Source organism: Lactuca virosa, chromosome 3 (assembly GCF_052849685.1).
Source record: "Lactuca virosa cultivar CGN04683 chromosome 3, Lactuca_virosa_CGN04683_v6, whole genome shotgun sequence".
NCBI lineage: Eukaryota > Viridiplantae > Streptophyta > Magnoliopsida > Asterales > Asteraceae > Lactuca > Lactuca virosa.
The window spans coordinates 91,670,019-91,742,107 of NC_136428.1; the positions used below are offsets into that span (position 1 = coordinate 91,670,019).

At 37.1% G+C, this 72,089-nt stretch overlaps 1 protein-coding gene across 1 annotated transcript; it reads right to left on the minus strand.

The window, feature by feature from the left end:
* Nucleotides 1–23,578: 23,578 nt before the first annotated feature.
* LOC145166172 (xyloglucan endotransglucosylase protein 6-like) lies at nucleotides 23,579–25,092 on the minus strand. The gene is made up of 4 exons (XM_079085099.1): nucleotides 24,871–25,092; nucleotides 24,676–24,776; nucleotides 24,396–24,589; nucleotides 23,579–24,136 (listed from the first exon to the last, which is right to left on the minus strand). Exons 1-4 carry the CDS (start codon nucleotides 25,040–25,042, stop codon nucleotides 23,725–23,727), a joined length of 879 nt encoding a protein of 292 aa, XP_078941225.1. The 5' UTR covers nucleotides 25,043–25,092; the 3' UTR covers nucleotides 23,579–23,724.
* Between the last annotated feature and the right edge of the window lie 46,997 nt (nucleotides 25,093–72,089).

A 72,089-nucleotide genomic window follows, 5' to 3' on the forward strand; every position in this document is an offset into this window, starting at 1 on the left:
ACGATTGAAGACAGCGTCTCACAATTTCCATTCAACGAGTGTACGTATTTTTGAAATGAAAACGTTTGTAAATGACATTATCCCATATTTCCAGGATAACGTCGAAAATGTCGTAAAACAGCGATATATGTATTTTATATCGTTTTTACCCTTTGCTCAACTGGTTACAAAGGGGTAAAGTTTCGTAAACTATATTTGTAACGTTTTGACGAAATGAACATTTTGTATTTGAATATATATATATATATATATATATATATATATATATATATATATATGAATAATGTAATGATTATCAAAATGTTGTTCGTGAAATCACACGTGATTGATAGTAAAACCATTTCGTGTATCTAACGCTTTTTGTAAAATAGTATAGTAGCGTATTCAAAATGTTCACATTATAACGAAAATATTATTGTGTGTTACATGTATCCCCCCCTAAAAATATAGAAAAAGTCGTGAAAATGTAGGGGTATGAACTCACCTTATGTGTGGTCGTGGTTTAGATAACAAGCTAAAACGGTGACTTCGAGCTAATATACGGGAAGGATATCGTAATCCTAATGGTTTTAAACACATAATAATGTGTGATTAAGAGGACAATAATCATAAGATGGTTGTGAAAATACTAGAATTCTATAAGAGACTTACCAAAATACATAGGAGTAATACTGATCAATAATCTTCCTGTGAAGATGTTTGTGAAGGACTTGAACTTCAAAGAGAAAACAAGAAATAGTTTTGAGAGAGTTTGTGAGTATTTTGTTTCACTGTGAATAGATTTGGAATTGTGATCCCATTTCGTATCTTAAGTATGAAGGAAGGATAAGAGGTTGATGGGAGGTTTACATTGGTAAGTGGGATTATCACATTGGGAAGCTAAATAAGGATAAGATATCTAGATATTTAAGGGGGTTTACTGCCTAATTGAGGGTGTTTGCGGCCAAAAGGATGTTTTTTCTGCCAACTATGACCGAACCCCCACATATATACTCAAAAAAGAGTGATTTCGGTCCTAATAGACCTTAAGGAAATAGATTTTGGTTCCATAACGTTGGGTTTTCGGCCATAATGGGATTTAGGCCTTGTGTTTTCAGTCATGTGTGAGTCCAAGAAGTAGATTTCGGTCCTATGTGACTGCAAATCCAAAGGTAGAATGTCTAAAGTCGAATTCACTAAAACAATGTAATTCCTTTATCTCTTGTTGACCCCTTTGACTCCTTAAGTCTTGTTAGTTCGTATTTACTTATTTCCTCATGCTTTTCAATATGTAAACATGTATATATAACTCATATAAACATGGATTTAAATTTATATTAACATATATAAACATGCCCTCAAGGCTAAGGGTAATTTAACGTGACAAGGTTACAATCTGTTTTTCACTTATATATAGTACATATTTTGACTTGGTTTGGCTCTAAGTTTGCCAGTTGTCACAAATTCCATAAAAGTTAAGGCATGTAAGAATCCATATCAGGTCCTTTTAAACCTTTAAGCCATCAGTTGTCTATTTCCTTACTTAGGTTCTAATTTTTCTAAGCATGTCCCTTTGTGCTAAAGCACGCCACCAATACTCCACTATTTACTAATTCCATTAGTAATTCAGTTCACAGTCTCAACTTAACATAATATTTTCAACATGGCGTAAACGCAACGCTTGGCAGTTCATTCATACTAATTATTTTCTCCTTCTATATTTATCCATATGACAACCCAACCATGTACATCACTATGAAACTTATACTTTTGTACCAACAGGTACCATACCATCCAAGTTTATGTCTGATTCCCACCTTGTCTATATCCTTTTTCATTCACTTTAACTATCATGTCAACCAAAAATATCATTTCATGAGTTAACGCATTTCTTAGGCCTGCAAGCCTAAACATACCATGACAAGAAGATCTAAAGCACATTGAATTGTTTCAACTCAATTTTCAAAATCTTGTTGTGTGGGAATGTCCTCGTCACTTGTAACTTGGTTCTTCCTAGATATTTACCCCTTAAAAGAAATGAGGTCATTTCTTTTAAGGATAAAACACCAGATGATCCTCATCATGTTGCAAGAGGTTTTGTTTATGTCTCCATGAAAAACTCATTGCCTCATATTTACTCCTCATGGACCTCAAATTCCACATTTGCTTTTCACCATTAATCACATATAGCTTCTATCAATATTTCATGACTACCCAACAGTTTTCCTTCACAATCAATTTTTGATTGATTATTTCTATATTTCTTAGTCATGATTTAGTAACTCATCACATCTACAGTCATAATTCCATCTTTTAGATATATCTAGGTGAATGCCAATATAACTAGAGACTTTATCGATAAAACTAAATGACAGTCAACCCTTGACCAATAGTCAAATCCAGATTAGCATTCGTACTCGGACGAATTACAGAAGGTACATGAGCTTGTGGGGTCTATACATGCAATTTGTTTAACTTGGACTCTTCATAGAAGATATCTTTATAATAAGATTTACTGCTCTTTGCCAGGTTTCTGAATCCATCTTAGCAACAATACTCAAACTCAATATTCAATTGTACTGGAGTGTACTTGGTCCGCATCATTAGGTTGCTCAATTTGGAATCTCTAAATCATGAATCCTTGGTACGTTCGTGTCTGTTGTAATTCTAATCACCACATATCGTTCTTACTCAGCCTCCAGAGTGTTGTGATCACTTGTAACATCACATCATCACAATCCCTTATCCTTCTTACCATCTACCCCTTAAAATAAATGAGGGAATTTCTTTTACGGTCCAAGTCACCCAATGATTCTCACACTGTAGTAGTTCTGCTCTCTGATTCATCCATGGAAATTTTGAAAATTTCCTTTGTTCACCATCTTCTTCTTGACAGTCATTTTCAACAAACTTCAAGTGTTAATTCTTGTCCACACCTTGTTAGTACCATAAAATCTTTTGATTTTTAATTTGTATTCTTTGATATTCCATCATGTGAAATCTTCTTCCAATTACTTATCATCTAGTTATCACATCTTAAAGTTTTATTCCTTCTGACGCCCTTATCACATTCTCCGTGAAAACTTAACTTTTTATCACAATTCTTAGAACTTGTAAGTAGAGATTACAATGTTCCTCCCATTAAACTGTTCATCATGGTGGTCTAGTAATTTAGGGTAAAGTACTCTCATGGACTTTTCATTGTCACTTTTAGTTTCCATTATGTGCATGCTTCAAGACGATCTTCATATTGGTTGTCATCTTTTCAGGCTCGAGAAATACCTTAGGGTATCTTTCATTATTCTTCTTTCCCTATGATGACTTTGTTGGATAAGGTGTCTAAGTCCATAACTATTTCTGGTATGTACTTGACCCGACCCGGCATGGTCCATTTGGGTTGCATGGCACCATGCAATTGGATAAACTAAAATGAGAGAAATAACACTTATGGTTTATTAATATATTATAAGTTCTAATATATTAATAATATTATTTAATTAGTTTGATCAAGAATTAATTTAGAATTAATTAAGTGATCAAAAGATAACTAATTAAATATATGGGTTGATTATGTAAATTATGCATAACTTGTATAGTGGGCTAAGAGGCTCCATGGATTATCAAGTTGGGTTAAACCCATAGGATGCTCCATGGATGCTCCATGGGAGTTACAAACCCATGGGTCATGGAAATGAAGAGTCATGACACATTAGGGTTTACATGGTGTAACCCTAGATGTGTCAACACTATATAAAGAACCCATGCTCCACCAAAATCGGTTGCACACAAGAATCAAGAGGGCTAGAGCCGATTTTGCAAGTGTAAGATTCTCTCAAAGTTTACTCCTTTGCATTTGGTGTTGTGTGAATCATTTGAGGCATCACACTTGGGGTGCTAGGCTCACAAGGTTTCAAGGATCATAATCAACAACAAGGTAAGTTATTCTATCTTTCATTCAAGTTAAAAATGTTCCCCATGTATGCTAGATAGGAATATAACCTTGGAATTCAACTTTGCATGATAATTAGACAAACATAGATCCAAGGTTATTAGGGTTGCATGTACACTTAGGAAGTGTTAGAATGCTCAAAACCCATCAGTGGTATCAGAGTCTAGGTTTGTTTGTTGTTTTTTTTTTGTGCAAACTGCTTGAAAAAAATCGTTTTTCTGTTTTCTGCTCGTATGAAAGTTTGCACATTTGTTGCTGGAAATGGACTAGAAACATTACCCTAAACTGTTTTGATGTTTTAAAACTTGTTTTAGATGGTGTAATGTTTATGCTAATCCATTTACAATGGCAATTATCAAAATTACAAGTTTTTTTTTTTAAGTGTAATTTTTGATTCTTGAAAGTGTTCATATTCATGTTCTTGAACTTATGAAGATTATATGATCATAGGAATTGTTTGTAACCTTCATGGTAGTTTAATTCATGATCATAATATGTTTTAATGGAGTCCATAACTTGTTCTCAAGTTATGGAAAACCAAAATTCTCACTTTTATTAAAGCCATTAAAAGAACACAAGAGTTATAAAAATGAAGAGTCTTCATTTTTATTACTCAATTAATTCATAAGTTATAAGAAATGAAAAGTTTTTGAAGTTTACAAAACTTGCCCTCAAGTTTTGGAACAAGTAAAGTCTTGATTAAAACTTTAGTTCCAACCCTTAGAATTTTAAAAGTTAAAATTCAACCCTTATACTTTATAATATTATAAGTTACTAATATATATATGTATAAGATCAAGTCGTCTTACCGCTAGTACGCCTCATTCACGAAGCCGGTTTATAAGGGGGTATAAGGTTGTTGCCTATAAAATGGCAACTTAATGGGTGTCCACTCTCACCCACCGCTTCCTTGATCGGTGGAGGGTCGTTAGCCGAACGGGTAGGACAAGGACTTATAAATTCTCATTAAAAGTATGATGAATATTATAAAGTAACTAAATGCTTTTATTAAATTCCCAATTTTAGTTACTTTAGGAAAAATGTGAATAAGGTGCTAATCCATGAAATTACACTTTACACTTTGTTTAAGTCGTTGGTGGAGCGTGTGTGGTTAACCGGCACACTAACTTGGACTTAACAAGGTAGGTAAAGGGTGACTTAAGGTTTACCATAGTATCGGTGGAGCGTGTGTGGTTTACCGGCACATCGATTGAGTGATAAACTTTGAGGGTACCAAGTGATTTGCATGGTTACTTCACACCTCGTTTTGTGATCCTCGGTATCCCAGTCACAAAACTTGGAGGGCACACTCGAGATTGAAACATGCCTTTGAAAAGTTCATTGAATCTCAAAAGAATCTAGGAATTTCTAAGAACCAATTAAAAACCTAATATTTATATTTCGTTTTTCATGGTGTAAATTGGTGAATCGTCATTCACCTACCTTTCAAATATGTTATAGCTTGGATTACGGCATACCTCTTCTAAGTTATAATATATTGTGATTGGATCCTAGCCTTAATATTACATTTGGGTGTTTTATTAAGGACTCTCTTAATATCTAAACTAATCTTGTCCTCTTCTTTCAGATGTCTTCAAACAATGCTACTTCTGGCTCCTTTATCCTTATGAACTTGTGTGGGAAAGTCACTTTTGATGGATCCAACTTCAATGAATGGATCAGAAACATTAGGATGATTACCCGCTACGAGGACAAAGAATATGTCCTTGACAAGGAGCTTAAGGAGATTGATGAGACCACTGCAACTCCCCAGGAGATCGCTGACTTCCGGGCACATGAAAGGGATGCTACAAAAGTGGCATGCATCATGTTGGCCACCATGACAGCGGAACTCCAAAAGTCCTATGAGGACTTCTACCCTTTTGAAATGCACCAAGATCTGATGGAAAGATACCATCAAAGTGCACGACAAGAGAGGTATGAAATCATATGCTCTATCATAACAACCATGATGAAGGACGGGGAATCCGTCATGAGCCACATGCAGAAAATGCAAAGGTATGTGGATCGGTTGCTGAAGCTTAATGTGAACTTCCCTGAGGAGCTTGCAATAGATATCATTTTGCACTCCTTACCATCGTGCTATGATCAATTCCGCATGACATATCACATGAATAAGGAAGAGGTCACACTCAGCAAACTTCAGGGACTCCTCAAGACCGCAGAAACAGGTCTTAAGGGTAAGTCGGTTGTTAACACTCCTACTCCAAACTCTGCCCCGGTTTTGGCAATCGGGAAAGGTAGAGGGAAGAAGAGGAAGAGCTCTTCGAAGGGTACCAAGGCTAGGACCCTTGATGGCTCTTCTTCAAGTGGAACCAAGAAAGGTTTCGTCACTCCTTCTTCTGACCCTAAAGAGGCTGAATGCTTCTATTGCCATGAAAAGTCACATTGGAAGCGGAACTGCCCAATGTACCAGCAAGATGTGAAGGATGGGAAAGTTAAACCCAACCATGCAGGTATTTACACTATCTTATCTAATAACTCACCCCATTCTAACTCTTGGGTCCTTGATACCGGTTGTGGTATTCATATCTGTTCTGATTTGCAGGGACTAAGAAGAAGTGAGAATGTGGAGCATGGAAGAATAAACTTAATCATGGGGAATAGGAAAGCTTTACCTGTCACCAAGATTGGAGTTTATACTTTATCGCTAAGTAGTGGGTTTAGTTTAGATTTGAATAAATGTTGTTATTCGCCAAAAATGGCAAGAAATATTATTTCCTTTCATGCATTGTATAAACAAGGTTTCACCTTTTCATTTGATAATGAAGTTGGTTCGATTAATGCTTTCTTTAATAATGTTCTTTATTTTAAAGCATTGCCTTGTGATGGTGTATATGAAACTGTATCTGTGGTTGATAACTTAGGAAATAATGTATTGTGTATTGATTATGTTAATGATAATAATTTGGATAAAGCATCATTATGGCATTGTCGTCTTGGACATATAAGCAAGAAACGCATAGGCCAACTCCAAAAGGATGGAGTCTTGGAGTCATTTGACCTAAAGTCAGATGATAGTTGCGAATCATGCTTACTTGGAAAAATGACAAAGTCACCCTTCACAGGTTCTTGTGAGAGGGATGAAGGTTTATTGGATCTTATACACACGGATGTGTGTGGGCCTTTCAAACATGCCACAAGGGATGCTAATCGTTATTATTTGACTTTTACTGATGATTACAGTAGATATGGATATGTCTAATTAATCAAGCATAAGTCAGAGACTTTTGAAAGGTTTAAAGAATTTAAACAGGAAGTCGAGAATCAATTGGGCAGGAACATTAAGATGCTTCGATCCGATCGAGGTGGTGAGTATCTTAGTTCAGAGTTCCTCGACTATCTTAGGGAATGTGGGATTGTCTCACAATTGACACCTCCCAGGACACCGCAGTTGAACGGTGTAGCTGAGAGGCGTAATCGAACCTTGTTGGATATGGTTCATTCCATGATGAGTCGAGCTTCGCTACCAATCTCATTTTGGGGGTATGCCTTAGAGACTACCGCCCATATCCTTAATCTAGTCCCTACAAAGAAAGTTGCCAAAACTCCTCATGAGATGTGGACTGGTAAAGTACCCAAACTAGACCACATTAAGATTTGGGGTTGCGAGGTTTTCGTGAGACGCGAGACTCATGATAAGCTCGAACCTCGAAGTGAGAGGTGTATTTTCATCCACTACCCACAGAAATCCTTTGGTTACCTCTTCTACAGACCTAGTGAGAATGTGGTCTTTGTAGCTAGGAGGGCTTTCTTTCGAGAGAGAGAGTTCATAAGCCAAGGAGAAAGTGGGAGGCAAGTTGACCTTGAAGAAATTCAAGAGTCAAGTGGTGAAGGAACTTCAAACCCTAGCACTCAACTTGAGGAGGAAACTCCTGTTGAGCCAATTGACAACTCTGTACCTCTGAGGCGTTCCACAAGGGTGAGGAATGCACCTGAGCATTACTATGGATTCCATATTACTGCGGAAGGTGATACACTTATCAGTGATGAGACACTGATAGGTATGGATGAACCTAACAGTTACGCGGAAGCCATGGCAGGCCCTGAGTCAGCCAAGTGGAAAGAGGCAATGGACAGCGAGATACAGTCCATGTATGACAATCAAGTTTGGAACTTGGTTGAGAATGTACCAGGTCGTAAGACTGTAGGGTGCAAATGGATCTTCAAGAAGAAGACCGACATGGATGGTAATGTACACACTTATAAGGCACGACTGGTTGCAAAGGGTTTCTCACAAACTCCGGGAGTTGATTATGATGAGACCTTTTCTCCAGTGGCCAAGATTAAGTCTATTAGGGTTTTGTTAGCCATAGCTGCATTTCATGACTATGAAATATGGCAAATGGATGTCAAAACCGCTTTCCTTAATGGAAAGTTGGATGAGGATGTTTACATGAGTCAGCCAGAGGGTTTTGTCAATACAGAGTACCCTAATAGAGTGTGTAAGCTTGAGAAATCCATTTATGGGTTAAAGCAAGCACCTCGCAGATGGAATCTTTGCTTTGATGAGAAAGTCAAAGAATTTGGCTTTTCTAGGAGTGAAGATGAATCTTGTGTATATGTCAAGGCTAGTGGGAGTATAGTTAGTTTTTTGGTATTGTATGTGGATGACATACTACTCATAGGAAATGACATCCCAACTCTGCAGGAAGTTAAGTCCTGGCTTGGGAAGTGTTTCTCTATGAAGGACCTAGGAGAAGCTGTCTATATTCTAGGGATAAGGATGTTGAGAGACCGGAGTAAAAGACTAATTGGACTTAGTCAGAGTACCTACTTGGATAAGGTGCTGAAGAGATTCGGCATGCAGGACTCCAAGAAAGGAGAGTTACCCATCCAGAGTAACGCCATATTGAGTAAGACACAAAGCCCTAGTACTGAGGCTGAGATAGCAGAAATGAGTCGAATACCTTATGCTTCGGCTGTAGGATCGATCATGTATGCTATGACGTGTACTCGACCTGATGTAGCCTTTGCTTTGAGCATGGTTAGCAGGTATCAGGGGAACCCTGGCAAGGCACACTGGACTGCGGTAAAGAATATCCTCAAGTACCTACGGAGGACTAAGGACTGGGTCCTTACCCTCGGTGGGAGTGAAGACTTGAGAGTTGTAGGGTATAGTGATGCTAGCTTTCAGACTGATAGGGATAATTTCCGCTCTCAGTCAGGCTGGGTCTTTACCTTAAACGGAGGAGCAATTTCTTGGAAGAGTTCCAAGCAAGAGACAGTGGCTGATTCAACTTGCGAATCAGAGTATATAGCAGCTAGCGAGGCAGCAAAGGAGGCGATATTGCTGAAGAACTTCATTGGAGACCTTGGAGTTGTACCAGTTATTAAAGAGCCAATGGAAATTTTCTGTGATAGTGAAAGTGCAGTTCCCTTAGCCAAGGAACCAAGGGATCACGGGAGATCCAGACACATCGACAGAAAATACCATTTCATCAGACATCGAATAGAAGAAGGACTCCTCGTGGCAAAGAGGGTATCATCGGATGAGAATCCAGCAGATCCCCTCACGAAGGGACTGACTCGGGTTAAGCATCTCCATCATGCTCGGAGCATAGGGCTGAAGGATGATATTAGATTTAGTAGTTAGATAACCTTGAAATTTGTAAAGTGTAATTGACATTAGATGATGAATAAAAGGTGTTTTATTTATGAGTAAAGTGTTGCTATCTCTTGTCGATCATTTACTATATTTCTTTTGCATGTTTTGACTTCCAGAATAATTATGTTTGGTATATCATATTATTCGAACCTCCACAGTCGGTCATATGTCGGAAGTAGGTATGAATCAAGACTGTCATGATTGGTTGCAGAGGTCTAAGTTGTTGGACATGGCTACAACACTCATGAGTGCTCATAAGTTATTAGCATTGGACTCAACCCACGCTCACTGGAATCACTTCATGGAATTTATCTCGAGTGATCGTGAGACAATAATATCATATAAGTCTTCAAACCTAGATATATGATTTGTTACTTATGAGTTGGTTATGCATTGATTGTACGAAAACGCATTGGTAACTCGATGTTATAAAACGTGCTCTTGTGTATAATTCAATGAGTAGTAGAACAAACATATGAGTCGAAGTTTATATGTTCCTTCTTGGATTAGAAGCTGATATCTGGGCCCCTCGATGATTTTGTTTTGACCTATGTATCGGGCCCAGTCAGAACTAAGTTGATGTGTTCAATTAAGTTCTTTGTCAAACAAATCGGAAATCGGGAAACAAACTGCTGGACAATAAGTAAGACATTGTTCCATGTATTTGTCCGGCTGATATCTAGAACAGAGGATTATATGATCACTTATCTTAAATGGCGTATCGTCATCTTCTCAGTTCCGAGAGACCTTGAAAGAGCTACGATTGCTGATCGGTTCCTGAAGTCATACTTGCAGTTATAGTTATTTGACTTATCCAAGTGGGAGACTGTTGGATAAGGTGTCTAAGTCCATAACTATTTCTGGTATGTACTTGACCCGACCCGGCATGGTCCATTTGGGTTGCATGGCACCATGCAATTGGATAAACTAAAATGAGAGAAATAACACTTATGGTTTATTAATATATTATAAGTTCTAATATATTAATAATATTATTTAATTAGTTTGATCAAGAATTAATTTAGAATTAATTAAGTGATCAAAAGATAACTAATTAAATATATGGGTTGATTATGTAAATTATGCATAACTTGTATAGTGGGCTAAGAGGCTCCATGGATTATCAAGTTGGGTTAAACCCATAGGATGCTCCATGGATGCTCCATGGGAGTTACAAACCCATGGGTCATGGAAATGAAGAGTCATGACACATTAGGGTTTACATGGTGTAACCCTAGATGTGTCAACACTATATAAAGAACCCATGCTCCACCAAAATCGGTTGCACACAAGAATCAAGAGGGCTAGAGCCGATTTTGCAAGTGTAAGATTCTCTCAAAGTTTACTCCTTTGCATTTGGTGTTGTGTGAAGCATTTGAGGCATCACACTTGGGGTGCTAGGCTCACAAGGTTTCAAGGATCATAATCAACAACAAGGTAAGTTATTCTATCTTTCATTCAAGTTAAAAATGTTCCCCATGTATGCTAGATAGGAATATAACCTTGGAATTCAACTTTGCATGATAATTAGACAAACATAGATCCAAGGTTATTAGGGTTGCATGTACACTTAGGAAGTGTTAGAATGCTCAAAACCCATCAGACTTCACCTTCCATTCTAGTGTATTAGGTTAATACACCATATATCGTCTTTTACTAGTGTCCTAATGTCACAAGGCCACCCTTCTTACATAGCTACCATCACACTTCACACATGAGAATGTTGTCATCTAGTCGCTAACTTCTTAGGATCCCAAAAGATCTTACTAAATCAATAGTATCGAGCTCCTTCCCAAGATGTCTCGGTCAGACTTTCATGTGCTATCTTGCTTTCATCACCATATCACAATTTTGTCCATTAGGTCATTGGCTCGCCTTCCAGTGTCGTCAATCAAATCTATGTATTTACTTTCATCTAAAGATGGAATTCATGGTTCCATTCCATCGTTTTCTCAATCAACTTGTTTCTTATTTGAAGTTATCACTTATGTAGTAGCGTAAACTTGTCCCAAATTAGCGACTTCAACTATTTTCTTAATCATAACTATGGAGTTCCAATTCTTGTCCCACTATAGACTTTTACCAATAGTCAATTATGTCCCATTTTAGCTACTTGATTGTTAACAATTAAATAGCTCAATTCACTTCATTCATTGGTGTTTCTAACTCACTACCAATAATACTTAGTGGATAAAAACTCAATTTCAAACATATATCAAATGTATACCAAGTAATTTTTATTTTATACTAGTTGTTTGACATTGATAGAAAAGTCAAAGCTGTCAAAATTTCCTATTATCCATTAAGCATGCTCTAAACTCCTTCATTACTCTTATTTCACAAAACCCCTTCATGTTTCCACCAAGTTCGTCTATGTATCATGTGTTTATAATAGTACGGGCCCTATACTATTATACCCACATCATACAGAATCGACCTTGACTTCACCACTTAGGAGATTTTGATCCATTGGTTTAGACCATCCATTCACTAGTCCTACTTCCATTTCTCACTTTAGGAGCACTTAGTGTAGCATTCTACAAGTCCATCTAACTTATCTAGAGCTTCATAAACATCTAGTATGACAATTGATTTCTATCACTTGTCGAATAAGATTCTATCCAACTTAATGCATATCAATCTTATGACTCATTCACACTTTCCATAACCAAATTCTAAGCCTAGGACTAGAATGATACAATCCTAATTAGCTTAAACTATGGCTCTAATACGAAACTGTAACACCTCAAATTTTTTCAACTTTTTCAAAATCTAAAATGCTATGGTTTAAATAAATTCATTACATGTATTAACCCACATTTAACAAAACCGGTCCCACAAAAACATTTATCCTTAAAACATTTAGTGATACTATTAAGCATCATACAAACCATAGCAAGAAAATAAAAATTACATCAACACAATAAATAAGGAACTTAACAAGTTCCACTCCAATCTCTATCTCATAACTTCTACTTCCATCTATCATCTTTTCTCCATAATTTCAACCTAGGATACATGGAATTAAAAGAGATACGTAAGACAAAAATGTCTCGTGAACTACGTGGGTTTGTGATCCAAAACATTTATCACATTTTCATTAAAAACATTTCATCTTTGCAAAACATATTTTAAAAATACTTTCTCCACAATCCGTTCCATATCAAAACATTTCATTAGTCATAAGATAATTCAAAAGACGTTCCTTTTTCACATTTCATTCATTCTTTCATTAAGGGCTAATTTCGGTGTTAAATCGTTTCCATTTTATACTTGGGGTCTACGTCCAATAAAGGAACCACTCCCAATTCTAGACCTAATGGTCTACGTCCATTAGGATATCTACTTCGCGACGGGGAAGGTACCACCGCAGTAGATTCCTCTAGTGCCTCTTATGAGGTATCATGGCCTGCACAGTTTTCATTTCATTAATTTCTATTCATTTTCATTACTTCCATTTCTTTTCATTACTTTCCATGCTTTACACATTTCATATGTTAGTATCAAAATACTCATCTCAAACACGTTATCAAAACATTTGTTCTTCAAAAAGGTTCTTTACTTTCAAAACATTCTTACTTTAAAGGCATTCTTTCAAAACATTCTTTTCTAAAACTTTTAACATTTTTATTTCAAAACATTTCATATATTAAAGCATTGCATTTCATTATCAAAATTCATTTTTTCCATGTACCCCAAAGTGGGAAAATGCCAACACGTACTCATCTCAATCACACGAAGGTTAGCTTGTCCTCTTCTAGTTCTTTTCCTTATAGCAGCACTCTTCGAAGATTACCTATGCAATATGGACATAAGTCATTAAAATAACCAAAATACCCCTCAAAGGTTCCAATACTAAAATTTATTGCTTCATACTATTCCTCATGAAAAATTATGAAAGTAGGAAAAAACCGTGCGTAATCCGAGTCCGTATGCAATAGTTATGAAGAAAATAAGAAAACCTCTAATAGGTACTTCCATGGGCTGTGGAAATTAAAGCATGAATTTCCACGGGCTGTGTTTTCATGTTTGCACACCCACAAAGCTTGAGTTTTCTCAAAATAACACCCTACTTTGCGTAGTCCTTGAAGACCCCTTTCCAAATCACTTTATACCATTTATTTAGGTTCTCACACATGATTAGGAGGTGTTTTATCATCCAAAAACACCCGACTTAATCCATTACGTGCTCATTGAAACCATTATGGATATAATGATCCTTAAGTTCAATTGAAAGTTTAACTAGTCTACCTTCCAATTTCACGTTCCAAAGTTCCCAAAACTTGTTCCCAACTTATTGATCACCCAAAAGAATGTTGTTAAGTACATGAAACTATAACCAACCTCATTGCAAGTCTTTAATTTTGCAATGGAATCCTCAATTCTATTATTACACTCTAAATTATTATAATCACTTAATTGAAAGGGTTAAGAGTTCATGTTGCTCATTAACACTATTCAACCCATAAGACTTTTTACCAAATTAAATAATAAATCATTGGGTGTTGTCAAGTACTTAACATTACACACATCTCATGTTAATTTCTTAATGTAGTTATGGAATGTCTAATTCCATTCTAACTTTCCCATTTTGCCCTTATAGCCAATAACTCTATATATCAATCTAGGAATCAAACATCTTAAGTTTTGAGTTCATATCATCCCAATAGTATCCATTCATGATTATGAACTTCCTCTACTTATAAATTTCTCAACTACAAAGGATTTCATTGGTTTCATCATATTGTCCCCAAATCCATTTCCATTCAAGCTTATATATGATTCTATCATCGTGGATGAATTTGAGCATTCCAATCATATTTGTTGCTATAAAATATCATCTAGGTCATAGAATCCATTCCAATCTAACATATAAATATGAAATCCCTAATTTGAATTAATAGGGTTCATGAGGGTTTTCACCCAAATCCTCAAATCCATCAATGGGATGATTGGATGGAGATTGGTATCATCAAAACAACTCAAGGGAGGTTAGAAACCAAAACCCCAATCAAGGAATCAAACTAATTTCGACATTGTGGTTTTCCCCAAACCTTGAATTCGAAATATAGAGTTAAAGGATGATAAATTATACCTCTCATGCTTGATGTTGCTTCACATATTCAAATCCTAACTTGACTCCTCAACAACCACCCTAAATCTTCATTTGCTTCATAGAAATCGCCATTTCACTCTTCCTTTCTATCAATTATATTCCTCCCAAGCAAATGAGAGAAAAGACCCATTAACTAGCTTTGAACTTTCCCAACATGCCACTTTTGTCCCTCATTGCAAGAGCTCTTTCAAAATAACTCCAAACTAACTTGGAGCTTCAATTAATTTCCAAAATGGTCCCTCTCCATCCTAATATTGAAAAAATTAGTCCAAGTTATTAAGTTGGTCAAATCTCTAGTCAACCCTAAGTTTCACCTGATTGTCACAAAAGGCCCATTAACTTTTATGATGTTATAACGTTCACTTCTAACCTTCTACACTTCATATCAACCAATAGTATGTTTACTCCTTAATGATTTAATTAAATAAATCATTTTTTATTTATTTAATTTATTAATTTAAGAACCTAGTTCTAAATTTAGGATGTTACACCGTCTCTCTCAAACCTCAGAAATCCTAACCCAAGTCCATCTTGGTGATTTTGGCTCATTTTGGAGGTTTTGGTGCTCTTTGAAGTAAGCTAAAGAAGAATTGGTGCAAGTATCAAGCAAGAAACACTTTCTCATCTTTGATATCACCTTCTGGACCATTTGTAAGGATTCAAGCTTCTACATTTATGGTTTATTCTCTTAGATCTAAGTTGTATTGTCCCTTTTGGTTTATAGTTTTGATTTGAGTGACTGGATGGAATAAAGTTGGCAACTTTATGATCCTCCAGAGTCCCAAGAGCATCATATCTTATGGATCGGAGGATTTTTTGTGGTTTGTGAAACTTGCATGATTTTTATGTCATTTTATTTCCTTTTGACCTATGTTGGGGAGAGGACATGCATGGAGCATGCATATCCATAAATTTGTCATTTTTATGAACCTCTAGAGTCCCTTAAAGCTTTTTGGAAAGTTAGAGTTGAAGACTTAATGGATTAAGGACTCAAACCATTAAGGTTTTGTCTCATACAGTGGTCATGTCTTAGCAAGAAGAGTGTCACGACGTGAAGATAGAGGAATCCCTCAATTATCTTGTCCAGTTGTGTTCACGACGTGACCAAGGAGGTTTCACGTCGTGGTGTCTACTGAGAGAGTTGTTCGAAACCGAGTTGACTTAGTTGGTGCGGGATCGAGTTGGAATTGGGCTGAGTGTGTTCTCATGATGTGACCAAGGGTTGGTCACGATGTGAGGATCAACTATTAGTATTCTTGGTTGTTGGCTTTGACCATTGACTTTTGGCATGGGTTGACTTTTAGTCAAACTAAGGGTTTTGGAGTGTAGACTGAGAGGGTACTCTTTATTGTTGTTAGGTGCCTTATAGGATCAGTCTTCGTTGGGTGAGAGCTATGGTGTTTAGCTGCTACTTGCGAGGTAAGTCTTCTTACTATACTATAGGACACTAGGTGTCAATTGTGCATGTTGTCTTTATGACTCCTGCTGATGTGCTTGTATGTTGTATGTATGGAGCCGATCTGGGCTCAGAGTCACTACGAACTCGTGGTTGATACAGACCTGATGGAGCCAATCTGGGCTCGGATTCATTGCAGACTTGGGGTTGATACGAACCCTATGGAGCCGACCTGGGCTCAGAGTCAATATGGACTCGGGGTTGATACGAACTCGAGGTTGTTACGGACTCGAGACAGCTACGTGTTGTTATATATGCTATATGTGGTATTTTGGGGAACTCACTAAGCCTTGTGCTTACAGTTGTGGATTAAATATTTTGCAGGTACTTATCAAATTGCGAATATGGGACTGTACACACACATCAACAATTTTATGATTCAAAATTCCGCAATGTATTCATTGTAACTTTGATTCGTGAATAGTGTTTTATGAACAAACGGTTACCCTAAATCTAATTTTGTAAAAATGGATGTTTTATTATTTTAAAAATGGAAAAAATTTAGCCTGAGAATTAGGGATTTTTAAACTTAAGAATGATCTGATTTGTTCGTTGTATCGATATGTTCTATCATCACCCAGTTCTTTTCTCAACAATGTATAAATACGTTTAATTGAAAAAAGAACTTTAAAAAAAATTTAAGATACAAAAATATATAAAATACATCTTTCATATGTATTTATTATATTTATATGTATTTTTTACGTAAAATATATTTTTATATGTATAAATATGTATTTAAAATATATTTATATATGTATTTATTTAATAATATTAATAATAACAAATTTAAAAAATAATATATTTATGTGAGTTTTCAATAAAATAATAAAATAAAGGTTTGTAAAGAAAAGTCAGAATATTTTGAGCAGTTTACGAAATAGTCCCAATATTTTGGGACCGTTTACAAATAGTCACAAATAAATTTGTTATTGGTTGAACTGGAAAAAATAGTCAGAATGCAACATTTTACCAGTTTTTAGGATTTTTTTTAAAAATAAAATTAATTTTGAACAATTTTATAAATTGGCCCAAAATATTTTGACTTTTCTAAGGCAAATACATTATAAATGAAAAAAAGCCTAGCAACAAGCCAAGAGGTACAAAAAATAAAAATGAAAAGAAAGTTTTAGAAAACACAAATAATCATAACCTAACATGACATTCAAAAATTGGGTTGTAATACTCATTCCATCTAAGCTTGTCGCCTTTGTTTTTCTTCCAGTTGATCCATAGATGTGATAAAAGTTGTACATCATATACCAATATTGAGTGTGATTGTAAATCAATGTGAACCTTAAGATTCAGAAAAGTCCATACAATCTAAATAAAGACCAACGCAATGGCATCGTGCACAAGGGCTCTGTGATCGAAATCAGAAAGGTTGGACTTGCAGTTTAATAGACCTAAAATCAAAAGTAGCAGGGTTTGTGAACAAGCTCCGCCAATTAGCCACGTTGCCATACTTCGGACACGATCGAGCCTTCCACGAAGAGGTAATTTCACTTTCAAGGGCATTATGACAACGTTTTCAAGTTAGGTCATGTGACACCCCTTTATTTTGCAGAACCGATTAAAACTTTTTATTTACGCTTTAAGATGCGGAAATTCCCAGTTATATAAAACATATTGAGATAACAAAAGCTATTTTGTTATATTAAATTTTGAGGATGTCATCGTTCATACCAAAACATACATTACAACGTAAATATATAAAAGGTCCTAAAATACTATAACAAGCTCATCTCTTATTTCCCTCGGCATCCTAACTAAGCTTCAGCAACCTTACATCCACTACCTGTGATGCATATAAAATGAGTGGGTCAAGTTTGGGAAATCTGGTGAGATGCATAGGGTTTTCAAGCCCAGAATAATTTAATGATAAATAATCATAATGTCCTTCCTGTAAAACAATCATTGACAGATAACATAGGTATATAAAATCTGACATAAATAGCCTTAAGACATTCTACCCAGCCCAACTGATTCTCAAAAATCATAAGTCAACGATTATCTGGAGGAATCACCCTACCTGATGAGCCGTTTGAGTGTCCGGTTGATTATACCGCTAGGGAGTCCATGGCCAGTGTAAGTCGTATAAGGGCAACCAATGTTCAGAGATATTAATAAATATTTTTATCTACGTCTATGGGTTATAAATCCACATAAGCAACATAATTCACTAGACCGCCTAGAATAGTCAAGTGTTGTCATCCACTCTGGTCGATGACCCATACATACCTACCAATTGTTTGAACTGGACCCACCATTTCTAGTCATCCTAGAAATAGGAAGAATACTACACTCCGCTTTGATCTCACACTCTACCCTCATAATGAGACCTAATCAATCTTCAACTTATTGGGAACTAAACACCTTATATAAGTCTTTTTATAACCAATCTAGACTTATACTAAAGGCAAACTATGTCGAGTATAGTTCCTAGTAAGCAATACTATTACAGGTATACAAGTAGTATAAAGTATAAATAAAACAATTAGCATTTAATAAATACTTTTTTAAATTATTCTCTTGAAAGTAACTATGCACCCACCTGAAAAAAGTAGGTGACTAGAGGTTAGGACAGCGCTTCGCCTTAACACTTCTCAAAGACGTAAATGTATAACACTAAGTTTTAGTCTAGTTTCATAAACTTGGCGACTATATAATGATTGTCTAGATTCCTCAACAATCTCAATGTCTACATCAAGATCTATCAAGTAAGGAATAATCAGGCAGGATCATATCGGAGATAAAGTTCGTTTGGTATATAGAGTATACTGTTTGGATATCCCACTTTAAACACCTCACTAAATCTAGCCTACACATCACTTCCGTAAGTAGATCAATTATTATAATGACTTGGAATCACTGATAAATCTTAATTATAGGTTCATAATAATGACTGGCTATAATTAAAAGTTACACTTACAATAATTAAGTGTAGCTTGACTTACCAAGTAATCTAACGAAAACCGGGAATTATGCGAGTAGAACTCTGAGAGCTTATATTCTCCGGATTTGACACCGCCAAGTTCCGCTAAAGAAACCGGGAACTTGGGAGTAAAAGGGGTTAAAGGCTAGGTGGTAATCTAGAGAGAATTAGAGAAGTGGTGTGAAGAAAATGCTGAAAAATTATGTCTATATACAGCTGAAAACCGAGTGCTCGTCGCGCACTGTGTTCCCTGCGCACCGCGCATGTGGTCAGCCAGATGACGTGTCTTTTTCTGTGTGGTGCCACGTGTCGTGATTCCCATGGAGAGTCAGATGCGTGTCGCGCACCTTGTCGATGCGTGCGGCTGCGCGCAAAATTTCCCGTTTTCTTAGAAAATTCATATATTTTTCGTACGAACTCCGTTTTCGACTGTAACGACGTAAATTTTAAAACAATTTTTCATTTTTCAAACATAACAAAACTCATATAATATTCTCAAAAATCTCATGTATCAAATGTCAGCACAATAAAACATATCCCGGAATCTCAAAACATAATCCTCTGCCAGTGTGTACAAATCATGTCGGCGCCTTCCCGCGATCCTCGCTGGTACCTGAAACACATATCACATAACACGGTAAGCATAATTGCTTAGTGAGTTCCCCAAAATACCACATACAACACATAAGCCACTCGAGGCTATAACTTGGCAAGACCCTCTGGTCAATATGTCTCAGCGGGACCCTCCAGTCTCGTAGCTCGTTGGACCCTCCGGTCCGGTCTAGCTCGTTGGACCCTCTGGTCTGGTCTAAATCGTTGGACCCTCCGGTCCGGTCTAAATATCACATAGCATACATAATCACAATGCACATAATCTCAAGCAATAACATAACTCATATGACCCTCCGGTCTGCACATAGATACCACTCTAGGTAATGTATAGTGAGAAGACTCACCTCGGGTAACTCGGATAAACTCGAACTCGAAATACTGATCTAGCCTCCGCCTAATCACACAAAATAATTATCTCTAATTAATACGGCTCTCAAAGGCTAGACTAGTCCCTCCCTATAGTCTCTCAGAAGGGTAAAAGACCATTTTACCCCTCAAATGGCCCAAAGGTCCAAATGTTAGCTAAACCCTAAAAGTCAACGAAAGTCACCCCTCCGGAGTACGCGACGCGTACCATCTCTGTACGCTGGGCGTACTCAAAGGCTTCACAGAATCGGGGAGCTCGACCCCCTATGTTGCGCGTACTGGGATTACGCCCAGCGTAAGTCCCAGTTTCACACTCCTCATGATTTTGGTCTTAAATGGTTAAGACATAAGCTCATATTTCAGATCTGGCCATTCTAATACCTCTTAACCCATAAAGTCGAAATCTTTAAGCCTTTGCATGGCTGTAAAGGTCACCAATCACTCCAAACACCTTTCCTATTTCTTCATTAAGCCCTTATCTCATGCATGACTTAATCTTAACGTCCAAGATTGGATTTTTATGGATCTATAACACAATATACACTGACATGGACAGATCAAGGTCCTATGGATCTCCTTTACTCATAAAGTCTCCACCTATGGGACAAAACCCTAGAAATGGTCCAAAAAGACTAGGAAAGCTTTGAGCTTTTTACCTCCAAGTGGTGCTCCAACCTCTGTAGAGCTCAGATCCAAAGCTTGCACTCCAACTCTAGCTTCCACAATGGCCCTCTCTTCTTCTTCACAAGCACACAATGATACTTTTAAACCCAAAACACACACACACAAGCTTAGAACGAAGGGTTGGCTCTCTTAGGGTTTCATTCTCTGGAAAATGGTGGCTGGGATGGAGGCCATAGCATCCCTTTTATAGTGCTCGTGTCTCATTTAGGGTTTTGAGTCTGGGCCCAGTACGCTCAGCGTAAACTAAGGTACGCCCCGCGTACTGGGTTGGGTCCGCGTCAAAGGCACGCCCATGGTTACGCGTAGCGTACTCTTAAGTACGCCCAGCGTACCCACTTATCACCATTTTCTATTTTGGGCCAATGTTGACAACTTGGGAAAAGAAGAAGGATTAAAGAGATATACCTGCATTTCGGGGTGTTACATCGACGAGTTTAATATCAACGCGTAGCTATCGACAAGATCTACAACTTACATTTAAACTCCTTCGGCTGATTTTGACTTTATTTTTTAAGTTATATTTTTACAGGCTTAGACTATTAAAGTCTGTATAAAAATCATAATTTTCTCATACGATATTCGTTATCGATTGTCTTTATATCGACAGATAGGTATGGACGAGATCCACAACTTTTGTTTAGATTGTTTTTCAGAACAATCGACCGATTTCCATTTCGATTTCTGTGTCGTACACTGTTGTATTGTATTGCGTCTAAAACTTCGAAAAACCATAAATTCTTCGTATTAAGTCAAATTTGGGCGTTCTTTATATGCACGGTTTCACTTTTCCGATTACGACTTTTGTTTAGATTATTTATTCAAAATAATCTTTTATTTTTAATTTATATTTTAGCCCTATTAATTACGTTACAACGTAAGAATTTACACATATATCATATACACCTGATATCTATAAAACTCACATATTTATTTGAATAATTTATGTTTATCTATTCTCAAAAAATTTACAACTGTTAACTGACAATGTTACAGGTTTAATAACTGAGCCTAGCAGGAAATGCGGTGATAAACTCTCCATGCTAGGATGTTAAGCTTACCTGAGATGAGCTCATGCCGCGCCCACCCGTGAGGTGTTTGGGGAAGGTAGAGATGTCAATACACTCTTGTAATGATGCAACCATGAATAGCTTCGAATTATCAAGAGTCCACGAGCAACCATCATAACTAAAGGGGGGATTGAATAATGAAAAAAATATATAAAATAGAAGTTTGTCTTAAGAGAGAAGTTGATTTAGGTCAGGAATAGCACCCGAAGAGTTTCGTTTTCTTCTAACCGTGGCTGGGTGTGAGAAACGCCCATCAGGACCGTATAGAGATTTGATTATAGGGCTAATGTCATAAAAACCCTCAGATTTTCAAGAAATGTTCGGTTGTATCCTAAGTCCATTTTTATGTCCAAAAAAACAACACATTTGGGCAAAAATTGTCATAATTGTCCTCTTTTACGATTTTACACTTCTATGGAATTAGGGGGTGTTTGGTTGTCGACACATGTTAAGGGATGTTTGGCATTAGGGGATGTCAAAACGAATTCGGGCATTGTATGCAACTTCCGGCGACCCTTTGTGGTCCTTCTCTCGTCGTCGGCAACCACCAATCGAGGGGAAAAGGAAGCAGTGAAGGGATGGATCGGAAAAGACGAACGGAAGGCAGTCAAGCAGATATTCGGCGGTTAAGCAGATCGCGAGGAGGGCAAAGGAGTCAATCTCCGGCGGGCTCCCCTTGGCCTCCTCGTCTTGGTCTCCGGCAGCAATCGAACTGAAAAGGACGCATTAGCAGCAGTTGACCAATGGAGAGCACCATCGGTGCACGATCTGACTGAATATATATATATATATATATATATATATATATATATATATATATATATATATACAGAGAGAGAGAGAGAGAGAACGAAAACGACAGGTAGGGGGTTTGTTGGTGCTCGACAAACCAAAGGGAGGAAGGGTTGAAGTCGGCAGCTGGTGGTGGCGGTAACAGGCTGGAGATGGGGGCGGAGCAAGGTGGAAGTAGGCGTCTCCAGCGAACCCTTCGTGGCTCGTTCTTCGTGGTTAGCTGTTGTTGGAACGAAGAAAAGGGGAAACAAAAGATCGAGGGGTGTTTAGGTGGCAATTAATGAAGAAAGAATGTGCAGGGGCTGCTAAAAGTGGCTGGAACGGAGGTGGCAGCCCTCCGTTTCTTCCTTGGTTTACCAGCGATGGAAGGAAAAGAGTGAGCAAACCAAACACACTTTAATCTTATAACCAAACATCACAATAGAAGGGTAAAATCGGAAAAGATAGCAATTATGACAATATTTTCACAAATATACGGCTTTTGTGAACATAAAAATGGACTTAAAATATATTCTAACCGAACATTTCTTAAAAATTTAAGGTATGGTTAGCCTTTGATTAAATCTCCACCATTTCTCCGATATGGCAAGATTTTGCGACTTTATACTTCCAAATACCAAGACCCGTTCTTGGCAGACTTTTTTGTTCCATATGATCCTTTTTTTTTCCAAATGCCCGTTCCAAAAGAATCTCTCTCTCTCTCTCTCTTTTTTCCAAGTCTTGCATTTTAATAGTCAGTTTGTATTTGGAGAAGAAGTAAGTGCCGAGATTACCCAAGACGGATTTGCAAAGCGCCTTGGAACTTCCAAATGAGAGTATTGATTTTTTTTTCTTTCTACGTGTTACTTGTGATCATTTTCCAATGTACATGTCGAGCAATAATTTTTTCTTGACGTGCCCCACAAATGATAAAAGCGCCCGTGACCGAATTAATTAACAAAAATCCAAAACCCAATTAACACATGTTTTCAGAACACCATCAATTATCGTAGCTTTGTGAAAGTGACTTTCCTTAATGGAAAATAAATAAATTAACATTGCCTAAAAAGTCAATAATAACCTTACATTAACAAAATATGCAACATGAAGTACATGTTTTCATTCATTTTTACAAACATTTCATCCCCATCGCATCCCCACTAGTGACGGTGGTGCTCGCATTCCACCGGCACCGACGGAAACCTGCCGGAGTCACTGCAGTAATCATAGATCATATGGTTCGCTCGCACCCAAATCAGCTGGTGGCTTTGATGCACATTCAACTCCGACAATATTGGTTGATCCCACCAACCGCCGCTGCTAGCACACCGCTTTGCGTTATCAGAATCCGCCGTGGACACCGGACATTCACAACCGTTGATCTCAAATGATCGGTAGGATGCGACAAACGGAGCATGGGTCCAGTCCGTTTTAACCCGACCACCTTGTGTTGCCCAGTCGTCGGCATTCCAAATCGAGCTGTACACACCCATCGCTTGGTCTTTAGGGAACGGGATACCCTTGTGCTCCAAATTACTGTGCACTCTAATCGGTGTTTCATCAACCAAAAACCTGCAACAAAAATTTACAACCATGGTAAATACTTGTACTCACAGCAGTATAACTTGTGCACGTAAAAGGTAAGGCGAGATACTCGATGTTCAATAAGTATGGTATATACTTTTCCCTGCTTTCCTTTTCAGACCCATCATGGCATATTGAGAGAGAAAGTGAAATGTACAAACTCACGGTTGCTTAGAATCATTCTAGTGTGCTTCAGTGAGTTCTACACACAATGTGTGTGTGTGTGTTTGCGAAGGAAGGAACTTACACAACTTGGCGCTGGTTCCAGAGGATTGAGTAAATATGGAAGTCTTTGGTTGGATCGAACCAGAGATTCAACCTCTGTTCACGGTTGCCGACGCCATTGACATACACATTCGTCTGAACAATGTAAGGTTCTCCGGTGGTGTTCCCCAGGAACTCGAAATCAAACTCGTGGTGTTTCGGGCCGTCTGATGACATCTGATCAGATAATGAACCATGGAGATAATCAAACACGAATTATCGATTCAAATGATTTGAGATGCACGTTTTTTTGATTAACTTACGTAGAATGCAGTGACTGTTCCGGCGGAATCACCTTCAACAAGCTTGATCTGAACATTTACTTTGCCAAACATGTACTTCGACTTGGATGAAAATCCAGCTCCTGGAAATCAAATTTCATAAGTGACTTGTTTTATACAGATTAATCGTAACACGAGAAAAGTAATTAGTAAATTAGGTTCGAATCGTGAAGTTACCTGAAAAGTTATCAAGTTTCATGTTCACTGCATCTCCATCAAACGAGAAATGATCAGCTGCCCAGTAAGGCTGAAACAGCTCATCAAACTTCGAGGTTGAAGTCACAGAGCAAACAGACAGTGAAAGAAGCAATGCGAGAGCGATTAAAGACGAAGAGGAAGAAAACGCCATGAAAGAGATAAGAAGGTTCTGTCGATTTGCAGAGAACTGATAAGTGAAGAAGGAAAGAGGTGTGGGGTGGTTTTATAGCAGTGTGGTGAGAGAAGTATGTTGTGTATGGTAATGGACATGTCAGAGCCACGTTGGATTTGGAAGGACATGTAGGACGAGTAGGGTCCCCAATAGGAAAATTTAAATTAAAAAACTAGCCGTTTAAGCTGGCTGTAGATGGATGTTTGGAGTAAAAGTGGGCACAGGGTACGAATAGTCACTGTCGGAAAAGATGGCTGCAAATGTAAGCAAATGAATAGTTGACACGTGGTGTACTACAGCTGGATACGGTATGGTCCAGCTGTCATTTACGCAGTGGTTAAAAAGGACAGCCTTCTTTTGCTCAGTTTTACATTCACCACTCCCTTTGATGATAGATGCTCCCACGCGCTCCTGCTCTAGCTCATACGATGCGTGGAGTACAAACGACACTTGATAATTTGAAGTTCCCAAATGAATGAAAGAGATTTTTAAGATATCAATACATTAATGGGGTAAATTGTAGGAGATCTTAATTTAGTTTTATTACTTTTTCATTAAGTTTTATAATATTTGAATGTTTTTTTTTTTTTTTTTTTTATGTATTGACCAATTATACTTGAAGTAATTATCAGTTTTTTTGAATAGTGAGTGGGATTGTAGAGAGTGAGATTGTAGAGAGTAGCATGGAAAATATCTTTTGCTTTTTTGTTTTATTCTTTCAGAGATGATGTCAAAGTGCCAGCTGGGACAGTACAGTTTTCCACTCAATTTTTTTCCTCACATTTTAAAACCCAATTAAATAAATACCCGAAAATAATCACCAGTCCCCCACCATACCAAAAGTAACACTCTTTTCCTCTTAAAGATCTATGAGTATTTGAGTTATTTATATTTCTATAAATATACGGTAGAAAAATATTATTTTTGAAAAATTGCAATGACATTTTATTTCGAAATTTTGAACTTTTTATATATTATAGACCAACAAGTCTGATTTTTCATTTTTAAGAAAAAAACCAAATTTGAGAAAAGTTCTCTTCCTATATATAGATTTAAAACTTTTAGTTTAATGGAACTTTCCAAATCTTAAAACAAGTTAAAATAGTTGTTTACACTTTCAGAAGTTTTAATTTTTAAGTTTCCAATTATTTTTTGAAAATTTGTACAAAAAAATATTGTTTTCGGTTTCCATCTATCAACTATCAAATTATAGCTTTTAATTATTAGTTTTTAATTTTCAGATTTAATTTTGACAAACATAACCATACTTAAAAAAAATAAATTCAGTTTGAAGATTTTTTCTTAATTTCTCTCTATCTTATCTTCGTCCTCTTATCTACCATTTTTAATCATTACTCTTTTTATTTTTTGTTTCAAATTTTCGTTTTGTAAAGAAAAAGATGAGTTTTTTTCTCTCCTTTTTAATATCTATTCTATCATTTCAACCAACATATAACAAAAAGAATAAATTCCAAAATCATGATCAATTTTGAAAACAAACTCAAACTCGCATAACAATTTCGAAACTAACGAACACAAAACTCATTATAAACTTTGATAATTTCAAATTTTGTTTGAAAAACAAATTTTTAAATATATTTTTGTGGCAAAAATATATTTGAGTTTAATAATTAAAAAAAAAAAGAACTAATTTTCAAAAAAAAGTAATAATACTTTAAAACAAGTAACAAATTTAGGCTATTAAACAACTTGTTATTTTAGATAATCAGATTTATTGTACTCCAGAATTGGGAAGTGCACCACATATTTTTCTAGTCCTCTTTTTACGTTCCCCACATCCCCAAACTACAACATCCACCCACCCTGCCACCCATTAACCATGTCTTAGTTGATAAGTATAATTGGACCCCCTCAACATTCGCTTATGATAGTAGAAGTCCTTGTATATTCTTATTTAAGTTGGCTGTATCCCTTTGTCAATTGTCAATCAACCAAGCATATGTTCAGTTCCAAAGATGTTACATTATTCTTATTTCCAAATAATTATTACAGTTATGTAGTAATTTCACTTGTAAGAAAAACTTAACAACCTATCTTTATAATATTTTTCCAAATCTATTTCACGATATCTATTCTGGTAAGAAGTACATGTTTAATAAGTCATCCAGTTGACTACTTGTTTATATAGTCTATTATCTTTCTTCGAACATTGAATGCTTATAAATTAGAATAATCTATTAATATCAACTTTGGTATATACATATTCATATGAAGATGCCAAAATGTATGCTACAGTGAAGAGTTGAGTTAATGGAAACAATAGCAATGTATAGAATTACATCTCGTATACGTTTGCAAACTAAACTGAATTCAAAACAACTACATGCAACGAAATGATATAATGCAAAAAACAAGGGCCTAAGTGTGAGGAAAAACATTGCTTTAGGATTGAAATAAATATTATGAGGGCAGCAAAGTGAAAGTAGACCTTAAAAAACGAAAACCTAATATTAATTACCAAAAAGTCAAAATAAATATAAGATGAAAAGTGAGGTTGCTAGCATTTTATATGGAAAAGCTCCATTATATTCTCCAGCAAGTTATTCCTAAATCAAATGGTGACAATAGCCTAATGGCTCCTTATTTCTTTACTTTTAGAGATGCTTACCACTTTTAATGATGCTATAGGCTTCTTGAAAAATGAATAATGGTATTAGTTGTTATATATATATATATATATATATATATATATATATATATATATATATATATATATATATATATATATATATATATATATATATATAACAATATTATAATTTTAAGACGCCCAAACCAAGGTTGTTAATATCAAGATCCTACGTAGGATCATTTTTAGGTTTGCAAGATCGGGATCGGGATCCTAAAATCCCACAAAATAAAACATAATTTTAATTTATAATTTTAAAACATGAAAAATATTTCAAATATTTAATTTTTCGTGCAAAAGTTATAAAAACTTAAAAATATTAGTCATAAGTCACAACACAAAATAATAAACAGTAAATTGGTAAAGGGTAAAATAAAATAAAGTGATAAAAAAGTTAATTTGCAAACAAAAAAAAAAGAATGTAGGATCGGATCGGATCGGATCCCGATCCTACGGTCCTACCAACGATCTTATGATCCTAACTACGATCCTACTCAAAATACAATCTATTTACGATCCGACTCGTTTTTCATACCTAGGATCGTACGATCCTACGATCAGATCACGATTTTGACAACCATGGTCCAAACCATTAAGCTAATAGTACAAATAACGATTAATAAAATAATATTAAAATTTTAAATTAAAGGTACAAGTATGTAATGCAATTAAACAACATTTGATGTATTTTCTGGATAAGAATTCTAAAATCATAAAACCACGTTTCATCCAAAAATAATACCATGAAATCTTGGATTCTTGAAATTTAAATTCACATATCGCTCAAACCATAGGATTACTCTACCCAATGCCTTTCTGCACCCTTGTTTTTTTTTCTATGTGAAACCCTATACCTAAAAAACTCCCTTCGCCTCTTTTATTGCGATCTACGCCGCTCCACCTTTCTATCACCACAAACCGTTCCCCCTTTCTATCAGCCTCCACCGCCACTTTTCGCCGAAACCGTCATCAACCTTCCCTGCCACTCACCGCCTCAAAGGTACATCGAGTCTCACTTTCTCTCTCTTGAACAGTGTGAGTGTTTGATTGTGTATACACGAATCAGTTTACGCTTGACTCCATCAAAGCACCACCACCCAGTAGCCACCATCTCAATTAATAACCCCCCCCCCCCACCCACCCAAACGAACGACGCACCTCTCATTCCCTCATTAAATTGTAACGTCCGCAAATTCAGGTCAGACCTTTAAGAGATTATTCATTTTATTGAATAATATAAAATCCTCAAATAAGATAATTGCTAATAAATAAATAAGAATTCGTCGTACACGCTATGAACTATATAAAGTTTATTTCTTGTATACACGTTTTGTAGACAAATATTATTGCGTACATAATATTTGTAGACAATCTTATTATCATTGAGTGATAAAATAATATTTTTAATAGAATATTATTTAGGATAAATAATCTATACAAAAGTTGTGGTAATCATAATTATGAACTCGTGAGTATAAACAACGCCAAAATCTAACTTCGTATGAAGAAGATATGATTTTTCAAAGTTTCGTGTTTAACCCAATACAGCCTTGTGTGTCATAAATATGAAATGAAAATAGGTTGCTCGTTAGTCAAAACAATCTAAATGAAAGTTGATGTCCTTGAGAATACGAATCTGTCAATATAAGGAACGTCGAGAACGGAGGTTGTATGAAAAAGTTATGAATTTCGCAAAGTCTTTTGAAGTGTAACCTTTAAAAACTATAAAATAAAAATAGAATGTGAACTAGTTGTTGAGGTTTGAATAAAAGTTGTAGTACTCGTCGATACGAAACCAGTGATATAAAAAACATCGAAAACGAAGCTCTTACGCGAGAGTTATGATTTTTAGAAGATTGCGAAAATGTTGGGTTTTAAGTACTATAACACTCCTATGGTGCACATACAACCCTAAAGCTTTGGATCTAAGTTTTCTCTAGTTATACATGCAATTTTCATTTTCCAAATCATGAAACCTAACTAGCATACAATTAGAGATATTTGAAACATAAAAACAAGTTAGATGATTACCTCTTTGTTGTAGCTTGTAGAACTTGGCCTGTCAAGAGCTTAGCACCCCAAGTGTGATGCCTCAAACAAGTCACAAACACCAAGAGCAAATGGAGGATCATGAGAGAGAGGTTATGGAGCCACCAAAATCGTCTATAGTCTTCATAGGATACTAGTGTCCCGATTTTGGAGCTAATGGGTTACATATATAGTGTAGGATTGCAAGAGTCACTTGTAAACCTTAATCCACTCACATAGGCTTTTGATCCAATAAATGATTTTCATGGACTCTATATAAACTTAGTCCACTACTAATCAATCATGGATCATTAGCCCAAACTATATGTATCATTGATTTCCATAATCAGCCCCTGTTAATTTAATTAGTCTCTTTTGATCACTAAATTAATTCCAAATTAATTCTTGATCAATACCAATTAAATAATATGATTTCTCAATTAATATATTATTCTTATAATATAATAATAAATCACAAATAACATCTTTCTCAAATATCCATCCTATCAAATTGCTTTGGTGAAGGCAACCTGAAATGGACCATGCTACTCTCGGGTCAAGTACATACCAATTATAGTTATGGGCTTAGACACCTAATCCAACAAAAAATACCCGTGAAAAGGGCGACGTGACACCACCCGGAAGGTGACACATGGCAACACCAGAGACCACTTCCCCTACCAACCAGGAGCTGACGTGGGACCATAAGAACACGACATGTGGCACCACAGGAATGCGACAAATGGCGCAATCAGGAGCTGACACGTAGTACACAAATTTCCTATAAATAGACTCGTTTTTTCTTCATTTTCACTTGTTTTTCACTCCGTTTTCTCTAGATATTTTTCTGCACTTCGAGGCCCGACTTTAGGAGTTTTCAAATATTACTAGCGAAGCTCTGGAGCAACAATAAACCCGATAAAGAGAGTTTGCGGTATCAAAGTTCTGCCTACGTAGTTTCCAATTTTCGCTAGAAAAACCTGTAAGTTGAGTTATACTTTTTATGCTTCAAATGTAACTTATATTTACGTGCATAGTCGTTATTATGAACTTATAATAAGATTTATCAGTAATACCCGTCGTTATACTAATCGATCTACTTGCGGGAGTGATGTCTATACTAGATTGGTGACGTGTTTAAAGTGGTTTTTCAAACGGTACATCTTTTTACCAAACGGGTCCTACCTCCATAGTGAAATTACCTAATCATTCATTATCTGATAGAACTCGTTATTTTATTGGGATTAGTGATGAATCCGAGAATTTATTAATATAACCGTAAAAATGCAAATGTATACTGATATGTAGTATTATTTGTATTTAGGTCGTTTTTAGTCAAGGAGCTAACTTTCCAGCGAATTTTCCACCTCAATCAAGTGAGTTCATAGTTTCCTTCGTAATCATGATTTTAATACAAGTATTTATTAAAAGTATTAAATATTAGTTGAAAGCTATTGTGTGAATTAAATCTTTATTATATGGAATATATGTTAAATGTATAATTGGTATACAACATGATATGCACAACGTGTAACGCCCGGTTCCTGGTAGGTATTTTAAAGAAGAATTCTCATTTTTGCAAAGGGACTCGACGAGTTGGAGGCCCCAAACCCGTCGAGTAGAAATGGTAATAAGTTTGGACGCGGGTTGAGAAACCTACTCGGCGAGTTGGGGAGGACCAACTCGAGGAGTTGGAGTTGGAGAATGAAACCGTAATTTCGGGGTTTTGCACCCTATTTAAGCATCCTATTCTCCACTTGTTGGCCTCATTTGCTGCCTCCATCGTCATAAACCCTAGCTACAAAACCCTAATCCACCCTTGACTGTTTTGGAGCTATTATTGTGTGTTCTTGGTGACTTTGAAGCTTGAGAAGGAAGGAAAAGCTTGAGGATTCAAGAGGGAGGCAATAGATCCAGAGTTCAAGCTTCATTTCAGACTCCTTTGAGGTAAAAAGCTTTTACCTTGACTTCCTATCACTTAGATCCTCATTTAGGTTAGTATGTTGTCACTTTTGGGCCATTTTGAAGTCACTTTCGGGATTTGAGTGTTTTGTGGAGTTGTGACTTCGGATCTAGGCACATATGAGCTCATGAAGCTCAAAGTTGCTAGCTTTATTAGCCCATGGCCTATCTCCATGGCCTAGATATTCTTTTTAGCTTGGTTCTTGGTGTTTCTAGCTCATAACACCATGTAAGGACATAAAGTTAGCAACTTTACGTGTTATGCTAGCCCTAGGGTACCAGATCTATGATTTAGAAGCATTGGAATCGATTGGAATCGACTAAATGAGTGAGGGCTAAGAGGAACTCGACGAGTTGCTCATACAACTCAACGAGTTGGATCGTGACTCCCTACTTTTCTGACTCCGGAGAAAACCCCGTGAGACTAGGAGAAGACTTAGTGAGTGGTTAAGGTTCTCTGAGTTTTGAAGGTTGAGGAACTCGTCGAGTGCAAGGAAGAACTCGACGAGTTGTTCCGGTTTGTCCCGACTCTGTTTGAAGGAGAACTCGACGAGTCCAAGGAGGAACTCGACGAGTTGTGAGTAAAATGTCCCGATTTGGTTTAAAGGGGAACTCGACGAGTAGGATCGAGATTCCCATAATTTCATGGATCAGGAACTCGACGAGTTCATGGACCAACTCGGTGAGTTGAGTCAACCAGAATGTTGACTTTGACCAGAATGTTGACTTTGATGTTGACTTTGACCGAGGTTGACCCTTAGAGGGTTATGAAGTTCAGAATGGATGCTAGAGGGTTGTCCCATGTAAGGGTTGGGGCCCAATTTGGAAAATTGGGCCAATAATGGGCCATTAATGGGCTCTTATGGATTTTGGAGTCTTGGACTTGATTGATTTTGGACTTGGGCCTTAACTAAGTATCTAATGGGCTAGGGTTAAAATGGTTATTTTACCCAAGTAAGGATTATGGATCATGGTTCGGAACCCAATTTCTAATTGGGTGATGTTTTGGTATTGATAGCCCAGGGAGTTGCCAGGACAGCAGCTAAGGATTTCTTGCAATGGACTTCAGCAGTGTAAGGTGAGTTACCTTCCAGTAGAAGTGGGTATAAGGCCACAATGCCGACTCACTAGTAGGAGTTGTTTGTTAGATGATTGTCTTTGTGATAATTGTCTGGTATGCCACTATCTGTTATGTTTTATGTGCTAGCCTGGTATGATGTTATGTGATAGTGGTAGTAGGGGGAATAGTACCCGTATCCGGTCCAAAGGACCAAAGGGGTAGGTCGGGCACCCCGGTATGCCTGACAATATGTTTATTTTATGTTATTACGTGGTAGTGGTAGGGGTGAAATAGTCTCCGTAACCGGTTCAGATACACCGGATGGTAGGTCGGGCACCCAGATATGCCTGACATGGGGTAGGTTAGGCACTCCGCTATGCCTAGCAGGGGTAGGTTGGGCACCCCGGTATGCTCAGCAGGGTAGGTCGGGCACCCCGGTATGCTCAGCAGGGTAGGTCGGGCACCCCAGAATTGCCTGGCAGGGTAGGTCGGGCACCCTAGAATTGCCTGGCAGTATGTTTGTTATATGGTATGTGGTATGATGGGGGAACTCACTAAGCTTAATGCTTACGGTTTTCAGTTTTAGTTTCAGTTACTTCGTTTTCAAAGGAAAGGATTCGGCTCGATCGCAGCGCATCACACTATGTTTTCCGCACACGAGATCTTTGGGATTACACTCTGATATGGTTTTATGATAATATGTTTTGATTATTGACACTTTGGTTTTGACATGAGATATTATTATGGATGTTTTTATACTGTTGGTTTTATAATAACTTATTTAAAAATGAAATTTTTGGTCTTGAATTTTGGGATGTTACATTGCGCGAAACATATATGGTTATATATGTGTTAAAGTGTATATATGGTATTATTACCTAATAATCTTAATGGAAGTATTCTTACTTAAAACATTAATGTGTATTAAGTACCTGATACTCTATATTAAATATATACACTGAATTATGATAGCATGTTTAAACAGGATTGGTATTGAAAGCTGATTACATGGATTGTAGTCGTGTCGAGCTCGTGTCGTGTCAAGACATTAAATGGGTTGAGAGGGTTTAAAACTAACCTGACCCGTTTAATTATCGTTTCGTGTCGTGTCAGCCCATTTATTTTCGTTTCGGGTTTCGGGTTAATGTTTAGATCTTGTAAATATATCGTGTCATGTAGGGTTGAAACATTTTAAAAGGTTAGGAGACGGGGAGGCAAAAAGGAAAAAGTGAAACACAAGAGTTGGGAAGTGGAATGAAAAAATCATAGTAAGTTTAGAAAGCAAAATAGAAAGACTTAGGGTGTGTTAGACACAGAGCGTTTGAGAGCTTCTAGCTTCTAGCGTTTGACAAAACGCTCCATTTTAAACAAAAAGTCTCGTTTGACACTACAAGCTTCTAGCGTTTAGTTTAAACAAAACGCTTCCAATCCAAAGGCTACTTCATGTTGCGTTTAACAAAACACTACAAGCTACAAGCTACCAGTCACCCACTACAAACTACCCGCTACCAGCTAGTTTTGTCGAACACATCCTTAGAGTTAAGGAGCGAGTTGGGGAGAAAATGGGATAGATGGTGAGGATAACTAAAATTAAGTCACTTTGAAAGTTTGAATTTTACTTTTAATTATTGAGTTTGGTCCACTAAAAGTCTATAACATATAATATATTTATAAAAATATGAGATTTATAAAAATGATATATAATTAAGCGGGTCATATTCAAGTCATCTTCGAGTTGAAATTCTTGACCCTACCCATACCCGTTTGATTATCGTGTCGTGTCGTGTCAACCTGTTTACATAAACGTGTCAAAATCTCTTACCCAAACCTGCTAATTTCATTTCAGGTTTTCGTGTTGTTTTAAGCTTTTCCAAGTCTAAGATGAATTTCTAGTAATGTTAAACTCTAATGATAAATACCACTACGTCTTATACCCAAACACTAGGGACCAAAGTTGTCAAAAGCGGGTCTATTTACATGAGAAGGAATTCAACCTTTATTCCCTAATATCTCAGATATATAATATGCCTTAGACTCCTTCTAGAACCTCATAATCCGAGAGAGGCAAGAAAAAGAGAGGAACGGTTATGGAGTTCGAGAGCGGCCTTTTGTGGGCCTGGAAAAGAGAGAAATAGTGAGATTAAGGCCTAGGTTTTTGAAATCTTCCCATCCTCTTTTATACTTCATAAGTTCCTCTATATTTTTGGAGCTTTACGCCTCATTCCCGGGTTTTAGCAAAGAAAAAGAAAAGAAGAGAAAAGAAAGTAGGAGAGAAAAGAAGAGAAAGGAAAGGAAAATAAATTTGTCGTTCGTGTTCCTGAGTCGGAGAGAAGTGAAAAGAAAGTTAAACATTTTGTTCTTTCTCTCCAAATCCATCCAAATCGGAAGGAAAGTTAGGAGGGAAAGTGATCATTATATTTCCTTCCACTTCCTCCCACTTCCTTCCTTTAATGAAACTCGGGAACACTAATTTCTTTTTCTTTCCTCTCACTTCCATCCATTTCCTTTCTTTTCTCTCGTTAAGTTCAACTCGGAAACGGGGTGTTAGGGAAGGAAGAGGCGAATATAATCCTCAAATATAAGATGAGAGAGAAAACAAATCCAAAGACACACTAAATACAAAGAGAGAAGAAAAATAAGAGAATTTTAGAGTTCTTCCCACCCTAGGTTAGTATTACATGTATTAGAGTCCCTAAGCAATCCCCAATTTCCTATAATCATTGAAAACCACCGTAACACCTCAAAATCGATTTCGGTGGTGTGTTGACATATTTAGAGTACATGACCAGGTTATGGATATTAGGGTTTGTTGTTTGAACCCTCATAACTCAAGATCCTCGAGTTAGGTGTGGTTTAGTTGAAAACGACTCAAACCCCCCATAAAACCCTAATATTAAATAAAACGACGTTTTATGTTTGTAATGGTTTTAGAGAGTTGGTCATGTTATGGACTTTTGGACTTGTAGATTATAGACCAGAAAGGCACCTCTAACTTCTACATGCATTCCTAGGGAGCATGATTAGGATTCCGTGTTACACAGAAAATTTAACATCATTAATTGTAACAGACGATGCGTCTGGATAAAGACTTGCTTGAACCCAATAGACTTTTAAACTTGTAGATTATACACCCTGTAATAAACTGAGCAAACTGATGATACCACGCTCGCGGTGCTTGCTTGAATCCATATAAGGACTTCTGAAGTAAGCAAACTTGATCCGGTAAGGATATATAACGAAACCCAGGGGCTAATACATGTAAACAGTCTCATGTAAGTGACCATGGAGAAATTGTATTTTTCACATCAAACTGGTGAACCGGACAGTGGTGTGAAATATCCAGGTTGAGAATAGTCCGGATAGTAGTCAGTTTCACAAACAGATTAAAAGTCTCCTCACAATCAATACCAAGTCGTTGACTACGGCCATTGGCAACGAGATGTGCCTTACATCGAGCTATCGAGCCATCTATATTATGTTTCTTTTAAAAAAGCCAAATATAGTGAACACCATTTGCAGTGGGGAAGTCCTATTAGGAATAAGTGCATTAAATTCTTCAGTCATATTGTTTTACCAATTTGGATCTTGAAAGGAATGAGAGTATTTTTTCGGAAGCGGAGACTGAGACGACTCGGTGTGAAGATTTAATTTTTCGATGGGCTTGAATATGCCATGATGAGAACAGGTTTTCATATGGTGAGTACGATAGGAAGTATGTGATGGGTTTTGAGCATTCTAACACTCCTAAGTGTACATGCAACCCTAAATACCTTGGATCTATGTTTTCTCTATTATACATGCAAATATGAATATTCCAAGGTATTACCCTATCTATCATACAGTCTTTGATACTTGGGTAATAAAACAAGTTATAAGACATACCTTTATATGTAGCTTGATTCCTTGATGCTTAAGAGCCGAGTGCCCCAAGTGTGACACCTCAAATGGTTCACACAACATCAAATACACTTGGAATAACTTAGAGAGAAATGAACCACTTCATGAAATCGGCTAGCCCTCACCATTCCATCATAGTCTTCTCATGGTTCCTCATGGTGGCCGATTTTGACAAGAATAAGAAGCTTATATAGTGTGTCACAATTAGGGTTACACCATGTAAACCCTAATTGTCATGGTATTTCATTTCCATGATCCATGGGTACAAAAACACCATGGAGCATCCTATGGGTTTTAGCCCAACTTGATAATCCATGGAGCATTAGCCCACTATACAAGTATGGATGATTTACACAATCAACCCATATATTTAATTAGTCTCCTTGTGATCACTTAATTAATTTCAAATTAATTCTTGATCAATACTAATTAAATAATCTTATTAATATATTAGAACTTATAATATATTACCAAACCTTAAGTGTTATTTCTCTCATTTTAGTCTATCCAAATGCATGATGCCATGCAACCCAAATGGACCATGCCAACCGGGTCAAGTACATAACAAATATAGTTATGGACTTAGACACTAATCCAACAGTCTCCCACTTGGATAAGTCTAAAACTATTATTGAGTATGACTTCAAAAACCGACTGGCAATCGTAGCTCTTTAAGTCGCTGTCGAACTCTGACGTTGTAACTGAACTATGATCTCGTCAATGACTTGTCCATTAGATAAGGGATCATATATTCCTCCATTCTAGATATCATATGGACTGAGACATGGACTATCAGTCCATTTGTTGTTTCCCGATTTCCGATTTATGACGACCGACTGATTGAACAAATCAAATCAGTCCTGGCTTGGCCAAGCACTCACATGTGTCATCGCTAAATTATCAAGGGGCCCACAGATATCGCTTTTATCCCGAAGGTAAAAGGAATGGATAAACTTTGACTCATATGGCTTGTTCTACTACTTGTTGAATCATACACAAAGGCACATTTTATAACATCGAGTTACCAATGCGTTTTCGCGCAATCAATGTACAACCAACTCATAGTAACAACTCATATCTCTAGGTTTGAAGAATATAAGATATTATCGTCTCATGATCACTCGTGATAAAATCCATGAAGTGATTCAAATGAGCGCGGGTTGAATCCAATACTCAGAACTTATGAGTACTCATGAGTGTTGTAGCAATACTTTGCTATGTCCAACATCTTAGACATCTACAAGCCAACTCATGACAGTCTTGATTCATATCTACTTCCAACATATGACCGACTGTGGATGGTTTGAATAACTTAGTCATTCGGGAAGAATGACCTAGTTTATTCTGGAAGTCAAAACATGCACAATGAAACAAAAGAATAATTGAATCCAATATGGTATCAAAACCTATGAATATAAATAGAACACTTTTTATTTATTACCATACTGATTACTCATTATTCATTGTTTCGGTTTTATCAACTTTATACTTGAATTGAAAACACTAGTTGTCCCATGCTCCAAGCATGTACACTATGTTTTTCTAAACAATAGCTTTGCCATACACCAAGTAAGCACTCTATGTTTGTCTCTGAGCTTTACTTTGTGAACTAGATCGATTGAACATAATTTCAATGATTCTCTTTTTCACACTCCCAAATCCTTATCGTAAATGTAAGAATTCCAAATTCTTTTCATTCATCGAAATCTGTTTAGATTTTAAACTCATATGCACTGACCCTCTTGTAATGAATATGTACAAAGTCATAAAGACTTGTCAACAGTCATTACAGGGTATTCTAAAGGAGATCAACTCCATGAAAACTAAGTCTCATATTCAAAGTACATTGCTTTGAACATGCTTTTTGCATTAAGTTTTCTAATCTTACACAGATTGCTTCCATCCATGGAGACAACTCCATATTCCCATTTTGACTATCATTTCTGAACAAGAGTTGCCTCTTTTTCAGAATATGTCAATATGGTCCTTCCAATGTTAACACTATACTTCCAACTGTCCCTGAGCAACCAATCTTTGGTAAACCTTAGATTGTTCTCGACAATTGCTTAATCATGTTTCTCCCTTAATGCCCAGAGCATTTGGAAAGTTTAGAAAGGATGAATATTATAGCACATGCAATCGATCCTGTACCCAAAGCAAATGGGACACGATTCATGATGTCTCACATAAAGACATGATTCTAGACCAGTCTTTTGCTATAGTATATATTTTTTTATTTGCCATGTTCTCAAAATTTGACATGAAGAGGGATGCCGTAATCATAATCGAATTTTGAGAACGCAATATATAGAATTTTCTTAAGTTGAACCAAACCAACATAAAATTCATATATATATTCTTGACTAAAGATGATTAAACTCTCAATCTAAGCCTTTTAGAATTGAAATGAGGTATGATTTCCTCTCCCTTAATTATAGCAAAACAACTTTTCAACCCCTGCAACTTCACGAATTGAAACTTTTGTTTTCTATAATTAACATTGCTATCTTGCAATACTACTAATAATTATTATGCTCCCAATAACATAAAAATTATTAGAATAACACTTATGCTCCCACTAGCTTTGACATGTACTCAAAAAATAGGTGGACTTCTAGAAATCAATACGATATTGACTTTCTTACCAAAGTTTAGATTTCTGATACGAGATGCTTTGATAAAAGTTTATCAAAATCATACACCCTTCCTTAGATATCTCACATGTGTGTCTAAACAATTCTAGAACTATGAAAAGGGATGTCGTAATCATAGTCTCAATTGCTTAGACCTTTGCCATTTCTCATAAGTCCATGTTAGTGTGTCGGTCAACCACACACGCTCCACTAACGACTTTGAGAATGCAAATATCAGAATTGCTATCTACTTAAAATCTACTTAGTGAAAGCGTTTCCTCACCATCATTTTCATGAATCGGAGAGAAACCTTATGACACTTAGATTTTATGTTGTGTGTGCTCCTATCCATGTGAATTTGTCAAAACCATAATCACAAGACAAGGTTAGTGACAAATCCAAACTCATATGGATTGAACTTGTGCAGTCTTAACTTCTTGCCACCTGGCAGCACAAGGGCCTGCCATTGCTTCCAAGTTGTTATGCAACCAACTGAGAACTATCAGAACTCATATGCAAAGCCAACTTTAACTGGAATGGGCACAAAATTAGGAATATGTCAACACGATAGGTTATAAACCTCACGTCGTGTGCTAGTGATAAACTACAGGTTTTTATTCTTGATTAGACACTTTCAAGAATCTTTTAGACTCCCACTGTCCTTTTGACATATAAGACTCACTTGCCAAATATTCAAGAGATAGTGCGGATTCTTTATCAAGACAAACACTTTACACAATTGTCCTTAGTTGGTCTTTGTTTTATCCAAAACATCACAACTTACTAATTTCAAATGTACAAGAGTAGGAAACTTTTACTCTTACATTTGACAAGTGTTATAAACCTTCTTTAAGATGTGTCACTCAAGTTACAATCTTGGAGTATGACTCTAAGACTTGTTTTGGAACGAAGTATGACTCATCTTCTTGATTTAACCATTTCAACAATTCATGACTCCTCTTCTTAGCCATAAGAATGCACTAAGATGTCCTTAGAAGATCAATTGTGATATGGTTCTTTAATCATTAAGATATCACAAAACATAATACTAAAGTACTCTCCCATCTTTTCAGATTTGAGAAACTTTTATCTTTCTGCCAAATTTGATTCTTCTTATTCGTTCTGCCATACATCGAAACTTTTCCAATGCTTCAGAATTATACTTAAACTTGTAAGTATAATCATACTTACTAAACTTTAGTAAATCATGACAAATAGTCTTATCGATCTTTTGTGGTGGACTTGACCAGTGCACACGAATGTGTACTTGATCCCTTAGTCCTTCACTTGACTCACATATACATGTGAACAAGGTATTGGTCTTAATTTTCCAAAGATGAAAATTCTCATTCACCATACTATACAACTTGCATGATTCCAAGTTTCGGTCCAATTGAAACTTGGGCGATGAAAATCTTTCCTTATTTGGTAAATTTAGACACTACCACAAATGAAAGAATCAAGTCCATTTTTCCAATATTGCTATCAATGGAATCATATAAACAACCATTTTTCACAAATGCCACTGTAAGGATATTTAAAATAAATATAAAATTAAAACCTTTTTATTTTATTTTAAAACTTTGCGGAAAAAACTTATCCTTACAGTGCAAATGCATATGAAAAACTTGTTGTTATCTATTCCGAAGCAATATATCATAACTCCTAAGCAACAGCTAAAAAAATTCTGATCACCGAACCATGCGATCGAAATCCATCTTCGTGATTAGAATCAGCATATACTTCCTTTAAGTTTCTTCACTTTTTCTTTGATTCTTAAAACAACAACATGTGACCCAGTCACATCATGTAATGAGAATCTCAGAATAGAAACTTAATAGAGTTAGATAGTGGACTTCACCTGAAGTAGAATCAAACATCTTGACTTGATCAACCCTATGATCCTTCAGGTAAATAGGAAGTTTTGTAACCAATGCCCCTTCCTTTGGCAATATAAACATATGGACTCTATGGGAATGGTACACGGGACTATCACAGACTTAGACTTTCTCCTTACCATTTGGTCAATCGAGTTGACTATGGCCGATCCCTTTCCATTGGGAAGAGAAAGCTTTTTCTGGATATCCAATGTTACCATTGTCAATGTCCATTTAAGGTTTGGGAAGTTGATCTTCTTAATCAAACTTGCTTTACTAGTCCTCCAAATCATTGTTGATTCACCAGCACCAAGCAAATAGATAAGATCATTTAAGGGTCATGTCATAGTCTGTTTCATAGTAGTCCCAAAGGAACTCACTATGTGACTTAGAAAGTGATTGAACATCCAACTTTCTTAAGACTTTGACACCCAACTCTCCCGGCTTGTCAATATGTGACTTCATCTCCAAGATGCGATCACACATAGACCTTGCTTGCCAATAGGGCTTGAGTGACCTTGAACTTGTGGGTTAGGGAGAATAATTGGAGGATGTGGAGGAAGTGAAGTTCCAAGAGATTTGGGAAGATCATAGATGTCTGAAATAGACATCTATTGGGAGATATTCAAGATAGTTGATCTAAAGTCCTTAATATAACACCCAATATGAAATATTAAGGTTAGGACCCAACACAATATTTTATAACTTGGAAGAGGGATGTCGTAATCCAGGCTATAAAATATTTGAAGGTAGGTGAATGACGATTCACCAATTTCCACCATGAAAAACGAAATAATTTATTAGGTTTTAATTGGTTTTGAAACTCCTAGATTCTTTTGAGATTCATTGAACTTTTCAATGGCATGTTTCAATCTCGATTGTGCCCTTCAGGTTTTGTGACTGGGATGCCGAGGATCACAAAACAAGGTGTGAAGTAACCATGCAAATTATGGTACTCTTAAATGTTTATCACTCAACCGATGTGCTGGTTAACCACACACGCTCCACCGGCCTATGATAAACTTTAATAAACCTTTTGCCTACTTTGTTAAAACCAGTTAGTGTGCCGGTTAACCACACACGCTCCACTAACAGCTCAAACAAAGTGCAAAGTGTAATTTCATGGATTAGCACCTTATTCAGATTTTCCTAAGTAACTAAGATTGGGAATTTATAAGTGTTTAGTTACTTAGTATTTATCATTATACTTATAATTAAGGGAGAATTATAGTCCTTGTCCTACCCGTTCGGCTAACGACCCTCCACCAGTCAAGGAAGCGGTGGGTGAGAGTGGACACCCATTAAACTGCCATTTTATAGGCAGTAACCTTATACCCCCCTTATAGACCGGCTTCTTGAATGAGGCCTACTAACGGTAAGACTGACTTGCTCTTATACATATATATATTATTAACTTATAATATTATAAAGTATAAGGGTTGAATTTTAACTTTTAAAATCCTAAGGGCTTAATTTGGAATTAAAGTATTCATGAAAGAAAACTTTTCAAATTCCAAAACTTGAGGGCAAGTTTTGAACTATTCAAAAACTTTTCAATTCCATAACTTATGTGTTTTAAAGTAGTTTTAATTCAAAAACTCTTCAAGTTCCATAACTTGAGGACAAGTTATGGAAGACTTTAAACTATTAAAAGAATATGACTTTTCTTTATTCATAACCTATGGAAATATTTATGAGTTTTATGAATCTTAAATGTGACTTTTCATATAACTTGAGGACAAGTTACAAAAACATATTTTAGAATCAACTCTTAGATTAATTTGGATTGAAAACAACAGTTTCACATAACTTTTCTATTAATCTAAGCAACTCATAAGAACAAGATAATCCAAATCAAACTTTTTCATGAAATTAGCCTAACCATTAAACTAATACAAAACATGAGTCTATTGATAATTATCTTTGAAATTGGATTAGCATGAACATTACCACATCAAAAACAAGTTTATAAGTTCAAAAACAGATCAGGGTAATGTTCCTAGTCCAATTCCAGCCAAAACAGTCAAAGATATGTTGTCTGGGGGTCCAACTCGTCGAGTGCATGAACCAACTCGGCGAGTTGGATGAGTTTTGCCTTGGACTCGTCGAGTCCCTTCATGGACTCGGCGAGTCTGCTGTTCAGACAGCAACAAATTTTGATTTTTCAGCCATTTTTTCAAGTATAACAAGAAAACAAGCCTAGGCTCTGATACCACTGATGGGTTTTGAGCATTCTAACACTCCTAAGTGTACATGCAACCCTAAATACCTTGGATCTATGTTTTCTCTATTATACATGCAAATATGAATATTCCAAGGTATTACCCTATCTATCATACAATCTTTGATACTTGGGTAATAAAACAAGTTAGAAGACATACCTTTTTATGTAGCTTGATTCCTTGATGCTTAAGAGCCAAGTGCCCCAAGTGTGACACCTCAAATGGTTCACACAACATCAAATACACTTGGAATAACTTAGAGAGAAATGAACCACTTCATGAAATCGGCTAGCCCTCACCATTCCATCATAGTCTTCTCATGGTTCCTCATGGTGGCCGATTTTGACAAGAATAAGATGCTTATATAGTGTGTCACAATTAGGGTTACACCATGTAAACCCTAATTGTCATGGTCTTTCATTTCCATGATCCATGGGTACAAAAACACCATGGAGCATCCATGGAGCATCCTATGGGTTTTAGCCCAACTTGATAATCCATGGAGCATTAGCCCACTATATAAGTATGGATGATTTACACAATCAACCCATATATTTAATTAGTCTCCTTTTGATCACTTAATTAATTTCAAATTAATTCTTGATCAATACTAATTAAATAATCTTATTAATATATTAGAACTTATAATATATTACCAAACCTTGAGTGTTATTTCTCTCATTTTAGTCTATCCAAATGCATGATGCCATGCAACCCAAATGGACCATGCCAACCGGGTCAAGTACATACCAAATATAGTTATAGACTTAGACACTAATCCAACAGTATGAACAATAGGTGGAGTGTTTGGTGGAGGATTATTGTTTGCGAGATGGGCTGATTTGAGATAGAAGGAGAATACTTGGAATTGGACAAGAAGGAAGGCTATCGAAATCGTATTCAATATTTTAGGTGGAGGTGTCGACAGTGGTTGTATTTTGTTCGGGATGTGCGAGAGAAGGTTGAGAGGGAATGGTTGGATCATTGAAACAGTTTCTTTGATCTTCATAGTTAAGGAAATCGTAGTCGCGAGATTGATGAGGAGTCATTGAACCGAAAGGAAAGACATATTCATTAAATATAACATGTGGGAAATGATGATTTGTTTGGTATGAAGATTGAGACATCAATGCCCTTTGTGATTAGAAGGGTAACCATGGAAGATACATGGAACAGATCGGGGTTGAAGTTTGTTAGTGTTGTTGATGTGGGGATAGCATAGGCAATCGAAAACACGAAGATGCGTGTATGAAAGGTGTTTGTGGAAGATTTTGTGAAATGGAGTGTCATGTTTGAGGGTGGTAGAGGGAATGATATTTAAAATATAGGCAGCCATATGAAGAGCTTCCACCTAATAAGTGGGTGGAAGGTAACCAAAGGGTTCAAATATTGTTGTTTAGAGTACGAAGTATGCGTTTGGATTTACCATTTTATTGAGATGTGTAATGGCAAGAGAAACGCATGTGAATACCGTTAGTGGCACAAAGATGATGAAAGTGTTTCTTATCAAATTATTTGCCATTATCGCATTGTAAAATTTGGATGTCGGTTTTGAATTGGTTATTGACATATGCTCGAAAATGGAGAACTTTAAAAAACGCATCAGATTTATTTCGCAATGGATACACCCATAAAAAATGAGAATAATTATCAAGAAAAATTACTTAATATCTTATTCCACTATGAGTTATTAAAGGAGAAGTCCAAACATCAAAATGAATGACATGAAAAAGGAATGTAGCATCAGTCTGAGACAACCTAGAGGATGAACGGACATGCTTGCCAAGTTGAAAAGCATGACTTAAGATACGAGGATCTTTATATTACACGAGATAAACTTTTGGATCGTAAATTTTCAAAGACTTGAATGTCGGGATGACCAAGTCGTCGATGCCACGTGGATGAACTAACACTGAGTGTAAGGTCGAACCTTATCATCTGATAAGTCAAACACTATCACATGCTAACCGCCAGCGCCAGCGCGTACGCGGGAAGACTAGCGTTAGTGTGTAACCTTTATACAGTTTAGCTTGTACTTATAATTATATTAACTTTAGTTGTTAGATGACTGATCTTATATCTTTATGATTAGGATCGGTCTATATTATAGATTAGATACAACCCCGTTAATGTATGGATTTTCGTAATCATCTTTGTATAGATTCTTATAATAGGGTTCAACCCTAAAAAAATCTATTTGTGCTGCTTTGTGCATCTGTTCTCTTGGTGAGAACTTTTCTTAGTGAAATCCATCTTTGTGATAATCTTTTGTTCTTCATTGTTACTTGTTTGTATCCAATCAAACAAACCTACAAGTGGTATCAGAGTAGGATTTCTGATACATTCAAGGTATCATGTCCTCTCCATATAATTCTAAATTCTCTTTGACTGTTTCATTTGTGCTTATCTGCTTTCAAATATTTTCATGTACCACGTTTCTCAAATTGATGGTGAATTTGATTCCAGTATGCAACTTTACTCTATGATACAAGGATTAAGCCACTTCTTGTTGACGAGTTACACACTGTCAAGGATTCACCTTGATTTCACATCAACATGATTGAGATATCCTATTTCTTTCCTATAAGTATTCTTTAAAGAACTTGACGACTCATTGTGAAATACCACACACTGATGAAAGTTTGATATTATGTGCCGATGGTTAGATTATGTATTGTAGTTTATCATATGCACCAACCATTCTTACCCTACTTTCCTCTTTAAATTTTTATGATTCAGCGTATGATACCAGACTCAAATGAGAACTTGACAAATCTATGTCGATGGGTATATCATGTACCGTGATGTATTGCATGCACCTACCCACTCTCGCCCTAAAAATATTCTATAAAAGAAGTTAATGATTCATTGTATTTACCATAAACTAATAAAACTACGACACTTTAGTCGATGGGTACATTTAAAAACCAAAATGCATCACATGCATTATTCCCTTATTTTCCTTATTCTTATAATAAAAGAAGTTCATGATTTAGTGTCTCAAGCCAAACGCTGATAAGACCTCATAATACTACGTCAATGATCTAATGTATTACAACATACTATCAGGAGACATCACCATCCCATCCGTTATTTCGTTTCACTTTACGACACGCTGATTGTTTCCACTGCAAATCATGATATATTGCTTTCTACTGTGCTACTCACTGATATTCCATGTCACACTGATTATAACGGTAACTATATAAAGACAAGGATGCAAACCTTTATTTTGTGGTTCAAGATTTTTATGAAATTCTTTTCTCTGCCAATGATTACATGAAAATGTGGATTTTTTTTAAATAAATAGGAGTATTCTCTCTCCTAGGTCACCCTTCCCTCTCCAAGAAAACTCTTCGAACAAAAACACGTAAAAACCCTCTCCGATCATCCTCTTCACTGCTTAAATCTCTGCAGTTGTATTCAAATCACCAATGGCTCCAGTTCTATTCACCTTTGTTCCTATTGCGAACGTCATCAAAGCTCCAAACACTCTTGATACTCCCATTGTAATCCAATCAAACAATGTCGAATTCTCAGACGTCATTCCACCACAATATCAAAATTCAGGTATTGAATAATTTGTTGAACATCTGACATGTTTCCCTCTTTGCTGTGCTCTAAGTGACATTCCAGATCCCTTCTTCCCAAATGAAGTATGTGATTTTTACTACTCACTTTGACGCAAATGCTCAAACAATTTCTGGAACTATCGAAGATGGTCATTACAGGGTAGACATATCTGCAACACTCATACGACAAGTTCTTCGTCTCCCTCATTCAGAAGCATATGAAGAGACTCCTTCTGAAGTCATATAAAAATTAATTATTCCTCAAATTGGGTATAATTTCTCTCTTCCGGGAAAACGAGACCCTGAAAAAATATGTTCTTCGTCATTGTCTCAATGTTGGCTGGAAATATGTGACGGGGGTCATAGGGAAGTATATAGAGCACAAAAATGGCAGCTTGGACCAATTGAATTTGTTTGAATTACGAATTCTTTATGCCATCCGTCGTGACAAAAATCTTGAATTTTCCTAATTGTTCTTCGATCATATGGTGGAGTGTATCAGCGACAACAAGCGTCCAATATGTGTCATATCAGCGTTATATTGCTCTCCTTTTGGCGCATGCTGGAATGAGTTATAACATCAATAATGGGGTATCAATTCCAGATCCAATTCTCTCCCCAAAGATAATCAATGCAGATCCTGTAGATTGAGATATTCACCTGTTTCAACGGATGCTTCTTTGGATTGAACATATATATAATCATGCGGATAAAGAAGCTGGAGAAGATGTGGATAGGAATTCCAAGCAGGGTGAAGATGAAGAAGAAGAAAATCCCTCCAACGAGGGTGGATATGAAGATTAAACCAAATCTTCAAGTGACTCAAGCAGCTCTTCCACTTCCTGTCATAAAGACACTAAAGTGGTTCCTATGGTCGATCAAGTAACAAAGGTTATTTCTCCCTTATCTATTTAGTTTGCACTTGAGGAGGGAATGAAGATGAACATGAAGCTATAGTTCAGTTACCTCCCTAATACTGAATAAACACATTCGTTTTCATTCTCCATCCCCCACTCACACTCACTCTCTTGAACCCATGATGCATTGTGAATCAACTCCTACGCAAGCTGATACTGTTGTTCAACAGTCTTCTCCTCAAATCGACTCCGCCACTATACCATCATCTTCTCTTCCAAATATTGCTACAACTATTCAGTCTCATGTTGATAATACAGTTCCACCGATACTTCATCTTGATGCTATTGGTGCTAGCTCCATACAGTCTCCTCCTCCTAAAACAGTTGCTACCTTTCAGGGGGAGTCTAGTTCATATGACTTTCAGTCAACTGTGCACTCCAATATTACACTACTTGTGAAAACCTAGGAAATATGCCCTCAACATTCGTCAGTATCCGAACGATAAAACAAACTTGTAAACACCAAAAAAAATTCAACCATCACTCTTATTAACGACATAACCATAGACTCAAAAATAAGTGCGCAAAAAGTCGTGTCACTTTGCAAGCAAGTTAACATATTTAGATTCTACACGCTACCTCCATTCCAGAAATATAAATTTCGCAAGAATCTGACACAGTATGAGCGAGATATGACATTTATAGGAAATAAATGTCTTCCGTACTTAAAATGTTACAATGTCGAAAACTACAAGGAGATTGGTCGACTTTTGGGAAAAGTCACCAACTAGACAAATGTAGTACTACATAAAGTAGGAATTATGGAGCAAAGAACGCTTAAAACAGAGATCATATGAGGAAGATATGATTTTTAAAAATAATAAAAACACGTCGAAAAACAAAAGTCAAAACTAGCCAAAATGACCAAAAGGAACGTTGTAGAGAATGAAGAGATGTAGACGAATATATAAGAGTCGTCGAAAACGGAGTTCGTATGCGAGAATTATGAATTTTCAAAGTTTAATTATCTCGTCGCGGGCGCTCGTGTGCAGTGCGCCGCGTGTACTGACATACGATTTCATCGAGATACAGGATGACGTGGCACACTGAGGACACGAAACGTTGCATGATCGTACGATCCGTGCACATTTTCCCGATGCGCACCCTAAAACCTGCTATAAATAGCAAGCTTTGGCAGACCATTTTCCTTGCCCCTCTCAGTCATTCTCTCTATCTCAATTCTCGTGCCACTATCCCGAATGTCTCTCTAAGTCCTACATTGTGGATTTATACCCTACATCAATGGTTTCAAAACTATCAGGTGAGTTCACGGCCCCATTTTCAACTCTTTTCGGGGGGGGGGGGGGAATACATGTCTAAATTACAACTTTACGTAGTTATCACTAATTATAGTTAGATAATTATGCCCATAGCATTAGGATAATATTAGGTCGGTAGTTACTCTGCGCAAACTCTTTAGCTAACATTATGCCTAGTTGTTATGTTGAACCACTATGATAGATAAGATCATACCTAGTTATCACGCTGGCCAGTTGCTAGGAAACGTTGAAACTCGTTGTTATAGCAACCTTTGGATAAGCTTAGTACCTAGTGTTACTCTGCCCAAATTCTTGGCTACGCTAAACACACTAAATACACACACACACACATATATATATATATATATATATATATATATATATATATATATATATTAGATAAATAATATATATAATAAGTATACTGTATAAAATACAACGTGAATAACAACATGACCGTCTAGGGGAGGTCCCCACGACAAAAGTTAGATGAGATACGATTCATCAACACTTTGATTGATATTCGTCTAGTGCTTGACCTATAATCGTCAATTCTTAAATGAGCGAGAGAGATATGTATAGATCTATATGGGATTGACACTCCCACCTGTGGTTGCTAGCTACAACCCGACGACAAGTCGAAGCAGGCATAACTTTCTTACCACAGTAATGTCCGATGAAGCGTCAAGTTATTTCTTTCGGGATCAACAGTCATAGCTCTATTATAGGAACTCATCACAACTTTGTCAAACTCAAACTAAAACTAGCTATCATAAACTACTAATAAGAATTTATTCAAGTAGTGATAGTATGCACAAACTCGGGGAAGCGAGTTTAGGTCAACCAACTCTCAACTATCTTAGACTCCCACTAGGAACATGCCTATGGAAGTATTTATAGTACTCACAAACTCAAGGAAGTGAGTTTAGGTTAAACTAAAACTAAAACTACCATAAACTATGCGTAGTGATAGTTCACATAAACTCGAGGAAACGAGTTCGAATATAACATCCACTATTCTTGAGGAATGCCTTGAGAAATAGTGCCTACAACACAACAAAAGAAATATTAGGAGAATGTTATCCAATACTAACCTTGGGATAAGGTAACAAGTAAAACATTCAACTCTTATTCAAATCAGGATTCTGATTTAGTCACTAAACTATATGAATTCTACAACCAAAAACACTAGAAAATATGCTAACACGCTAACCTAGGTTGAGGTTATGACGAGTGTTGACTTAAGAACATCAACAAAGTATTTTCACACTTACCAAAACCTGTGAACTCACCAACATTATGTTTACCCTCTCAAAATCACATGTATTCCTAAGTCAACCTACATAGAATAAAAGACTAACCACAGAGTATAGACAGCTATCACACTATCAAAAAGGAATAGAAACTCAACACGAAGGCCTCTTCTAGGAAGACAACAACTCCGAAAGTCGCTCCACTTGGTGTTTCCGCCACCAGGCCGAGGATATGACACTACTGGTCAACCTGACTGAATCGTTGGGACAGCATCTACGTAACCTTGATATTGATGTGGCCCACATAAAACATATTGTCTCAATTATAGAAGATACTGAAGATATGGTTGATTCTCATCACGATGATCAACCTTCACCTCCACCTCCTCCTACTAGTAACAATCCTCCAGGTCCATTTCAACCACCTCATCCATCAAATCGTCCTCCTTCAACTCCTTCTCCACCTCACAGCACTCCTCCAAGCTCTTCACCAAGGTCCTCCCATCTACCTGATGATGCCAAAAAGGGGGAGAATCAAGAATTGGCTATTATTTGCGTGAGTAAGCCTAAGCCTAAAAATTATGATGATCAGATTGAGATTGGAGATAATGAAGAAGGCTTCCTCGACATGGACTTCATGGTACATGCTGCCATTCCTCTGAATGTCATCTATCTTGATGCATTATCTGAGGGGGAGATTCACCAGGGCACACACAGTGATGTTGAGTCTAATGATGATAAGCTTAACACAAGAAAAAGAAAGGATTCTTCCTCAGGGGAAGCAAATGATGATGAAGCTGGTAGTTCCTTAGCTCCTCCTTCAAACAAGAAAAACAAGCTTACAATTAATCTGCAAAAACTGGCCGAGGAATGGAGTCAACCAGTAGAGGAATTCTGGGAAATCATGTTGGAACATAATGCCTCAGTACAAAAAGAAAGAGATGAATGTCGCTCCACCAAAGTTGCTAAGACGTATGCATCAGCTGATGGAGGTCTTAATGCTCAACGGGAAAATCTTCAACGCTTCAACAACATCACTGCTCAGCAAAAAAGAGTTTTCGAGCAGCATGATCAAACTGACAGAAAGAAGTTTGGAGACGTCCTTTCTCGAAGGACTAACCCTGATCCCATCTTCAAGGTTAGGTGCACCAAATCTAAGCATGAATCGTTGAAGGTTCATTTGGTCAGGAAAAAGAATGAGTATGAATATACCGAGGTTGTATTTGATCGTGAATTAGTTAAATACGACTACAACGAATGGATTCAGATTCAGGAGATAATTATCAAACATAAGGGTATTCATGCTCAGGAAGTAAAATTGACACAACAACAACTAATCATCAAAGTCAAGAAGCTAAATTTAGTGCCTTCAATAGGTTCATCTCAACCTTTCTCTTCTGATAAAGCATGTAACAAATTTACAAAGTTCCTTCTTCCTTTTGGAACTGTCTACATTAACAAAAAAAATTCCAGTAGGTTTTGAACCAATTCAACACATGTTCATTTGGGAGCCTGTATATGGTATCTTTTATCTCGACAATCAAAATCACATGTGCTTTCAACGCACTGATGATCTTCCTGCTACTCCTACTGAGCACTTGTTTCATCTTCGTCTGGAGTGCATACGTCATAAGGAAATTGAACAAGGATATCAAGTTTTGATCTCTCTTGAACTCAACAATCTTTTAGAAGACCTTCAGATGGATGATTTCAAATGGGTAAAGCCAGAATTCTTGGTTGAGGCTGATAAGTTCTCTGGCGATTAGTTTTGACATCATTAGATTGGGGGAGATTGTAAGGCCGAACCTTATAATCTGATGAGTTAAACACTATCACACGCTGACCGCCAACGCCAACACGTACATGTAAAGACCAACGTTAGTGTGTAAGCTTTGTATAGTTTAGCTTGTACTTGTAATTATAGTAACTTTAGATGTTAGATGACTGATCTGATATCTTTGTGACTAGGATTAGTCTATATTATAGATTAGATACAATCTCGTTATGTAAGATCTTGATATTGAGCTATTTCCATTTTTTAACCCTAAGTATGAGAATTAATTGTATTTTAGCCCTTGATATGAGAATTGTGGCAAATTAGACCAAAATAGCATTTTTATAATTTTGGGACGTCACCACGTACGTTGGGCGTAACCCTACATATGTTGGGCGTACGTGCCGAAATCCCAAACCCTAATATTTATGGTTTGGACCCTATTTAAGCATCCTTAAGTCCCAAGTCCTATTTCTTTCATCAGCCTCCAGCCCCAACTTCAACCTTTGCAAACCCTAATTCGGTTTTTAGCATTCTTGAGCCATTTGTGTGTGTGTTGGTGTCATAGAGGAAGAAGAAGGAAGAGATAACAACTTAGAAGCTTGGAACAACCTTGGATCTGGAAGTTTTGCACCCTCCTACATCTCTAGAATGTATAAAGTTCATAACTTGAGGCTTATTTGATTAGATCAAGCTTGTATGATGTTATTATGAGCTTTTGTCCCCAATTAATGACGTTCTTGAGTATGACATGCTCTAGACACAAATGGATTGTCCTTCCAGACATTTTGGAGTGTCTAAGGTCATAAAAATGCAATCTTGATTGTTAGTTTCCCTCCATGCATGCGTTTTAGTGTCTTAATGAGTTAAGGAGTTAGGATTTTTGTTGTTGGGCACTTAATAGCAATGCAAGACCATAAAATTGGAAAATTTATGGTTAAGGACGTTAGTTTAGGACTAGATCTAGAATTTGGACAAAAGAGCTTAAGGATTAAGCTGTTAATAAGAAGGAAAAGGTGTCAGTCGCGTACGTTGGGCGTAACCCGGGTACGCTGCGCGTTCGATGGTTAACCGGCGCGTTTTGGTCAATGCTCGTGTACGCGAAGCATACAAGCTGCGTACGCTGGGCGTACTCAGCTGTGTTGACCAGGTTTGACTTTCTGACTTTTTAACCATGACCGGGATTTGACCAAGTTTGACCTAAGGGTATTTTGGGTATTTAGATCTGTATTTGAGATTTGTCACTATTTGATGAATAGGTGATGGGTAGAGCTGATATTCGGAGCAGAGACCTATTTAATTATTTGTTCAGATTGAGATGTGAGTTTTCTTCACTGTACTTATGGGTCGAAGGCACCAAGGTCGGTCCATTGGATTTGGTATCCTGTTTTATTGTGTGCTATTATGGTGAGATATGTATTCACTGGTTATGTGATTAGACTGGTAAATCTGTAGGACTACCTGTATTTGTTGATTATTGTTTGATATTGTATTATCGATATGTTATGGTTTATTGGGTTGAGGCGGACCAGTTGGTATTGAAGGCCAAAACACCCAGGGCGACCCAGATAGAATGAAGGCCTGCGAGACGGTCCAGTCAAGCCGAAGGCCTGGAGAGCAGTCTAGATAGGCTGAAGGCCTGCGAGGCAGTCCAGTCAGGCTGAAGGATCATATATGCATGATGTTGTTTATATGGTTGTGTGTAGTACTTTGGGGGAACTCACTAAGCGTTAGCTTACAGTTTCATTTTGTTATTTTAGGTACTTCATAGGATCTGGGGAAAGCAAAGGCGTGATCTGATGGGTTTTAGGTAGACAAACTAAAATAAAACCCTTAAGTTTGCATGCAACCTAAATGGGACCTATGTTTTCTCTATTGAAGCTATAACTAAGAACATCAAAAAGAACCCTAGAAACCCTAGGATATTTTTGAAAAATAGATGAGATGGGTTTAGGATTACATACCTTTTAGTTGTTATGGCAAACAACTAGAAATTCCCTTTGAAAAACTCTTGGAAGCTAGCACCACAAATGTCGTGCCTCTAATGGAATCATACCCAAGCTAGCAAGAGGATAACCTAAGAGAGAAGAGAGGGGAGAAGCAATTTTCGTCCAAGACATGTAGAGGGAAGGAGAGGACGAAATCAAAGGGCTAGAGGTTCCTTATATAGTTGGAGATACTTGGGGCCAAAGCTAGGGTTTATGGGATAAGCCCTAGATTTCCTTGCTTGGTGACCAAGCAGCCCAATCCCCTTATCCAAGCGGCCTTGGATGAAATCATCTAGGCCTTACCCTAGATGATTTTCGTCCACCTCATTCCATGAGGTTCTAGAGCCTTACTTCCTCAACTATCAATAGATAACCAAACAGTCACTATACTTTTAATTAATCCAATTAATCCTAAAATTAATTCTAATTAATTTATGATTAATTATTAATTAAATAATATGATTTCTAATTAATATATTATTTTCATAACACATTAATAAACTATTTATTTAATTTATTATTCACATAATAAATTAATCTCTCTCTCTCTCTCTCTAAAAGTCATCATGTCCAATTGCTACGTTTGAGGGCAACCCAAAAGGATTGTGCTACTATCAATTCAAGTATATACCAATTTTTGTTAAGGGATTAGACACCAAATCCAATAGTCTCCCACTTGGATAAGTCTATAACTATAATGACGATATAACTTCTGAATCAGTCAACAAATTGTAGCTTCCAAAAACCGATGTCGAACTCTGATCCAGTCAGTTACGTGTCCTAAGATAAGTGATCATATAATCATCCGTTATGCAATATATCAATCGAACACGAGACATGGAATAGAATCAATCTCATTGTCCAAGACTTTGTTTCCTGATTTTTGATTTGTAATGGCATAGAACTTATATATGAACACATCAATTTAGTCCTGGTCGCGCCCGACACTATAAGTCAACACCAAATCACCGAGGGGCCCAAAGATATCGCTTTTCCTGTTAGGGCAAAAGGAACGAATAAACTTTGACTTATATGCTTGCACCATTCACTCATCAAATAATGCATGATAATATGTTTTATAACATCGAGTTACTGATGCATTTACGTATTATCAATGCACAGCCGACTTGTAAACTACAACTCATATATCTCCGTTTTAAGATTATAAGATATTATTGTCTCAGAATTACTCATGATAAATTCCATGAAGTAATTCTCTGAGCGTGAGTTTATCCAATACTTAAATCTCCATTTCAAAGTACTCATGAACATTGTAGCAATACCATTGCTATGTCTAAAACTCTTTAGACAATCTATAATTCAGTTCATGATAGTCTTAATTCACTACTTACTTCCAAAAGTACGAACGACTGTGGAGTTTGAATAATCAAATTATTCAGGAAGTAAAACATGCAAAATTGAAACACATAAATAAATAATTGACAAAGCAGTAAACAAATTCATAAATAATTCTCTATTATTTAATCACGAAAATCAATTACATTTAATATGTTTCAAGTTTCAAACAAAAATTAAACTAACTACTAAAACTAATATCATCTCTCAGACCTATGCTCATGGCATGCTGAATGTGTTTAGCCCTACTCAGACCCATTGTGAGTGGATCTGCAGGATTCTCTTAAGATGATATTCTCTTCACAATGAGGTGACCTTCTTCTACTCTATGTATGATAAAATGGTACTTCCTGTCGATATGTATTGATTTTCCATGATCTTTTGGTTCCTTTTTTAAGGCAACCACTCCTTCATTATCACATAAAATTTCCATCGACTCCTTAATGGTTGGAACAACTCCAAGATCTTCGATGAAGTTCTTCAATCAAATTGCTTCCTTTGATGCTTCACTTGCCGCTATGTATTCTGATTCACGTGTATAATCAACCACTGTATCTTGCTTGGAACTTTTTCAAGTAACTGCTCCTCCATTTAAAGTAAACACCCAGCCAGATTGAGAACGAAAGTTTTCTCTATCTGTTTGAAAGCTGGTGTCACTATGCCTAGTTTCTCTCAATGTATCACTGCCACGAAGTACTTGGACCCGGTCCTTAGTCCTTTACAGATACTTTAGAATATTCTTAACTATTATCCAATGAGCTTTACATGGATTTCCCTGATAACGACTGGCTATGTTCAAAGAAAAGGACACGTCAGGGCGAGTACATGTCATAGAATACATGATTGATACAACGGCGGAAGCGTATGGAATCCGACTCATTTCTACTATCTCTGCATCGTTACTCAGACTCCGAGTCTTACTCAGTTTGGTATTACTCTGGATGGGCAGTTCTCCTTTCTTGTAATTTTCCATACTAAAACGTTTTAGCCCATTTTCCAAGTATGTACTTTGACTAAGTCCAATTAGTCTTTTACTCCTATCCCTTAGGATTCTTATCCCAAGAATATAGGAAGCCTCACCTAGGTCCTTCATAGCGAACCAATTTCCAAGCCAAGACTTAACCTCTTGCAAAGTTGGAATGTCGTTACGTATAAGAAGTATGTCATCGACATACAATACTAGGAAGGCTACAATACTCCCACTAGCTTTGACATATATATAGGACTCATCTTCACTTCTAGAGAAACCAAACCCCTTGACTTTCTCGTCGAAGCAAAGATTCCATCTGCGACATGCTTGTTTCAATCCATAGATTGATTTCTCAAGCTTACACACCCTATTAGGAAGCTTTGCATCAACAAAACCCTCTTGCTGACTCATGTAAACGTCCTTAGCCAACTTCCTATTAAGGAAAGTGGTTTTGACATCCATCAGTCAAATTTCATATTCGTGAAAGGCAGTTATGGCTAGCATTATCCTAATAGATTTTATCTTAGCCATTGGTGAAAATTTCTCATCATATTCAACCCCTGGGATTTGAGTAAAGCCCTTTGCAACCAGTCATGCTTTGAATGTGTGCACATTACCATCCATGTCGGTCTTCTTCTTGAAGATCCATTTGCAACCAACTATCTTCCGACCAGGTTGTTGATCAACCAAATTCCAAACTTGGTTGTTATATATGGACTTAATCTCACTGTCCATTGCCTCTTTCCATTTTGCTACCTCAGGGCATGCCATTTCTTCCTTGTAGTTAGCTGGTTAATCCAAATTTACTAGTATACTATCACTGATAAACGCGTCACCATCTGTAGTTATATAGAAACCATAAAACTCAGGTGGCATGCTAACTCTACTAGAGCGACGAAGAGGTAATGAATTGTCAACTCGTTTAACTGCAATCTCTTCCTCTGGTTGAACCCTAATGTCTTCAAAGATTCCTTCATCGGTTGACTTGTGAATCTCCTCAAGTTCAATGGTGCTCCCACTGTCCTCTTTGCATATGAGCTCTCTCTCGTGAAAGACTCATCTTCGTGCTTCAAAGACCACGTTCTCACTAGGTCTATAGAACAAATATCCAAAGATTTCTCTGGGTAGCCGATGAAAATACATCTCTCACTTTGAGGTTCAAGCTTGTCATGAGTCTCTCGTCTAACGAAAGTTTCACAACCCCAAACCTTGATATGTGCTAGTGAGGGAACTTTCCCTATCCACATCTCGTGAGGTGTTTTGACAACCTTTTTAGTTGGGACAAGATTAAGAATATGGGCGGCAGTCTCTAAGGCATACCCCTAGAATGAAATTAGAAGAGAAGCTCGACTCATCATGGAATGAACCATGTCCAACGAGGTCCGATTGCATCTCTCATCCACACCATTAATTTGTGGTGTCCTAGGAGTGGTCAATTGTGAAACTATTTCACATTCCTTGAGGTAGTCGTGGAACTCGATACTAAGATACTCTCCGCCTCTATCTGATCGGAGCATCTTTATCTTCTGCCTAATAGATTCTCGACTTCATGTTTAAACTCTTGGAACTTTTCAAAGGTTTCTGAATTATGTTTGATTAAGTAAATATAACCATATCTACTATAATCATCTGTAAATGTTACATAAAATCTATTTGCATCCCTTGTGGTGGATATGAAGGGCTCACACACATCTGTGTGTATGAGGTCCAACAAACCTTCACCTCTTTCACAAGATCCAGTGAAAGGTGATTTTGTCATCTTACCCAAAAGACAAGATTCGCATGCATCATCTGACCTTAGGTCAAATGATTCCAACACTCCATCCTTTTGAAGTTGGGCGATGCGTTTCTTGTTGATGTGTCCAAGACGACAATGCCACAAGCCTGCTTTGTCTATACCATTAGACGAATCAATTTGAAATACACTATTGCCTAAATTGTGTACATACATCATAATTTCATACACACCATCACAAGGTAAAGCTTCAAATATAAAAATACCATTTTGATAAACTGAAATAGAACCATTCAAATCATTAAATGAATATCTGAAACCTTGTCTGAAAAATGCATGAAAGGAAATAATGTTACGTGTCATTTCTGACGAGTAGCAACAATTTATTAAATCTAAACAAACACCACTACTAAGCACTAAACTATAAACTCCAATCTTGGTAACAGGTGAAGATCACATATTCCCCATGATCAAGTTCATTATACTGTGCTCCACCTCCTCACTTCTTCTTAGCCCCTACAAATCAGAACAAATGTGAAATCCACATCTTGTATCAAGGAACCAAGAATGAGAAGATGATGAGTTATTAGATGAAATATTGTATATACCTACATAAGTTGGCTTCACTTTTCCATCTTTGATATCTTGCAGATACTGCGGGCAACTTCTTTTCCAATGCCCCTTGTCGTTGCAGTAAAAGCAAATAGCCTCTTTGGGATCAGAAGAGGATGGATGATCAGAATTGGACTTTCCTTTAGGGCCACTACTGGATGACCCTGCATGACACTTTCCCTTCCAGTTTTGCTTGGGAGGACCTTTCCTCTTTTTACCCTTTCCTTGTCCAATGGCTAGGACAGGAGCACTACAAGGAGTGGAGGCTATACTTTTACCCTTCATTCCTACCTCAACTGTCTGTAGAAGATTGTGCAATTGAGCCAAAGTGGTCTCACTGTTGTTCAGATGATAGGTCAAAATGAACTGATCATAACAACTAGGTAAGGAGTTCATGACTATGTCAATAGCCAACTCCTCATCAAAATACACATTCAGCCTAACAAGGCGCTCCATATAGCATTGCATTCTTTGTACGTGGCCACATACATATTCTCCCTCCTTCATCTTGCATGCCATGAGGGATTTAACCACTTTGTACCTTTCTTGACGAGATCTCTTATGGTACTTTTCCATAAGGTCATTGTTCATCTCGTAGGGTCAGGAATCCTCATAAAACCTTTGCAGCTCAGGGGTCATGGTGGCTACCAAGATGCAAGCAACTTTTGTTGCATCATCGTAGTGCTTTTGGTAGGAGGCGTATTCTTTAGGAGTAGCTTTGCCTTCTTCGAATTCAATGAGTTCCTTTTCGATAACATACTCTTTGTTCTCAAATCGAAGGGCCATATTAATATTTCACATCCAATCATTATAATTGGAACCATCCAATATGACTTGGAACAGATACAGAGCAAAGAGAAGTTATGGTGGTTGGAGGAGGAGGAAGCAGAAGCATCAGTTAGAGTAGACATCTGTAAAAGGAAGGTAGTTTTAGTTATAAAGGTAGGATCCAACTATATAATTCAAAACTAGGATCCAACTATATAATTCAAAACTTAGAAAAAGGATGCCATAATCTAATTGTAAATTTTATAAAGGTAGGTAAATGACGATTTACCAATTCCACCAAGAGTAAACGAAATTTAGTTAAGTGAAATTCCTAGGTCTTTTAAGATTCATTGAAACTATTCAATGGCATGTACAATCTCAGATTATGCTATTCTATTTGTGACTGGGATACCGATGATCACAAACAAGATGCGAATAACCATGCAAATGTGCTTGCAGCCTCATTGTCATTTATAATCCCAATTAATGTACTGGTAAACCACACACGCTCCAACAACAATGATAATTTATGAGATACCCATTGCAACGCTTTATTAGTCCCTATTTGTGTGCTCGTTAACCACACACACTCCACTAACGACTTATAAAGTGTAATGTGTAATTTCATGGGTTAGGCATTTTGGGTATTTCGGGGTTTTGATAGAAATGGTCACATGGTGGTTGTAGGCATTTCAGTACGGAGCTGAGTTTGGAGTTGGATTTTATCGGTTCAGCACTACTTGTGAGGTGAGTATTCCTCACTATACTTGTTGGGTCGAAGGCACCAAAGCTGGCCCTTTTCGATTGTTATCCTGGTTATCATATAATTGAGTAATGTAGTAATTGGTTAAATCTGAATCCTGGTAGATAGGATAATGCTATGCTTATTGATTTGTATGATTTGTGCTTGCCTGTTGATTGATTATGTGTTCATGAGTTATGTATATGTCGACATGTGTGTGTGTGGTTGGGTTGAGGCGGTCCTGCTTTTTGATGAAAGCCAACCGACCTAGGGCGGCCCGGATAGGCTCAAGGCCCTGCGAGGCGGTCCAGTCATGACGAAGGCCCGACGAGCGGTCCGAATAGGCTGTAGGCCCTGCGAGGCTGTCCAGTCATGCCGAAGGCTTGGAAGTGGTCCAGATAGGCTGTAGGCCCTGCGAGGCGGTACAATCAGGCTGAAGGCTCATTTATGCATGATGTTGTCTGTTATGGTTATGTGGTTGTATTTTGGGGAAGACTAACTAAGCTCCGGGCTTACGGTTTTTTATTATGTTTCAGGTACCTCAGATGATCGTGGGAAGGCGAAGGCTTGATTGCGCACCTCCCCGTATTTTGTGTTATGATTTCTGGGAAAACTCTGATGTGAAACTTATTTTGAAAACAATATGTAATAAATTATGGTTTTTGGATTTATTTAAAAGTTTTAAAATTTTCAAAATTTTATGGATGTTACAAGTTGGTATCAGAGCCTTGGTTTGAGTGAATTGGAGGAACACTTGTGTGAATCCAGTCTCAAACTAAGGAAAAAGGATTTTCAAAATGATTTTTCAAATGGTTTTCAAATACTCAAGGAGGATGTGATGTGTACGATCAGCCAGAGCCAGTAAGTAGACCCCAAAATACCATACTGTTATCTGATATTAAGATATTTTAAAACATCATGCTAGTAGCAGGATAGGGATCTTCAGGAATTGCATGATAGGATTGCCTGATATTTGATGCCTTATCTCTTGTAGAGCACTTGATTGATTGTTGTATGACTCTTTCGTGTGTGAACTGACTATTGAGTGAATACGCTAAGTCACATGCAACATGGGTTAAATGATCTTAGGATAAGGGATTTGGTCCTGCTGCGCAGCTCTTGTCTGAGTCCAACCGTTGTAGGATTAAATCTTTTAGTCTAAGATTGTTTAAGCTGTGTGGCATGTGCTTGTATTTATGCAATAGTTATCTGGCACCAATGGAGGTTCGTATGGCAGTTAGTGGTAGGATGAGTTGTGTGGTGTCAGCCGGCCAATTGTGAGATAGTTAGCCTTCCTCTAGGGAATGAGGATTGAGTGTATGGTTATGCTTTTGAGTATTTTTAGGGTGTTGTGATGATCTTTATGACAAATATGAGTAGGTGTGGAAGGTAGTATGGACCCGTACTATTGAAAGCACAGGACCCGTACTCGTAGCAAGGAGGTCACAACCCCTACGGCTTCGCTGAGAGTTGGTTCCCCATTATGATATGCGTATTATCTGATATCTCATTGGTTATGTTCAGTATGGTGATGACGAGACGATTGGAGGCGGGATCCAGACCAGGATTAGGAGCTCGTGGCCACAATAGGCCAATGTTGTCTATGGATCAGATGCGAGAGGTGATTGCGATGGAGGTTTTTCAGATCTTTCAAGTAGAATTGCCCAGTGTCGTAGATCGGATCACGGGCAAAGTTATTGCCAGGCTCGAGGAGCAGATCACAACCTTGCAGTCTGTGGGCGGTGCTACTACGGGTATGGCTGTTGGATGAGATCTAGTTGTGGGGACACAACTAGGGAAGAGGAAAAGGACTCTCTCAGCAGAAATCGAGGAGATTGAGGTTGCTGACCTGGGTAATGGGAGGCAGGAGAATCAGGAGGTGTTTGGCAGGTGTGGGGGAACTCATGGATTTTCTTGTCACAAGTTCAAGTGTTTCAAGTGTGGGGAAAAGGACTTGTGCATCGGGATTGTAAGAAGGATCATATATGCTTTCACTGTCACCAACCAGGTCATTTTCGGTTCCGCTGTCCTGCTCTGGGGGTGGAGGGAGTCTAGGTTCTGACGCTCATCGTTCCTCAGGAGGTTAAAGTCGAGTCGCAAGAAATCTCATGTATGTAATTTGATCCCCAATTCTATAGTGATATTATGGTTAAATTGTGCTTGATCGGTATTGTGTCAACCTTAGAATATTGTTGGGTTTGAATAAGTGGTATCTTCGGGTTAGTTCTCTGATTTGTCCGATTTATGTATGACGGATCCTTATATGCCATTTATTTTACCTTATCCGATAGATTTGATCCCTATCCTCATGTGACCATTTCTATCAAAACCCCGAAATACCCAACTTGTCGAGTGCACATACCAACTCGTCGAGTTACTACAACTCGTCGAGTTACTACAGTATCCAGAGAAGCGGGAAAACCCGAGCCAACTCGCCGAGTTGTTAGGACAACTCGTCGAGTTTTCCCAGTCTTAACACATTTAGCCCCTTTTATCGAATCTAATGCTTAGGAAATGTAGATATGATACCCAAGGGTTGGAAACCCACGTAAAGTGGCTAACTTTACGTCCATGCATGACACAAGGAGGCTCCAAGACTCAAGAAAGGCTTAATAAGGGACCTAAAGCATGAAAGAGGTCTCGAACTCGATAAAGCTTGCAACTTTAAGTCCAATGAGGCCATAAGACGTCCAAATCTGAAGTGATAACTTCTCGAAATACTCAACCCATGAACAATCCGAAAAATGAGCCAAATATGACAATAAACTTATAAGAAAGAGATATAAGCAATAGATAAGCAAGGTGTCGACTTTATACCTCAAAAGAGTAGCTAAACTCAAGGAGATTCTGGATCTATAGCTTCCCCCTTCAATCTAGGCACTACCAACTTCAAGCTCTTTCAAAAATAAGACCAAAAGAAGCAACTTATAAGCTCACACACTCAACTTGGGGTAAGACGCACGAATTCTAGGGTTTCTGGACAGAAGAGGCGATTAGGGTGGCCAACAATGCGACTTAAGGCCTTTAAATATGGTGCAACACCCTAAAAATTAGGGTTTCATATTCAACCACCAACTCGTCGAGTTTTCGTCTCCAACTCGTCGAGCTGGTCTAAAAAGATCTGCGGCCCAAAATCTTTCAACATGTCGAGTTGAAGCCATCAACTCGACGAGTTCCATGGAAAAATTGCCTTTTTAATAAAAATTCTCATATCTAGGAATCGGGATGTTACAAACTAGATTTGGGATTTTTTTTAAAAAAATTCTAGTACTTTTTAATATCGTTGTACTTTTAATGAGAATTAATGTCCTATCAAGTCCGTTCTGCTAACGACCATCCACCAATCAAGGAAGCGGTGGGTGAGAGTGGACAGCCATTCAACTACCATTTTATAGGCAGTTTCCTTATAACCCCCCCCCCCCCTTATAGATCGACTTCGTGAATGAGGCATATTAGCGACTTGACTGACTTAGTCTTATACATATAATATATTAACAATTAATAATAATAATAATAATAATAATAATAATAATAATATATAAGGTGTATTTTAAACTTTTCAAAATACTAGGGTTTATATTTTAAATTTCAAAATTAATATCTAATTAATTAAATTTAAAATAAGCCAATAATGATTTAAGTATTATCTTTTAATTAACAATTAATTAAATAAATTAAATCAGTTAAGGATTATCTAATTAAATTAATCAAATAATTTAATCCTAATCCTTACCCTCTAATTTTTCGAAAATTAGGGTCTATGATTTATCAAGTTTTATAAATATCCCTTTTAATCAAATTAAACTAACTATTATCTAAAATATGGAAACCCTAATAACCTACCATTTTCAAAAATACTTGGGGAGGAAGGCCAGGGTTTCAAAACCCTAGCCCTAAATTTCGAAAACTTGGGGAAGGGGGCTAGGGTTTCTAAAATCCTAACCCCATGCGAAATTCATGGCCTTTCAGGGTTTAATTTCTATAAACCCTAATTGATATATTCTTCTATTATAACTATTCAATAGAAAATAAACCAAACCCTCTGATACCACTGATGGTATTTAGGTAGACAAACAAAAATAAAACCCTTAAGTTTGCATGCAACCTAAATAGGATATATGTTTTCTCTATTGAACCTATAACTAAGAACATAGAACTCTAGAAACCCTAGGATATTTTCAAAAAATAGAGGACAAGGTTTTAGGATTACATACCTTTTATTTGTTATTGCAAACAACTAGAAATCCCCTTTGAAAAACTTTTGGAAGCTAGCACCACAAATGTCGTGCGTCTAATGGAATCACACCCAAGCTAGCAAGAGAATAACCTAAGAGAGAGGAAAGGGGAGAAGCAATTTTCATCCAAGGCTTGTAGAGGGAAGGAGAGGATGAAATCAAAGGGCTAGAGGTTCCTTATATAGTTGAAGATATTTGGGGCCAAAGCGAAAGTTTAAGGGATAAGCCCTAGATTCCATTGCTTGGTGACCAAGCAACCCCATCCCCTTATCCAAGGGGCCTTGGACGAAATCATCTACGTCTTACCCTAGATGATTTTCGTCCACCTCATTCCATGAGGTTCTAGAGCCTTCCTTCCTTAACTATCAATAAATAACCAAACTGTCCCTAAACTTTTAATAAATCCAATTAATCCCAAAATTAATTCCAATTAACTTCTGATTAATTATTAATTAAATAATATGATTTTTAATTAATATATTATTTTCGTAACACATTAATAAACCATTTATTTAATTTATTATGCATATAATAAATTAATCTTTCTCTCTCTCTCTCTCTCTCTCTAAAAGTCATCCTATCCAATTGCTAGGTTTCAGGGCAACCCAAAAAGTCTGTGTTACTATCAATTCAAGTATATACCAATTTTAGTTAAAGACTTAGACACCTAATCCAACATGATCATGAATATTCCTTTGGATTTTTATGTTATTGGATTGTGGGATACTCTGATTCATGACTTATACTTTTGAAACAATGTTTTGTAAACAATTATGGTATTTGGATTGTTTTTGAAAAATGAAAAATTTTACTATGATTTTTGGGATGTTTCACATTAATGTATGGATTTACATAATCGTCTTTCTATATATTCTTGTAATTGGGTTCAACCCCAAAAAAATCACTTTGTGTGTTGCTTTGTGCTGCTTTGTGCATCTGTTCTCTGATTGGTTTTAAGCATAACAAACAATCTTATGTGAGCATGCAACCCTAAATTTGTTCTACGTTTTCTCTAATTGAACATACAATATGAAAAAGAATGTAGAAACCCTTAAACAATACTATGTAATCGAAAATACACAATTAAGGGTTATAAAACATACCTTTGATTGTTATATAACAATAACAATCCAAATCGTTAGTGTTGTTGAGACTTTGAGAACAAGCGTCACAATTGTCACGCCTCTAGTGGCTTACACCCAATACTAGAAATGAAGAATGATCAATGAGGAGGAGAGAGGTTAAAAATTTCGGCTAGGTCTCCAAAAGAACAAGTTGGCTGAAAATTGTAGACTTTAGGTTGTTTATACAGTGCAGACAAGAAATCCTAGATAAACCCTAATCCAAGATAATCTTAAACCGGGTAATTATCCACTTTCCTAATTATCCATTAGAGACTATTCTAGAAACGCTAAGGCCCTAGAAAAACCGTCCATAGCCTATGTAGGGTTTTAGATTACCCCTTGCTCAACTATTGAACAATTACAATTCGGTCCCAGCACTTTTAATTAATTCTTTTAATCTAAAAATTAATTCTAATTAATTTCTGATTAAATATCACAATTTCTAATTAATATATTATTCTCATAATATATTAACAAATTATTTCAATTTATTAATTAAATAATAAATCAACCTCCTTTCTCCAAAATCATCATTCCTAGTTGCTAGTCTTGAGGACAACCCAAAAGGACTGTGCCACTATCAATTCAAGTATATACCAATTATATTTATGGGATTAGACACCTAAACCAACAGTCTCCCACTTGGATAAGTCTAATAACTATAGTCGCCAGTATAACTTCTAAACCGATCAACAAATTATAGCTCTCAAAGCCGTTGTTGAACTCTGACCTAGTCAGTTACGTGTCCTAAGATAAGTGATCATATAATCCTCCGTTCTGCAAGATATCATGTGGAAAAATGACATGGAACAGAATCAATCTCATTGTCCAATGCTTTGTTTCCCAATTCCTAAGTTTCAATGACAAAGAACTACTAATCGAACACATCAATTTAGTCCTGGCTGGGCCCGACACTATAAGTCAACGCCAAATCATCAAGGGGTCCAAGATATCGCTTTTTCCCTTTAAATGCAAAAAGGAAAAGATAAACTTTGACTTATATGCTTGCACTATTTACTTATCAAATCATGCACAACAATACGTTTTGTAACATTAAGTTACTGATGCGTTTACGTATTATCAATGCACAACCAACTTGTAAACAACAACTCATATATCTCCGTTTATAGATTATAAGATATTACCATCTCAGAATTACTCATGATAAATTCCATGAATTAATTCTCTGAGCATAGGTTAATCCAATACTTAAATCTCTATTTGAAAGTACTCATGAATGTTGCAGCAAACCATTTCTATGTCTAAACAGTATGTTTAGAGGAGTACGGTACATCCGAAGTACACCTTCGATTGGCGGGATGATGGAACGATTGGTGTAATTCCGGAAGTCGTCCCATCGTATGGAATTTCCACCACCAACCGAGTTGAAGTAGAATTGATGATTGAAGTTACGCATGGAAGAATTCCTAGTAGAATCTAGGAAATTTTTATGATTGTTTGCACACATTTGTATGTGTTAAAAAAATTGTTTTTGTGATAGTAACCTGGGAAAAACTGCGAGACAATACTTGGGACGAGTATGAGTAGTTGTGAATGGTAGTAGAGGCCTATACTACCAGAAGCACATGACTCACACTTGGATCAGGGAAAGTCACAAGGTTACCAAGAAGCTAGTAATTGACTCCGTTTTATTTAAGTATGTCGTTACCATCGTTTCGGTAATGACTAAGAAGATGATTGTTATTCTGACCCTAGTGGTCATATCAAGTTGAGTCCGACTACGATGAGTATGTTACGTGGTTCAGAGAACCAAGTTCGATGTAGCATCTGACTTAAGCCGGATGATTGAAATAAAAGATAATCAAAGCGATCGGTAGAGGTATCACGATAGTTTCTTGTAGCTAGAAATGCTACCTTTTAAGATGTGATCAGAACATGAAGGAAAGTATATTCCATTTCGGAATTCGACTCTAAGAGACCTAAGTCTGAGCGTTGCAACATACGATGATAGGTCATTACAATACGACACATCGGTCCATTGTAGTAATCAAATAAACTTATCTTAAGTTTGTTAAAAATAAGAAGGAGTCTCTGATAAAGATCAAGGTTATGACATGAAGGTCATGATTAAAGGTCTAACATGAGACAGAGAGCGGGAGTGAGATCGAGCGTCACCTGCAGTCAAGAAGTCAAAGAGTTAGATAAGTATTCGAAGGAACATAAAAGTTACGGTTATTACCTAGGATGAAGAGAACGTATGGAGTCATTATACAAGCCATGTTTTGTTGATGATTCCAGGACGTAATCATCCTAAGGGGGAGATAATTGTAACACCCGCAGATCCGGGCTAGTCAATTTAGAGACAATGAGCATCAAAAATGAGTTTTTGATGGAAGATTATTTAGAAGGAATATTATTAATAAAAGTTGTAGCATATGTTACAAGGATTCCATACATATAAAGAACGCCTAAATCCGAGTTATAACGAAGAAGTTATGGCCCGTCGAAGTTTCGCGGCAAAACCGGCACGGCACCGGGAAACGAAAATAGTGAATTTATGATAGAGAACTTTTTGGCCTTAGTGATCTAAACAAAAGTTGTAGTATACGTTAAACCGAGAGCGTGCATAAACAGAACGCCCAAATCTGACTTCGTATGAGGAAGTTATGAATTTTCTAAGATTTGGCTTAGTAGTGCACAACCTGAAGCTCGAATTTTAGTTCGAGCGGTTTTTGGCCTACGCGACCTAAATGAGAATTTAAGATATCATTAATAGGAACTCAACGGTAAAAAGACAGATGAAAACGGAGTCTGTGTGAAGGAGTTACGAATTTTTCGCGGTCATTTAACAATATAATCTCCTTCTACTGTTAAATTTAAGATTGGCCGAGAATATAAAGAACGTCGAAAACGAAGCTCGTATGCGAAAGTTATGAATTTTTGAAAATCGGATGATTTCCACCATGTGTGCGATGCCACATGTCAGCACCAGGCTCAGACTTGGAGCCCAAGCTGGCTCACGACGTAAGCATCATAAAACTTACGACATGAGTGACCCTCCAACCCCCTATAAATAAGAGGTGAAGCCTCCATTCTTCCTCACACCTCCCATCACTTCCCTCTCTCTCTAGAACTTCTCTCTAGCCCCTAACCCCCCCCCCCCCGAAAAGCCTAGGGAACCTCCCTAGCACGAGGCGGAAGCCTCGGAGCGCCCGACGACTCCAAGAAGAAGAGCCTTTCGGCTCGGGAACGCTGCTCCAGCGAAGCCCGGTATTGAGAAAAACCTGTTGTAAGTGAGCTGCACCTAACCTACCTTTAGTATAGCTTATGTTTCAATATAGTAATGTTATTAGGAACTTATAATGAGTAATTGGGCTATTATTATGAGTTATATAAGTGTCGTTATAATATCTTTTTAACCACTCGCGGTACGGGGAATCTGGTTTGGAGGGTCGCTTGGGTTGCTGGATTTCAGAAGTGCTTTATGCCAAAATGATATTGCCCTCCGGTGTTCCATGTATGGCCCCTGTCTGTACATAGTGGGTGAAGAGTATTGTTTAACACTTATATAATAGTAATAATAGTTAGACTATTAATCAGTCTCGGTGAATAATAGGCTAAACTCTAAGGGTAATGATACTAGGTTTTGTCAAAGGAAAATTGTTTTAAGAGTAACGAAGTGTTGTCCGAGTGCCAAGTCACCACCTTACCAGGTGAGTGCATAGTTACTTTCATATTACACATAGATATGAAGTATTTTATATAAATTACATGCTATGTGTGCATAATATCTGTATACTTGCTATCTATGTTGGATGAATGATTTTATACATGTTTTAACTGATTTAAACTGTATATGTATTTTATATCTACAAAATATGTTGGGTAAAACATGGGTAGATGAAATATGAGTTGGATGATGAGATGAGAGGTGGTATAGACCATGAGATAAGGGTGAGAGGTGAACAATGAGATAAGCCTTTTACCCAAGAGTTGGACCCGTCATTCAGCAGAGTATGGATGACAACCACGGACTATTATAGACAGTCCAGTGGAACACTAACAGGCTCGCAATCTGTAGGTGTTGTGAACGATGTGTTCACCGGTGTACTCTAAACCCTGGCGACCATGCAGACTTGGTGCCTAAACCCTGGCGATCATGCAGACTTGGTGCCTAAACCCTGGCGACTATGCAGACTTAGTGCCTAAACCCTGGAGATCATGCAGACTTGGTGCCTAAACCCTGACGACTATGCAGACTTAGTGCCTAAACCCTGGCGATCATGCAGACTTGGTGCCTAAACCATGGCGACTATGAGACGTGGTGCCTATTGAGTAAACCATGGCAAAGATGGACTTTGTGCCGATTCCTTAGGATAATCCTTAGGAATGAATGAACGAGGAATAGTTGATTCTTAGGGTAGATCCTTAAGAATAAATAAGATAACGGGGATGGGTAATTGGGTTGATTGATTGTTTGATGTTTAAACATAATGATTATATTATTGTGGGTTGAAAACCCTATGTACTCACCAGGTTTCCCAACCTGACCCACTCAAGCTTATTTGTATCACATGTGTCGATACGAAGTTACAATACACTGAGAGATTAAGGAGATATAAATCACTAGTGATAATGAATATAAGTTCTGTTTATGCTTATGTTTCTGTATTGACGATGACATCCCAAATGTTATAAAATGAATAAATATACATTTCTTCGGAAATGCTTTGATAACGCATTTATCATGTTTTTCTGGGAACAAATTCCGCAACATTTTTATTAAAAAGAGTTACTCTGATTTTTATAAAGCATAAACAAAATCGGTCTTTTCTGGCCGTGAAAATGGGGATGCCTCACAAAAGCTTCACAACCCCAAACCTTGATATGTGCTAACGAAGGAACCTTCCTTGTCCACATCTCGTGAGGTGTTTTGGCAACCTTCTTTGTTGGGACAAGATTAAGAATCTGGGCGGCAGTCTATAAGGCATACCCCCAAAAAGAGATTGGAAGTGAAGCCCGACTCATCATGGAACGAACCATGTCCAACAAGGTCCGATTACGCCTCTCAGCCACACCATTAAGTTGTGGTGTTCTAGGAGGAGTCAATTATGAAACTATTCCACATTCCTTGAGGTAGTCGTGGAACTCGATACTAAGATACTCACCGCCTCTATCGGATCTAAGAATCTTTATCTTCCTGCCCAATTGATTCTCGACTTCTTTTTTGAACTCTTTGAACATTTCAAATGTTTCTGACTTATGCTTGATTAAGTAGATATAACCATATCTGCTATAATCATCAATAAAGGTCACACAGAATCGATTTGCATCCCTTATGGTGGATATGAAGGGCACACACACATCTGTGTGTATGAGATCCAACAATCCTTCACCTCTTTCACAAAAACCAGTAAAAGGTGATTTTGTCATCTTACCTAGCAAACAAGACTCGCATGTATCATCTGACCTTAAGTCAAATGATTCCAACACTCCATCCTTTTGGAGTTGGGCCATGCATTTCTTGTTGACATGTCCAAGATGACAATGCCACAAGCACGCTATCAATATGAAAAACACTATTTCCAAAACTATCTACAATCATCACAGTTTCATACACACCATCACAAGGTAAAGCTTCAAAATAAAACACACCATTTTTATAAGCAGAAATAGAAGCATTCTTGTCATCAAAAGAATATCTAAAACCTTGTTTAAATAAAGCATGAAATGAAATGATGTTTCGTGTCATCTCTGGCGAGTAGCAACAATTCAATAAATCTAACCCTAACCCACTATTAAGCACTAAGCTATAAACTCCAATCTTGGTAACAGGTGAAGATCGCCTATTCCCCATGATCAAGTTCATCCTTCCATGCTCCACATCCTCACTTCTTCTTAGCTCTAGGAAATCAGAACAAATGTTAAATCCACATCCTGTATCAAGGACCCAAGAATGAGAATATGATGAGTTATTAGATAAAATAGTGTAAATACCTGCCGTGGCTGGCTTCACCTTGCCATCGTCGATATCTTGTAAGTATTTTGGACAGATTTGTTTCCAATTCCCCTTGTCATTGCAGTAAAAAAAAGTGGCCTCCTTTGGGTCGGAAACATGGGGAGCATCAGAATGGACTTTCCTTTGGGTCCACTGCTGGATGACCCAGCTTGGGACTTTCCTTTCCATTTCAGCTTGGGAGGACCTTTCCTCTTATTCCCTTTCCCTTGACCAATGGCCAGACAAAGAGCAGCAGCAGGAATGGAGGCAACACATTTTCCCTTCATTCCTGCTTCAGCTGTTCGGAGGTTGTGCAATTATGACAAAGTAGTTTCATTGTTGTTCAAATGATAGGTCAATATGAACTGATCATAACAACTTGGAAAAGAGTTCAACACTATGTCGATTGCCAACTCTTCATCAAAATTCACAT

Coding starts and splice junctions, on each gene's coding strand:
- LOC145166172 (XM_079085099.1), bottom strand. CDS start 25,042: ATGGCGTTTTCTTCCTCTTCGTCTTTAATCGCTCTCGCATTGCTTCTT. Junction 24,777..24,870: donor GAAACTTGATAACTTTTCAG/GTAACTTCACGA, acceptor TTTGATTTCCAG/GAGCTGGATTTTCATCCAAG. Junction 24,590..24,675: donor GAACAGTCACTGCATTCTAC/GTAAGTTAATCA, acceptor TTATCTGATCAG/ATGTCATCAGACGGCCCGAA.